Below are 71,425 nucleotides of genomic sequence, written 5' to 3' on the forward strand. Positions count from 1 at the left end.
ACTTTTACACAGAGAATGTTTCCATAAAAATCACAGCTACGCACGTGGCTCATAAAAACCATGCAATATTTAAAAGACATACACCGTCTTAGCCGATTTAGGCTTTACAGACTGAATAAATGACGTGGACAACTTAAGATTAACATTTAACACCCAGTACCGAGATGGGAATCGAACCCATGCCATCAGTGGACCTAGCGATTACCGTCTTACCACGCTAACCACTCGACCACCGAGACGTACAATTAATAAGGGAATATTTTTTTTTTCCTTTGAAACCTAAGGGCACTTGGCACTTTCCACCTTGAATAGCATTTCATTAAAAGCAATCAATGCGCACTCTGGAATCGTCATTGCGTACAATGAAAAATTGAAATGCTAAAAAGTTGAAGCAAATACCAAAGTTATTTGGTGAAATTCGGCCCAGGGAATTGAAAGTTACAGCTGTTTGAGTTTGAACTACCCAGACCCACTGTTTTTCGACCTTGGGCTTTAAAGTGTTGAAGTAAGTTTCTTTATATAGTAAAAATCCGTTTCTCTGAACAAATGTTTAGGTTAAAAATTTATTTTTATAAATAAGTATTTATCTAACCGTCTCAGTTGATCTGTTCCATGGTCTTCGGAATAACAACTTAACAACTGTAAGCATAGGTACAGCATACATTTAAAACTATAACAATATTTATTCACTTTCATCTTCATCATCGTCTTCTTCTTCGCTGGATTGCATCAACCAATCAACCAACTTGGCCAAACTTTTCTTTGACAAATCATCCACCGGTAGCTCTTCGTACCACTTCAAGATCACTCCCTCGGAAACGTAATCTTTCTCATACAGAAGATGCACAACCTGTGCCATTTTAGCCTGGATCAGGTCCTCCTGCTGAGCCGTTTCCTCCAACGCTTTCATGCAGTCCATCATTGAATCGCGGTCGCGGATATAGTTTTTAAACACCGGACCGAAATATCCCAACAGTTGTCCAAAGGTAGACACCAGAGCTGAACCAACATTTTCCTGAATGATCAGTATCTGCAGAATCGCTTTCACTACGAAAAAATTTACCTCAGATAAAGACATATTGTAAGCATATCGAGAAGAGTTAATTTCTAAAATCAAATAGTCTGTGTTTGATTTCTCAGAATAACCACGTTTCAACGATTCTATAACTTCTGAGAGGAAAATGTTGGAATCATCTTGAACCGGAGAAGCTGCTCTGGAATCGTCGTCTTCCGAGGAGCTACTGTAATCCGAGGGGGCATAGCATAGGTCCAATTTCGAAAGTCGCATTGCAAAACCATTGGATGGTTGATTATCTTCATCATCACTGTCCATGGGAACATCTTCATCATTTTGTTCAGAGTCTGGAATGGTGAAGGCCTTTGGTCCAATCTTTTCAGATCCTTCAGTCCATTCATCATCGGGTTGTGTGCACTGCACAGTTGTTTTCATCAGTTTCTTACCTATTGGAATTTCAACTTTTTGCCCCAAAATACATCCGTTATTCAACTGACAACCTTGTCCAATTTTAGCATTTACCCCAATGATGCAATACTCTAATTCACATCCGTCTCCAATTTCTACACCGTCCATCAAGAAACAATTGGATATTTTACAGTTCTTACCAATCCGACAACCACTACCTAAAACAGAACTCTCTACTACTGTTTTCTCGTCAATTTCACTCCGCTCTCCAACAACTACATCGGACCGCAGAATACTTCCTCGAGCCAGCCGAATATTTCTATGCCGATATACATTGTTCCTTCCAAACGAATAACGTTGTGCATGTCCACAAATTCCCATATCCGGGACTAACGGGTACACAAATCGACTAACCACATCCTTGGAAACGATCTGATAACCCTGCCAGTTGTTGACCCGAACGGCGTATTCTTCTCGCGGGAGCAAAGAAACGTAAATTGTACTTGCCAAGATTTCCTCATTGATCAGTAGCCCTCGAACGAAATCGTCTCTATTGGCGAAATCGAAATTATCGGAAAACAGTGGCAACGCCGTGTTGCTGCAGATGGCTAATTGTGGATCACCCAAGCCATGTTTTAGTGTAACATCGCGATTTTCTAGAAGAATTTCGAGTGGAATATTGAAGCTCCGCTCTTTGTTATTTTGAGTTGGCTTAAGTCGCTGATGGTACAACAATCTGCGACTAGTTTTGTCCATAGCGATGAACACTTCGTTACCGGTACGCTGCTGTGGAATGCCTTCTTTAAAGATTACGGTCATTGCAGTTCCCTTATCGGTCTGAAATGTTTTTACCAATTATTTCGAGGTTAAACTATCATTTACAAAAAGTGGAAAATTCTGAGCCTACCTTCATCATCCGTTTATGTTCCTCCAGTAGCGCACCAAGATTGGCATTGGTGATCGTGTCCACCCCCATAAGAATAAAATTACCTCTTATCAGCCCTTTGGCATCCAGATCGCGGAGTGCATCGCCCAAACATCTACAACCTTCGGAGCTGACCACAGTTACGGTCATTCCGACCGTCCAGCTGCATCCGGTTGGGTCCGATTGCCTAACGCGAACCTGTTCCCGAATCTGATCGACATGTTGGCTGCAGAATAGGAACACTTCCTCGACACCGGACCGGTTCAGCGATTCCAGCGAGTAATCAATTAACGGCACATTTACCAAAGGCAGAAGAGCCTGCAGTATGGGAGACAAGTAATGATGCAATATTTCTTCAATGGGCTGCTTTCATCTACTTACCAGCGGCTTATCGTCCGTAAACGGAACAAAACATTCATTGAATCCATCGGCTATCAAAATCGCCTGCACGGGTTCTTTCTTTTCTAGCTGGTTCATCGTTAATGCGCCGAAGGTTTTTCTTTTAAAATTTAAAATAAGTTTTCGTACGCGCAGCTGAAAATATCCACACGTTGCAAGTGTTTATTTATATTTTTTGTTTGATGACGAAACAAACGCTTGATACACGAAAATGTCTTTCTATACAAAAATGTGCAACTGAAATAATAAAATAAAAAATAAATAAGTAATTTATTTATTATTTTGATCGATATAAATTTTTCAGGTTCGCCACCTGCCGTCGGTATTGCGAACCTGCAAAAACTGACAACAAAAAATTAGACAGAAAATGGTTGAATTTCTGTTCTAAGAGTCAAGTCAGTGTGGTCAGTGCCGTTATAAGAGTTGTTTTTGACAGTTCTTACGCACACTTGCTGAGCGTGTACAGATGAGACGGGACAATTAACCTCAAAAACTCTCGGTATAAAAAAACGAACAGCCGGTCGACACACATGGTCGTTTTTGAGGTTAATTGTCCCAAAACTGAAAAGGCTTGGTGAAACAACCAGCATAATATCACAAACACTACCAGCGGCAAATAGGACTATGCATCATCAAAAAAAAAACAATTTTCGCCGTTTGAAAAAATGCTTAAGGTTTTGAAAAACCCATTTTAAAGGTTTCTGTATTAAACGTGTTATTATCGCTTTATTATTGTTTTCGAAACATCCCAATTTTCCGCGTTCCTTTAAACAGCACTTAACAGCAGTCAATTTCGATCAATAAGGTTTAATTCGACTATTACAATGTTACCAGAAACAACCAAAGTGAACAGTACTTTTATTTCGGAAAAGGTTTCCCGTATTCGCTGGGTACCGGAGCAGTACGACGAGTCCAGTAGCTTCATCAGCGCCGGCTGGGACTCGGACGAGAACAGTGTCAAGGTGTGGAAACTGTTCCGGAATGATTACGGAATTGGTAGCGATGGCGAAGACGAGAATGAATTCGTGCCTAAGTGCATGGCAGAGGTATGCTTTGCCGGAGACATTAGTGGACTGGAGTTCGTCGACGAACGGACGATTGTGGCTTCCAACAGCGAGGGCTTCATAAGCGTCCTCGAGTTAAACCGGGATAGGGATGAAGATAATTTACAGGAAGTGCATCGTTTCACGAATCTACACCATTTTGATACATTCAGCGCGTTAAATGCGGCGCCTTGTACCGGACTGTCGGTTCACGAATCGGAAGTGGCTTCCGTCGGAGAAGATGGCCGCCTGAATGTAGCCTCCATCATCGCACAGAAAGTGCTTCGAAATATATCTGGAGCAGATAGTTGCACCATCAATTGTGTGGCGTTTTTAAGTCCACGGGAAATTTTGACAGGAAACCGTCTTGGAATTATAAAATGTTTCGATATTCGAAACGAAAGCCAAAAACCATCCGGTAGCTTCGCTATATCTTGCGAGGATGAGAAAAAGTCCAACTGTGTCACCTGCCTAGCCTATCATCCAACACAGAAACACATCGTAAGTGATTTGAAAACTATTTCAAACGCGATAATTTAATTGATTCTTTTGAACAGATTCTTGCTGGTAGTGAAGAAGGTTCCATTACAGTTTGGGATCTAAGACAACCGCAGTTTCCTTCTTCATACTTGAAGGCACACGAACACGCCATCACGGAGTTGGCTTTTCATCGAACGCAACCATCGCGGCTTTTCAGCGCCTCCGAAGGCGGCGAACTGTGGCAATGGAATCAGAATGCTACCGCAGGGAACTCCTCAACAGGTGGGCTTATCAACAGCACAGCATCCGGTACTCTGTTGATGGACTCGCATCCTGATACCAACAACCCATGGCTCAATGGAGAACGTGCCAAAAGTAAGATCAACGTCACTTCCTTGTTAAGTGGTATCCGTAAAGCTATTAATTCGTTCGATTCCTGTCGCTCCAAGGTCATTTGCGGTGGAGATAACGAAGCGATCTACTTATTGGAAAATGTAATTTAATGCGGCTACTTTTGTTATTACAATAAAAATCAGCTCGATTAAATACTCCGTCGTTCTATGTTAATGGAAAACGAGGACTTCACGTGTTTTTATTTAAGTTTATTTTTTCTATGGGGTTTGATATTTTTATTCCTTTGTTTTGAATTTTGTCGGCTACGAAAAAAAGCCTTAATCGGCGATCCCCGTTGATCGCGAAATTTTACTTTGTCATCTTGACTTTACAGAAGAACAAGTAAAATTTACAGGATTATTAAACATAGGGCCCACTTAAGGAACGAGAGAGCTTATGTAGCAGGTATAACACGATTAAACATAGAACATCCTCTAACAAGAGACGATTTACTGTCAGCAGTTAAGCATAACATTTTTGAACAACTGGCAGGACAACTATGAGGAACTTTTCAAATATTAAGATTTAAGAAAGTGTGGTGTAAGAGAGTTATAGTGAAGAGAAATTTATACAGAGCAGCAATTATTTATTATTCTGGGATTTGTTAAACACGATGGCCCTTATTCTGCGCCTCGAGTGACGTGACGATAGTCGAGTCACCCAAGTCACTCTATTCCCGTAGTCGGTTTAGGTGAGGATTGTCACTTCGGATGAACTTTGTGAGTTCTTACCCTATTCTCGTAGTCACCGTGGGTGAGAATCGTCGCATTCGGGTGACGATTTTAGGTGACAATGGATTAATTTAAGGGCCTTCTGAATTATTCTACCGATAGAGGGAAAAAGCAATGCCACCTGTCGCATTTTCCAAGAAGCTGATTGCTGCTAACAGATGGCGGTACAATAAAAAGTCAGATTTTTGGCTTGGTCGTATTGGAATTATGCATATAGTTAACAAAATATAAGAATCTTGAAATGAAAATTTTAGTCATTATGGTCATAAAGGGCTAGTTAATTAGATTATAAGCACTAAGATTCTTTTATTCCAAATTAATAATTTATAACATAAACACATAAGACGAGTTATCTTTTTTAACCCTACATGACCCCACGGTAAAATGGCATACACGCAAACTGTCACAAACTTACCGAGTAAGTTATTTCTACGCAACCGAGAGATTTTTGGGATTTTCTTTTGTTTGCATAGTTTTCGTTCCTTATTTTGTATGCAACTCAAAAGTTTTTCCCATTAAACTTTCAAGTACGTACTTTTGCAGTTGCCATTTTGTTTGATTCAAGCGCGTTGCTGATTTCGCGATTTTCACCGATGCGAAATAATTACATTCAGAGCGCATTCCGGAAAGTTATATCGACGTTGGAATGTGGATTTCCCTAAGAGCAATATCCAGCAAGTCAGCTCTGGTCGACTTTGGTTATTCCCGGCATTCATCGGCTCCCCGGAAGCGGATTTCCTTTAGCATGCGGATCGATTGTGCAATACTTTTCCACCATATCAAGTAAGTAGAAAGGTGTTTTTATGATTGAGGGGCCTACTTAAGTTAAATCTTGCCCGCAGGATAATTCAGGATGTGCTAAACATTTAGAGGAGAAACCGGAATATGATGTACGTCAGATTCCTCACCGGATAATTGGTTGGTGCCGGGAGAACATGGCTGGAAATAGTTTATCAAAAAAAGACGGATCAGGTAAATAATTAAAGTTTAAATTAATTCGATTGTAATTTCTTGTTGATTTGCCAGGTACTGCTGATTTCCTGAACAAGTTTCGAAGTTATTTGGAAAGAGTAAGAGTGTCCGAATTACAAAACAAGCTGGAGCACCGGCACGATGTAACCAAACATCAAATGCCAACAGATTTCAGCGGAATCTGTGCCAAACAGTCCCCCATGGGCTAGTGCTCTGCGGTGCTTGCAACCTTCGGCTGGAACCAAGTGTACTGAAGCTGTTACCACCGTTGCTTTCAATAAGTTCGAAAGGATAATCTGGTCCGAAAGCAATTAATTATTATAATGAACTGGCAAATTCAATCAGTTGTTTAGGCAACTATGCCCTTTACATTTGGGCAAATTTGGGCCAATTCCAGCGTCCGGGAGCTGTTGAATCAGCAGCTGCGCCAGGATAAACAAATCCCTCAGAACTCAGGCCAGGACTTGACTAAGGCCGGTGAAACGTTCAAAAATTAACCGGAGCGGGTTGTAGTCGTGGCAGATTTGAAACAGCTGTTTTGTGTCAGCGCCAACAGTTGACAGAGATCTGGCGTCTGAGGATTTTCTTCTGAGTGGGCGTTAGCGACCCTACCAAATATAAGAACAAATTTCGTTATATTCGTTATATTGGTAAGTATTTTGCAGATTGGTTGGTTGAAAAGTAATAATTGACACGTTTTCATTATTTTTAAGATTACATCGACGTTTCACAAGATACTTTGTAAAAGTTGGAATCGGAACATAGGAAGAAACACGAGAACTATTCGCTACGATGGATAGGAAAAAATCAAAAAAATAATTAAGGTTCTTGCTTCTTATGACAGTCTTATAACAGCTTTCAAGTTGGTACAAATTCTCAGTTTACAAGACTCGGGCTTAGATTGGCACAGTAAACTGGCCTCGTTGTTAAGGTGGCCAAACGAGAACTTTCTTGGGAAAGTATTTACATCCGAAAAGCGAAGAACCCCGCACGGGAGATGATCGTCCACATGCCCGAGTTCAGAGTTCCGAAAGTCATTAAAAGTTTGACTACAAAGAATTATTACAACATAATTAATGTCAGGAATTCCGGATAAACGCTTCGACTTGAGGTAATAAATCAATTTAGACCTATACTAACTATTATTAATTTATTAACTCATATTTTCAGGCAAGAGCATCGAAATCATATCCTTCAGGCGGTGATGGAGCTGTGGCTTAAAAGCTGTTCACGTTGCGCTGCATGCAAACGGATTTTGGGGCCCCGTGATTTTATTCGAGACCGTTTATGGATGATTATGAGGGTGAGTTAATTTTATTTATCCTGTTCACGTTCATGGGCTCAAGACTCACAAACCACATTCCGACTTAGGTTCATAATAAAAAAAAATCCTTTTAACAAATAAATAATGAAGTTTTTTTTATATCCGTTTTCAGGTAGCCGAAACCGCCACCCGCGACGATCAGCAACAAAATCTTAAGCTATCCCGTAAGATTCCTGATCGGATACAAATTGCCAGTCATAGAGAGTACGACGAAAATAGCAGCCCTCGTTCCGGTCATGATAGTCGAATACTTCCCGCATGTGATAGTACTCTGCGGTGCTCGCAACATCCGAATGAAGCTAAGCCTGCTGGAGCTGCTGCCACCAGGGCCGCCGTTGCCCTCAAAAAAGACGAGTGCATGATCTGGTAGGGAAGCAATACATTTACAATAAACCCATAAATAAAGAAATAAAAGTTAAATTCCTTCTTGTTTCATTTTTGATTCTATTGAGATTGCCAATTTTAACGATTCTATACGATTCGACGCACTGGCGAGAAAACATGGAAAAACTTTCTGTTGAGTAAAATGCACTAAACTTAACGTTGAGTTAAACACGCTAAACTTAAAGTTGAGTTTAATGCATTAAACTTAACATTAAGTCCCTGCACTTTTTGTCCGGGTTGCATACAAAAAAGTTGCGGCCGAGTTTTTTATTTTTACCGTGTATTATTAGTTTTTCGAGTAGGAACAAATGAAGCAAAATCGATAAAAAGCGACTGACGATATGCACGGACAAAACAAAACTACCCACTTCACTACTCAGTACTGGGTTGATGCATATTAAGCCCAAAGTACGTAGTTTTGGGTGGGTAGTTTTGAACTACTTGAGGCTTTTTATCAATTTACCCACTCACTAGGTTAAATTTTTTCCTCTACTGTCCGACATTTTCTTTCATTGAAAGACGCGTGTGTCCAAAGTTAGCAAAAAAAGCAAGTCTGTGGCAAAAGTCTAAATCACAGCTGGTTGGAACTAGATCTGTCGAGTCTGGGAAAAAGATGGAGACAAATTGTCTGGTAAGTTTTTTCGATTATTTCTTTTGAATTTATCTGAAAATAATATGCATTTCCTCATATTTTTTTTCTTGCAGATGCAGCAGCAAATTCAGTGCCGCTCGGAAATCCGACCCACACCTGAAGTGTCCTTGAGTGGTCAACGAACACTTTTACAGCATCCTCTTATACAGAAGATTTCCAGGAAGATACCGGAACTCTTCCGCAAGACTTCCCGGAAACTCCCGGAACTCGTAAGTCAAAAGCAATTATGTGCCAATTAAAATTAATATAAATGTCAAAAAAAAAAATGGTGAAAATACGAAATAAATCATTTATTCTATGAAATTTCACTTGAACTTTCTTTAATTAACGTGAATTCCATATAGCAAAAAATTAAAACATTAACTTTGTAGAATTATTTTCATTTTTCCCATAAAATAACGAAATAGGTCATTTTCATTCACTGCCCGCATAATTAAAAACAGTTGGGGATATAGTACTAACTATTAACTTAATATATTGGTAGCAGTACCAGTATGAAATATCTTCCAAGTATCATTTCATTATACATGTTCAAAATTTTATTACCTCAATAAATTATGACAGGATCGTATCAGTGACAGTGACAATATGATATATGATTTAGTAAGTATAGTATAATAAGAGAATAAAAATTTGCAACCTTTGAATATTGTCTCTGGACCTTATCCAGGACTCTAACAGTGTACGACAAAGTTTCCTTATATTTTCTTAGCATTAGACATTAAATTAAAAAAAAAAACAACATTGACAACATTGTATGAGTTAGACAAGTCGTTATCATTTCACCTCTTGCGGATAATAACTAATATTGTTATTTTAAGATGTAGTTGTGAGCTTATGCATTTTTTCGCTCTTGGGTTCAGCATCTGCTAATTTTCACTTCACTTCGTTAAAATTTGTGTCGGCAACCCCACGCCAGGTTCGGAACTGAAAACTGTGTTCAAAATGGCTCCGAAAAAAAAGAATCACGCTGAGAAAAACACACAGAACGCGAAAAGTAAGTAAAACTATATTATATTATCGATAAAAACTAGTGAGATTAAATAAAACTAATGAAATTACAGAAACAAAGATCTCTGCTGAGCGGAGAGCGGAAAAAAAATCTACTGAAAGGCTGAACAATGCAGATCTGCACAAATAGGTAAGATTGTATAATCCATGTATAATATCAGAAATAAAAAATAAAAATCTCAACATTTAAATTTTTTAATTTTATTTTATTTTTTGTGGGAAAGAATTGGAACTATATTGGTTATGGTACAGGGAAGCTCTTTTTAAAAATATTTTACAATATGCGGAACGTATGATTGAGCGTTATTTTTACTACAAACTACTATAAGCAAACTATATCCATTGAAGTTGATGAAATCTATGATTTTGTATTCCAACGTAGCTAGAACATTCAGGTAGATTGTTTTGCTCGCCAAAAGTGGATGATATTTTAACCGTATCCAATAATGTAGCATGAAATATTTGTTCGAAAAAATCGCTCTTTTTGAATGGTAAACATGCTTAACAGCCCTTTCCCCATATGGTACTTTAACAGATAATCATAATACAGATTGTTAATATGGTCTGTGTTATTGTACATATACTGTTCACTTTACAATAAACGATAACGTTTAGAGACAATATAGAATATTCTCTATATATTGTAATTGATTATGCGGGTGGGACCTTAAAGCTCAACTATCTACTTTTAGGTTGTTGTGTTTCAACCTACTAGTAAGTTCCTGCACTGAAGTGGCGATTTACGTCTAAAGTACCTAGAGTGGGTTGTTTTTTCTGTCCGTGTGAGGAATTCCTCCAGATACAACTGAAAAAAAAAACAAGATATTTAGGGCAAAAATTTAAAATATCAAAAATTAACTGATAAATGCACTATTTTTTATATTCAACGAACAATAATCGAATAATAAGCATAAGTTTTTAAACAAATAGTGCTTGATTTTTTAATGGGTATTTCTAAAATGTTATGAAATCTCAAATACATTTTTCTCGATTAGAGCCAACTGTTGGTTTCGCCCATATGAAATGTTACGCAGGTCGTTTTCTTTGACATGAGGTTTGACAGCTCTACACGCTGGTGGCGACATCTCTCTGTAAAATAGCTTCATCCATCGATCCATTGTCGGTACCTTTTCAGGTGGTGACAAGATAGAAATTCAATGAAAATTTTTCATAAAGCAAACTTAGTTAGGCTCTAAATAGTTCACCACAGACAACAATGGCAATTTTTAGAAAACCCAGATAAACTTATTTACCTTTTTAAAGAAAATCAATTTTTTTCACCCCGTGAAAAAAAAAATTTGTAATGAAAAAGATGATTTGTAAAAAGATGATTGTAATGAATGTCGTATTCTGCCTGATCCATTTCGAAGTATTTCCTTTGATCTTCACTATACTCACTGAAATTCACAAGCCGAGAAAAATCTTATTGCGTCCACTCGTTGCAAATTTAACCAACAGAATGTCATTTTTCAAAACCCGACAAACTCACGTTTCACTCTCTCTCTCTTTCTCTTAATCGTTACACCTGATAGGTCTATCCTTTTCTCGAAAGCTTGCGCTTATAGTCTTTTCCTTAACACGCTTAAATATTTTTTGAGATTTCTTTAAAATTTAACAAGTTTTAAATTAAATGACGTAGGACAAAATTGCTTATTGCTCATGCTTTTACTCTTTATCAAAATAGTGTTAGTATATATATATATTTTTTTAATTTTTTTTTATATTGCTATTTCTATTCACTACATTGCCTTTCGCCTCTACTATCTAAATAAGAATGCAATTCAAGATTTTCATAAAAAGAAGAAAGAAACGTTTTCTATTGATAGAACCTCCCGCATACTAAAAAACTATATCTCAAACAGTCTATACGATACAACTACGTCTCCAGGAAAAGTAATTGTCTCTGTAACCGTAGCTCTTATTTAAAACTTTATTTCGACAACGATTAGAATGAAACATGAACGTTCATGTGAAAAAGTTACGGTATCTGGAACTGTGAATCAATGGTCTGAACGATTTACTTAAATTTTTCGATAACCGTTAAAATGATCTCGAACTGTAACCCATAGCGTCCATGCTTTATGTCACACCTGTCACATTCACATCAAAAATTTTCTTAGACACGGGTCAGCGGTGCCATATGGTTTTTCAAAAATCAGTTCTTAATTATTAAAATATCTTTCAAACATAAAAAAAAAATCTTTTATTAAGAATGTGTAAAATATATTTTGTTTTCACCCCCATTCAAATACATTTTTAACACGCAGAAAAAGAATGGGGGTTAGTTTTAAAAAAACGTTTTGTTGATTTATTTTACCTTTCCAATGCATTTTTCTCAGTGGTTTTCATTAAAAAGTCGAATGAAAATAGCAATAAAATTTTGTTATTTGTACACTCTCATTTTCTATTACTTAAAAATAAAATTCGGTTTTATTATAAACTTAAATAGGTTTATTTCAATGAGAGTGTAACTTCAAAACGATAAGTTACAAAGTGGAAAAAAAGAAAAAAAAGTAAATTTTCCAGCAATAATAGTGAAAAAAATCGTCAGAGGCGGCCTGGCCATGGCCCAGGCGAGGCAATTAATATCCAAAATAAATAAAACTACAATGGATCATAGTGTTTCGCGGCCAGCAGCTATCAAGGTAAGTTTTAAATTTTTTAAATAGCTAGAAAACTGCCCAAACCCGTGCGTCAGAACAAAGGTTTTCTTCAGACAAGTGAAATTAATTATTTAATTTTTTTTTCAGATGCTTCAACCCGAGTCACCGAAAAATTCCGGTAGTACGTTCCGGACCCCCTGGCTGCCCAAGCAACCAAAAGTCGCATACTAACTTAAACACGGGATTCTGAAGTTCACATTTGGTTGCAAAAAGGTTTTATGGGACTTCCAAGGAACTCATATTACTTAAAAGTTACTCAGGTACTTCCATCGCCTTTTAAAGGGCTAAAGGATTAAAAATAGTACTTCAAAGGACCTTTTATGCGACATCTTCTTAAAGGCAATCATAGGGTGTGCTATGCTCTTCCTAACGAACCAATAAGTTAACATCTGGAATCTTTAGGAGAATTCCAAGCGACATGTCAAATATTTCTGACATTTCTGTCATTTTTTTTTTGGATTGTTTACATCTGCAGAACATTCAATGCAATTCGATAATTCAGAGTTTGTGCTAGCCAGGAGAGTGAGTTCCACCACCAGGAGGGAAAATTACTTAAGAGCCCTTGGCGAGCATTAACTGGACCTGGATCAACCGGAGATCAACTGTACCTATTTAGGAAATTTTTGAATCGTCATGGATATTATAAAAACCAGGCAGTTCCGCCTGGGCGAGGCTAAATTGTTACTCGTCATCAACCAGTTTCCCGTCTGCGAAATCGGAAATCCTTATGGTCAAGACCGGTGGCCTTAAGACTCCCAGCCAGCTCTTATTCGGATCATCATCGCAAAAATTGTCCACCGAAATTCCAAGAGAACCTTTAATCCAATCAAAGTCAACATCATAGACCGGGGAAAATCCTACGGCAAGTGTTTTATTCCGTGTTAGTAAATATCCGTTCAATTAACCATGCCGGCGATTTGTACACATCCACATCGTTTTGGAAGCCCGAGCCGCTGGACAAATCAATGGTTTGCGATTTTTTTTAAATTTCAAATGTGTAAATTGTATTGGTGTTAAAAATCGTGCGATTGAAAAAACCAAATGAATAAAAATTACGATGAGAAAGTGTGTTTCTTTTTTTAACCAATGCAAGTCCATTGTTAGTATAGATATTTTAAACTTTGACTACCTTGACTACCTTACACTTTATTTTATCATATAGAATTTATTTTCTAGCTAGAGAGCTCAAAAAACTCTTTAGTTTAAATACAGCTTTGAACAGTAGATGGGACATGAGTGGATGTGGTCGAGCGGCTAGAGGTTTTTACTTCTAACCTAGAGAGCAGTGGATCAAATCTCGAGGCGGTGAGCAGCTGTTTTTGGTTTCGAAAGTAAGTAAACAACGAAAACATACCTATAATTATGTAAACATTGAAGTCAATGAGAAAATTCTAGATAGACCGGCAATCCAGCAGGTTGTCAGAGCGATCTGTCAACCGATTTTTTTTTCGGCGCGTGGAGAGTTTTTTATATTCCCTTAAGGGCTGTATAGCGTTCTCTTCAGCCAATGAAACGAACTTGAAAGTAGCTTTAATGACTTAAAATTTGGGCTGATTAGCATTCTCTTCAGACAGAAACGAGAGCTGATTAAGCTTCTATGAACCCGTTTAAAGGGAATTCTGGTTGCTTGGGTGTAGTCCCTCTGAATGAAGTTTGCATGGGTTAATTGAAACCATCGTACCAGCTAGTTTTTTTCCTTGCCAGCGTTTTGATTCCGAAAATAAATAATTTTATATTTTATTATGGGTTCCATTTATTTAAATTCCGATGATACCATTAAAAACAAATTTAAAAGCATTTTAATTTTAATTGGAAAAACTAAATTTCTTCAAACCTAAACCTTGTTGTTAAGGTGATGCACATTTTGTTCATACTTTCGAATCAATGCATTTTTATGTGTTTTACCCAAAATTATTATTATTTTGATAAGAATCATGGATTATCTTCAAAAGGGTGTATTTTATTTTGAATCAAACGATATGTTTAAATTAAATCGATATTTTTAGTCAGTGTGACCAGAAATATATTTGTGCTTTTTCCCAACCAAAAATTTTATTATTTTCGGTCCAAATCTTATTGTTTCTAAAATATTTTTTTCTGCGTGAAGTAAAGGAATAAAGCTTCTTTTGATTTATAAAATATTTCGAAGAGTATGCAAAGTTCATGCTTGCTTGGTTTTTTTTTTCTATTTCACATAGGGTCCTATTACATAAAACGAGTCGAATAACTCGATTCGATTCCAGTCACTTTCGAGTCGAGCGAAATGTCGTATTGTGGTAGTCGAGTGAAACTGATCGAATTAAAAAACCGGATCAAAGCAAACTTGGCTCGGTAAATCGTGACAGCTGAGTCACTAACTTTCAAGCAGTAGACTCGACTCGACTTCTGTAATACCAAAACGGCTCACTCGAGTAAAATGACTCGTGACTGACTCGTAATAGGGCCCATAAAGCCTACAATTATCTTGCAATCATGCATTTGACAACATAAAATACAAGGTTGAAAAAGGTGTAAATTTGAGAATAATTTCGTGAATAAATTTCTTTGTTCAAGAGATATAAAGCTTATTTGTATGAAAAAAACATAAATCCCATGACTTCAATATCAGGATATTACATTACTGTCAGAGAATCAACAGAACACTTAATTTTTTTTTTTTTAAATATTTTATGAATTGCTATGCAAAGGAAAATCGATGTGGTTGGCACCACTGTCCACAGCCGCAAAATTCTGCTTCGCAATTGCTTCCCGGCAGTCCGGTCTAGCGCGTTTTTATAAACTAACTTCAATTTTAAAAGTATATTTCACATTTATGAACCGCGAAACATAAAGAAAAACGCATCACGTAAGTTTTTGATAAGTTTTATTTACTTTTATGTTTTAAAATACGGTGGAATATTTAATTTTCAGATCATAACTACCCACAGGAGAAATGGCGCCTGAAAACTTTTGCCCTTCTGGGGGAAAAATTTTTTCCAGCAGCGAAAATCATCACTTATCAGATGTACCAGCCCCGTTAGCGGTTTTAAGAACTCCTGCGACCGCGACACACCTCGTTGGCGTTCCAGAACTCCTGCAAAATATTCATCTTCGGGCAGGACGATTGGAGCCACTCGATGCTCCAACATTTCATTCCTCTTATCGGAAACTTATTAAATGGCCCCATTCCCATTCCAGGAGGAGGATAGTGTTATCAGTGTAAAATTATAAATTGTGAATCACGAAGAGATCAATTAAAATCATTGATTTATAAATCTTAAATTCTGTGTTTTTATTCAGTAAACAAAAAAACTATGAATGTGTGCGTGCTAGACGGCTATGATAAAAGTACGAATAACGTTGAAAGAACGATATGACAGATCGTAAAAAAAACCATACCTGTAAATGTTTCGTTAAAAGAGAACTTAAAGAAAAACTGAAACCGTTATAGTTTGATGAACAAAATACGTTTTCCATAAGCAGATTTTTTATCTTAACCTAACTGTTTTTAGAATAGTTTCTCCATACAATCGTTTTAACAGTTCTAAACAGTAACATAACTTAACGCCATATTCAACAGACCGTCGTTTTGGAATTCAAGATAAGTGCAATGTTTTTTATGGTTTCAGATATCATTTTCTAAACGTTTTTTTACACTGTTTGTAATCGTTTATAACTACTACAGGAACTGTTATGTTACAATATTTTCGTATTCGGGCTGTTGTTAGTTTTTGCGAGCTTTTAAATAATCGTTTTAAACTCAAAAGATTTTCAATTCCTGATTATCCTTTCAGACATTTTAAATCTTCATTTATTGTGAGTTGAAAACCTTAATAAAACTGTTTATCTAAAAAAAATATCTTAAGTTTAAATGGTGTAGTTTTATATAAATCGTGTTAACACCTCCAAATCAGAATAATGGTTCTTTTTTTTTTTAAGAACAAATAACATGACATGAACACTCCTACTATTTAAAAAAAATTATGGATAAGAATTTTTTTAGTGTATGCGGTGGTACTGTTCAGTGATTCTGTTTCCATTGACAACACCCGTCAAATCAAATCAAAACAAAGTGTTGGAAAACTTCGCCTGGATAGAGCTGCAAAAGAAAAGACAGTCAATAAATCAACTATATAAATCTATTCCGTTTAAGTTGGGAAGTTCCCCTACCGGTTATCCATCTTTAGCAGAACACGCGATAAATAAAGCTATCGTCGTAGCGAAGAGGTTTTTTAATACTCGACCTGGCTCGTAGTCCCATTCTATCAGGAGTTTTGCTAATGTGTACATCCGTAACAGCATCAGTCGTTTGATTTGGTTCACCACCATCTGTATCGAAGTGTTGTTCGTCGTCGGTATCATTTTCCCATGAAATCTTTTTAACATCTCTTATGTTTCTAGTGTACTGAACGCCGGATCTACTTCCTATGACGACCTTAGCCCCTTCTCTTGCCAATACATCGAAGCATTCGTCGGAAAATACGGGGTCTGTTTTACTTCTTCTCAATTGAGCTAATCGCACTTTGTCCCCAACGGCAATATTGGAAGGCTTGGCTCCTCTAGATGAATTTGCATAACGTTCGCTGGTAAGTTTTGATTCTAAATCTATTTCACGGACACTTGTTCTATCCAAATGTTTCTCGTTCAATCCAGACCAAAGTGCGGGAAAAGTACCACGATACTTCCATCCCACTAGCAATTCGAACGGAGTAACGTTTAGTCTAGAGTGAGGCACTAATGTGTTATGGTTGTGGACGTATTTTTGCAGTTCTGTGCGCCAATTTGTGCCATCGATTTTACTTGCTGCTACTGCTTTAGTAATACCTTGGTTCTGACGCTCTACGCCTCCGTTCGATTGCGGGCTCAAGGGTATTGACTTCCTCACTTTAACACCTTTAGATTCCCAGAAATGGCAAAATAATGTACCTTGGAAGGGGGGGCCGTTATCACTTTGTATGATTCGTGGCCAACCCCAAGGTTTAAATATCTCACAGAGTGCTGCATTTGTCGAGTCTGAATCGGTATGGGACATTTCGGCTACTGATAAATACCTTGAGTAAATATCCACCACAACGAGGAATTCACCGGAACCGAAGCCTGGTAGCGACAAAAAATCTATCTGTACAACCTCCCATGGACCTTCAGGCAAAATTCTACTGCACAGGGGAACCGGTGGATTTCTTCTAGTCAACATTGCGCACGTACTACAGTTTTTGACAAATTGTTCCGTCGTCTTTGCCATCCCTGGCCACCAAAAATGCTCGCGCATTATTCTTTTCATGGCTACTTCACCAATGTGACCCGCATGAGCGGAGTCCATAGCCTTAGAGCGCAAAGATGTAGGAAGAACAATTTTGTTATTCTTGAAGAGGAGGTGGCCTAGGTAATGGAAGTCTGTTTTATGGCATTCATATTTCTTTATTTCTGTGGGCCAAGAATTGGTTTTCAACGCCTTAAGAACCAATTGGAGTGTTACATCGGATTCAGATTCTTTGTCAATTTGCTCAAGAGTTATGTCCATACCGCAACCATCCACAGCAAATAGAAAATGGTGTTCGTTATTGTCATCAAACGGTTCTGCATGTTGTGACTGATGGATTAGTCTCGAAAGAATGTCAGCCACATTCTGATCACCGGGTACTCTTTCCACAGAAAAATCGTACTGTTGTAAGCGTAAAGCCCATGACTCTGCACGTGTTGTTGCACGCTTTCCTATTCGGTGATAGCCATCAAATATATATTGATTGGCTTCTGCATCGGTTTTGATTGTGAATGATCGACTCATCAGATAGAACGAGAAACGTTCCACCCCCCAGACAATCGCCAGAGCTTCCTTTTGTGTCTGGGGGTATCGCTGCTCTGTAGGCGTAAGTGCTTTAGAAGCGCATGCTATTATCCTAGGCGTGTTTTCTTTGTTGAACTGCACTAATACAGCACCTAAACCAATAGGAGATGCATCAACGAATAGTTCTACTCTATCGGTAGGACTATAATATCCCAACTTTTTAATCGAGTTCAACGCTTCTTTTTTGAGATAATCGAATTCTTTTTGTTCTTCATCAGTCCAAATAAATTGCTCAGCGTTCGAGAGCCTACGAAGCCGTTCTGTCATTGTTGCTCTATGGATTATAAATCGGTCCATGAAGGTTATCAACCCTAGGAAGCTTTTTACCTCAGCACAACTAGCCGGAGTTCTGAAGTCTTTAATAGCACTCATTTTACTTTCCTCAATTTCCCACCCAGTCGGTGTTAATTGGAAACCCAAAAACTTGACATGTTTGCTCGAGAACACACATTTGCTGATATTAATCCTGACATTATGCTCGGCTAATTTTCGGCGTACTACTTCTAATCTTTGGTCGTGTTCCTCCTTTGATTTACCGAAAACCAGAATATCGTCGAGGTAGTTGCGTACTCCTTCACACCCTTCAAGAATTTTCCTCTGCATGACTTCTTGAAAAATATCGGGGGCATTGCACAGCCCGAAGGGAAGCCTTACACATCTGTACATCCCGAACTCGGTGCAGAAATTTGTAAGATGGCGACAACTTTCATCCAGTTCGATATGGAAAAACGCGTTTTCCAAATCGATTGTTGAGAACCATTGGGCCTCATGTAAATCTGTCAAAATGCGCTCCAGTGTTGGCATTGCAAAAGGGGTTCTATTTATGTATTTGTTCGGCCCGCGCAAATCTATTACCAATCGAATATCCGTCTTTCCTTTTGGTACTATAATCATAGATGAGCAAAATGACGTATTCATGTTGTCTGTCACCTGCTCAATTATGTTAGCCGATAATAATTGATTGAGTCGTTCCTGTACTAGCGGTTTAACTGCCATTGGTACGTTAAAAAACACATTTCTGCATGGAGCCCTTGATTTGTCATAATCAATCTTTATTGGTGGAACGTTGAATTTCGGGAAAACATCTCCGCTAATCATTGCGATCTCATCACGATTGTTGGAAGTACTAGGATTCCAGGAAATAGGTACTCTCAACCCGAGTAAAAGAATACTATAACGGAGAGCCGTCGATCTGCTTAAGAGAGATTGCCCTGCGTTTACTACATAAAATCTTTCAATGTATGTTGGCCGATCTTCCGACACAAATAACGGGGCATCAAACATCCAAGGAACAGTCAGTTCGCCTGCCGACGCATAAGCTTTAAGAGGTCGATCGGGCTGGTTACTCAAATTGAAAATATTTTCTTTACTCTCTTCGTTTAGTTGCAAATCCTTAAAAACTTCTGATGAAATAGTATTGACCTCTGCTCCCGAATCAATTAAAAAACGACAGGATATTCCTGCCACCTTCGCTATTATTATTGCATCTGAAGCTACTGACGCCATTAGAATCCAAGCTGAGGGCTTGTGCACTTGAGAAATCTGAAGTAAAGAAACATTGAAATAACAAATATCGTCTTTATTTATAACAGAACCATTTCTCTGTACACCACTTCATCTTTGAAATTAATTGGGCAAGACTCCATATTAAACAGAAATAGAAACGATCAATTTAAGAACCTTTGAAAGAACGGGTTGCGCACCCGAAAATATTAAAAAAGCATAAAAATCTTAAACATATGAAATGAATGGTGTAATAACAGAAAATAAAATTTAATCAACACCTACATTTCGCTCAAAGCTAATAATTTCCTCTGGTGCTTCTATTGCAGCAATTTTCTTGGGAGCCGTGTGTTGTACCGCCTGATCTGCGTGCCGTTTAGAAGCTTTCCTAGCTAGTTCGGAAACCACTTCTGGAGAACCACACGCTCGTTCAAAATGACCGATTTCTGAACATTTCCTGCATTGCAAATGCTCGGCCTCGCATTCATCAGGTTGGTGAAAAATACTGAGGCATCGGAAACATCGCCTCTTAACCGGTTTTGTTGCTTGATTCCAGGGTGAACCGCTAGTCGACGAAGACTGTTTCCATGATTTTCCGTAGTTTGCAGTTTGCTGTTTCCAAGAAGGAATTCCTGAAGAGCCGTTGGAATTGAACGACTGTCTCCAAGGAACATTTCTCTGGTGTTGATATGGTCTATTCCAAGATCCCCCTTTGTTCGGAAAGCGCTGATCTCGAGACCGCAAATATGTTTGGCTACCATAGGAACTCTGTGAAGAAGGGCCTGGCTTCTGATCGTAAAAATTTACTGGGGCAACGACCGCTGGTTGATGCTGACCATTACCGTGTTTCGTTACGAAATATTGTTCATTGATGCGGAACATTTCAATCTCTCGAACTTTATCAATGAGATCAGTAAATGATCCCCCACGGGAGAGCATTTTTAATGCCATCTTTCGAACCTCGAGATTACGTGCTTGCCCTGCCAGTGCACTAGCTATTTCGGAAAATTCCTTAGCTTCCTCGAAATCGCACAAACGTGCTATAGCACCGACCCTTTCAACAAACTGCAAATCAGACTCGCCATTATTTTGGGAAACCAGCGTCAACTTTCTACGTTGAAGCATAGACTCCGAACTTGTCGCAAAATATGATTTCAATCGGTGCAATGCATTTGAAAATGGTTTAGCTTGTTCGTCAGGAGAATCAGAGGATGATTTAGTGCTTTTAAGTACTTCGAGCAAACGTCCGCCCGCTTTAATCTTCAAGAACGTGTATTGTGTAGCTTCATCGTTTACTCCAGCAAGTTTGAAATTATCCATCAACAACTCAATCCAGTTTTCAAAAGTACTGCGGCCAATACCACCACCTTCGTTTGCCTTACATTCGGGAATATTGATACCAGAAAGTGAAAACTGATTGGTCGTCGAAGGAATTTGAGATCGACCACTACCAACTGCAGTCGTTACGCGTTGAGCACTCAAAGAAGAATTATTGACGATGGAATCAACGTTGTTCGAATCTTGTTTTGCCACTCTGATAGAATTCTGCAAAGAGGCAATTGTATCCCGAGCTTTATTCAATTCGCTTTTAAGTTCTTCACATCTGGCTCTTTCTTCTGATAGCTCTTTCAACGCTGATTGAAGACTCTTATTGGATTTTCTGAAATGGATATAAAACAAAGTATATATCGAGACTTGCACTCGAAACAAATGTTGCAACATTGATACTAATTAAACTGTATGTTGTGCTTTCGATTATTAAAATTACATATTTCAATGTGGCAGAAGCAATCAATCTGTATTTCTTAAAAATCTAATGTACCAGTTTAAATAAGCATTGACAGTCTATCTATTTATATTTTTTAAGATTAAGCAGTATCATGATAATCATAATGATAGAGACTAGCACTCTATTCAAAAGTTGAGATCTCTTTTTTTCGTAGAGATTCTATTTAACGTTTCAGCTCTTTTCCGTTTTTAATTCAAGATCAATCAATATCATTTAATGATATTGGTAGAGTATTGGTAGAGACTATCACTCTTACCATAGTTTAAGCTTTCCTTGTTTTTTTTTTTCAAAGATGGTAGAGACTACACCCAAAATAATTTTCACTTAAAAAATAAGTGACATCTGTAGTAAATTCTCGCCATACGTAATTTCATTTGAATTTTAAGTGATGGGTCAAGTGAATTCACTTAAGTGACCAGTCAAGTGAATTACACTATGACGTTCGAGTGAAATTTATCTGAATTTCTAAGTAAGTTTCTAGTTAATTATCTCTCGCGTTTATAAATAAAAGAACATTTATAGAACAGCACTTCGATTTCAAATACTTACATTACGCTTTCGCCATAAATTTATTGATTGGAAAATTCCATCGTAATCCCAAGGCATATCGGTTACTGCGGATAGTGCGACTTCTAAATCTTCCCTGCTGCAAACCAGAAAATCTGTCCAGTCCAATCCACAAGCTGAAACATGATAACACCTTTAAATAACTTTTTCTTACATCACGTTTAACATAAACTACCGCCAAAATCCCCTAGTAAAGAATTGGGAAAATCCAAATCCAGCATAAGCTTTAAACGCTGCTCTTTAGAATTTACCATTTTGAACTCTGAAAATAAACACAATTACAACCTGACATTCACTTGAAATTCAAGTGATGGGGAAGTGAATATTTTTTCTCACTTCAAATTCAAGTGACGACTGAAGTGAATGTGGATGAATTCACTTGAAATTTAAGTGACTGCCAAGTGAAATGTATATGTCGCACTTGAATGGAAGAAAATCACTGGATCCTTGTTTTTAAGTGAAAAATCATGTGTATTTTAAGAGTGAATTTGGGTTCAGTGTAGCACTCTGTCCACAGTTTAAGATCTTCGTTTTTTTTTTTGCAACGATTTTCATGATATACTAGATTATTCAATATTACTAAATGATCATAATGGTAGACACTCTTATATTGTTTAATCTATTCTTGTTTTTTTTTTTTTTTTTTTTTTTTTTTTTTAATGTCAATAATTGTAGAGACTAGCACTCTATTAAACGTTTAAGCTCTTTTTCACTTTTTTGCAAGATCTCATTTAACGATCGTATGGGTAGAGACTAGCACTCTTTCCATAGTTTAAGCTTTTCTTATTTTTTTTTTGCAATGATCACAATGGTAGAGACTAGCACTCTGTCCACAGTTTAAGATCTTCTCTTTTTGCAATGATTTTTACGATATACTAGATCATTCAACATTATTAAATGATCATAACGGTAGAGACTAGCACTCTTCCATAGTTTCATCTTTTCTTTGTTTTTGTCCAATGTCAATGATGGTAGAGACTAGCACTCTATTCAACGTTTTAGCTGTTTTTCGTTTTTTTGCAGTGATTTCTAAGATGTACAAGATCAACCAATATAATTACATGATAATATTGGTAGAGACTACCACTCCATCCACAGTTCGTGTTTTGCAATGTTTTTAGGATATACAAGATTAGTAAACATATTTTCGAAGTGAAATGCTTCTAAGGGTAGAGAATAACATCTTGTTCGCCTTTTTTCAATGGTTTAAGAAAATGAGAACGATTTTTCTCAGTAACTGTTCAATCACCTTTGGTCGCGATCAATCATGTTCTATTCTATCGATCTGGTTGTTCAAACCTTGATCAATTTTAATTCGTTTCCGCACTGGTGAAGACAATCACTTTAACTTGTAGAAATATTCATAGGTCGACGCCATTTCAATATTTCTTTTCATTGGTTAGTTCCAACCGATTTAAAAAATTAAAAATGGCGGAGAAGTCGTCCTCAAATTTACTTTTCCGACAACTAGTCGGACGCCATCTTGTCACTTGTGGTTTTCTTATTTTCCATCATAAATCGAAGTTTTTTTTAAAAATTAATAATCATGACTTACCGCACAGGAGCAGATACTGCGCCATTGTCGTATTCTGTCTGATCCATTTCGAAGTATTTCCTTTGATCTTCACTATACTCACTGAAATTCACAAGCCGAGAAAAATCTTATTGCGTCCACTCGTTGCAAATTTAACCAACAGAATGTCATTTTTCAAAACCCGACAAACTCACGTTTCACTCTCTCTCTCTTTCTCTTAATCGTTACACCTGATAGGTCTATCCTTTTCTCGAAAGCTTGCGCTTATAGTCTTTTCCTTAACACGCTTAAATATTTTTTGAGATTTCTTTAAAATTTAACAAGTTTTAAATTAAATGACGTAGGACAAAATTGCTTATTGCTCATGCTTTTACTCTTTATCAAAATAGTGTTAGTATATATATATATTTTTTTAATTTTTTTTTATATTGCTATTTCTATTCACTACAATGAAGATGATTTAAAGAGCTGATTTTCAAATCCAAATCTAAAGTTTGTTTCTGCATGTATAAAGTTATTTATTTTAGAAATCAAAATCCAAATTTAAATTTTACAATAATAGCACAATATTGGTATGAAGGTGTTGATGATAATATTATAATCCTTTCAACGAGTGATCATCTCCAGTTTTGCCCATCTCCAGTTGGATCCATAGAAGCCTGGAACTGAGGCTTTCTGACGAACATGTTTCCTGGATCGCATCCGCATCTGATAGCCGATAGGTTGTCCGGTTGCTTCCAATTTTCGGCGGCATTCCATTATGCTAACAAAACCTGCCACCTTCAATTCACCCCTACGAAAAGTGCAAAAAAATATATCCGGATTAGCTCGGATCATTCCTGTTTTTTTTTAAACTTACTTGTTGTTAAATCCTTTCTTATCCAGGGACAATACAATACCGGTTTGTCGGGACAGCAGCCGACGACTCCTGCATTCGTTTTGCATATTTTCCTCTGGGTATCATCGTATCAGCCAACTACATGGTTATGTTTTCACACCATCCGCTGCACTTATGAACTTCTTATCTAGCTTGAATGCCTTGCTTAGATCGTGCAATTCGACGGTAGCCTTTTCCGAACCGAAAATCTTACTAGTTGAATTAAAAACTAATTTAAAAGTTTGAAAGCGCTTACAAAACAAAACAAACCAAGCCGGTTAGACACATAAGTTCATTTGGTCACTCACCCACAAATGAGCACCTGTCACTTCACCCACACAGACTCCGGGAATAAGGTGACAAATCTCACGGTGACTCGAGGTGAGGTGACAATCGTCACCTCATGCGCGGCGCAGAATAAGGGCCGATATTATTGAATGTCATTCAGCGTGCACGATACAATTATCGATAATTTTTGTGACAGCCCTGCGTAATTTCGTGCGAGTGAAAAAGACATCTTTCTCTCCCGCTTTCTCTTGTTTGCATTGGGTTAGTCCGTTAGTCCATAAACACAGATCAGTTTATTGGAGAATGTTGCTGAAGACAGTTGCACTTCAGGTTGGTGTTGATCGTGCTGATTGGAGTTCGGCGGAATCAGCCATGAGGACGCCGGATAAAAACAGCCGGTTACGACATGGCGCAAATGGTAGGATTTACGATACTCCAAGTAGGAAGTATGAGAAAAGGTGCCTGCAGAAAAGAATTGGAAAAAGGTGGTGTAAATATACAGGTGCAACCGTGAAAATGGTAAGCTTACAAGAATCAAGATGGCGAACAAAAGAGAAGAATTAAAAGTGTTGTGAAAAGGTCGAGAAAACAAAAAAATAAAATAAAGACAGATTGCACGGAGAAAAAGAGTTTTTGACGATAACGAGAAAAAAAATATATGAAGAAAGATGATTTATGGAAATGAAGAAAGATGATAGAGAGCAAAAAAATATATGAAGAGAAAAAAAATAAATGAAGAAGGATTTTGTAATCGAAAAAAATATATGTCCCTACAGAAGGATTTTGTAATCAAAAAAAATATATGTATAAAAATGAAGATGATGAAGAAAAAAAATATATGAAAAACGATGACGTAGAGAAAAAAAAATATTTAGATATGAGAAAAAAGATGGTGGAAAGAGAAAAAAATAGTAAGATAAAAATAAAAAGAAAAATGAGTAATAAGAGAATGAAAGAAATAAAGATATGAGGAATAATAGAAAAAAAGTAAGAATAAATTACACATATGAAGAAAGATGATGCAAACAGAAATATTTTTATACGAGTTAGGTGATAGAGAAAAAGAAAGATGGAGAGATAAAACAAAGAAAAGAAGATGATAGATAGAAAAAAAAAGAAAGATGAAGAGGAATGAGAAAATTATACATGAAATGAAAAAAAGTAAGAGTAAATTATACACATATGAAGAAAGATGACGTAAACAGCAAAATTTTTATATGAGGGAGGTGATTGAAAAGAAGAAATATGGAGACATAAAACAAAGAAAAGAAGATGATAGAAAGGAAAAAAAAAGATGATGAAGGATGAGAAAATTATACATGAAAAAAAGTAAGAGTAAATGATACATATGAAGAAAGATGACGTTAACAGAAATATGTTTATAAGAGGGAGGTGATTGAAAAGAAGAAAGATGAAGAGATGAAACTGTTGGAGATAACGGTGGAAAACTGAGCAATCGGGAAAATAATAAACAACTGAAATTACCATAGTTACCTGTAAATTTAGCTATTTAAGAAACGATCAGTTCAAGTAAAAGTTAGTCTTAATAAACCTGTTAAATATACCAGTAGTCTTCTCTTGGTAGTCCGATCTATGGCCATAAACCTCCAATAGGTTATGGGCCCAGGTGTGAAGAAAGTACAAAGAACCGTTTCTGAAGTGTTGGTGAAAAACTCGTCGCAATTGGATTTGCCAGAAATGGACGGAAGCAAGTACGGAATCGAGAAACTCAACAGTACCAACTATGAAAGCTGGAGTTTCAACGTGGAGATGCTCCTTGTGCGAGAAGACCTGTGGAAGTTTGTTAGGAGTCGAGCCCCGGATCCGGTTACCGAAGCGTGGAATCAAGGCGACCAAAAAGCACGTGCAACAATTGCTTTGTTGGTAGGGCCGAGCCAGCGAAGGATTATTCAGAGGTGCAACACGTCGAGCGAAACCTGGGACGCCCTGGAGAGACAGTTCCGAACCTGGAGTGTTACGTCGGTTCTGGCCATGTTGCGGAAGGTTATCAACATGCAGTACCAGGAAGGTGAAGATCTGGAAGCCCATCTCAACCAAATGGAAGATTTGTTCGAGAGAATCGCCAAGGCCGGGTATGAAATCCCTGCCAAAATTTCGATGCTGATGGTCCTGCGGAGTATGCCGGAGTCATACGACAATCTGGGCCTGGCTTTGGAAAACAAGCCGGAAAACGAATTGACAATCGAAATGGTCAAAATTCGATTGTTGGACGAAGCAATCAAACGGAGTGAAGGAAACCATGGCAACCGAAGTGAGTCCTTGTTACGTGTCCAAACATCGAAGCCGTTGCTATGCTACCAGTGTCGCCAACCAGGGCATAGGAGGCGTGATTGTCCAGCAGTGAAAAAGGAAGAAGAAGCGAAAAAGTTGCCAAGGAAACCGTTCAAACGTGAATTCAAACCACGTGCACGTGTCGCAACTGAAGAAAATTTTGCGCGTGAGAAAGAGTTTGCGTTTGTGACTTATTCAACGAAATGTGCTGCCAAATCCTGGATCGTTGATTCGGGTGCAACAAGTCACATGTGCGGCAATTTGGATTTTTTCGACGAATTGGTTCCGGAATCTGGCATGAGTGTGAGAGTAGCTGATGGAAACATGTCCGAAGTGAAGGCCAAGGGAACCGGTAAATTGGTGATGTGCGATGCTGAGGGAGGCAAGAACATTATCACCCTATCCGGTGTCCTGTACGTACCGGGTCTAGAATCGAATCTGGTGTCCGTAAGCAAGCTGACTGAAAAAGGTGCCGAAGTGGAGTTTTCCGGAAGTGAGTGTTTGATTTGGCGTAACAATGAACTTGTGGCAACTGCGTTCAAGTCGAAAGGGTTATATTACTTCGAAGAAACCCGAGTGGAAGTAGCAGCCAATGCACATACTGAAGGGTGCATGTTCGAGTGGCACAGAAAACTTGGCCATCGTGATCCGGAAGCAATTCGACGATTGGTCAGGGAATGTCTGGCGGATGGTATCGAAATTACTGACTGTCCCTGTGCAACCAATCAACCCTGTGAATGCTGTTTGGAGGGGAAAATGGCACGGCTCCCTTTCCCCAAGGAATCTGGAACATCATCAAATCGTGTACTGGATCTGGTCCATTCTGACATCTGTGGTCCCATGAACACGGTTTCTTCTGGTGGTTCGAGATACTTCATGACCATGATTGACGACTTCTCAAGATATAGTGCAGTGTATTTCCTACAAAGAAAATCTGAAGCAATAAATGTTATTAAGCACTACGTTCGTTCTGTTGAAAATCGTTTTGGGAGAAAACCGGTGGTGATCCGATCTGACCAGGGAGGTGAATACAAGTCATCAGAACTTCAACGATTCTACAAAGAAGAAGGCATTACCCCGCAGTACACCACATCCTACACGCCGCAACAGAATGGGACAGCCGAGAGAAAAAATCGGAGCCTAGTGGAAATGGCTCGTTGTTTGCTGCTGGATTCGAAGCTGGGATATCGCTACTGGGCGGAGGCGGTAAATACAGCGAATTATTTACAAAACCGTCTGCCGACAAGGTCCATTTCGAAAACGCCGTACGAAGTCTGGTTTGGGAAGGTTCCCAGGCTGGAACACTTGCAGTTGTTTGGAAGTCCTGCGTTCGTCCATGTTCCAGATCAAACCAGAAGCAAACTGGAACCGAAAGCAACGAAAATGATATTGGTAGGCTACTCCGATCAACACAAAGCCTATCGGTTCATCGATCCTGTGACTGATAAATTCGTTGTCAGTCGTGATGCTCGTTTCCTGAGCAGTGGTTCCGGAATAAAGTTGGCTCAACCGTCGCAGATAGTGGAATATTTCTCTCCACTGGCACCGAATCAAGAAAAAGAAACCGAAAATCCAGAATCTTTGCAGACCGAAACTGAGCTGGATCCAGAGTCTACATTGATTGAGGAGGAGCCTTTGGATAGCAGCCTCGATTATATCAGCAGTGAGGAGCTGCAATCCCCAATCCAAATCCGGAGGTCCGAACGATCCACGAAAGGAGTAAGGCCAGTGAGGTACAGCGAATATACGAATTTGGTTTCCAAGCAAATCCCGGAACCAAGAACGTACAACGAAGCAGTATGTGGTCCAGAAAAGGAGTTGTGGTTGGCAGCAATCAACGACGAGCTACAGTCATTGCAGCAGCATCAAACTTGGGATATAGTCGATCAGCCAGCTGGTGTCAACGTTATCGGCTCGAAGTGGATTTTCAAGCGGAAAGAAGACGAGGCCGGAAATGTGGTACGATATAAAGCCCGACTCGTTGCCCAAGGCTTTACACAGAAATTTGGCACGGATTACGACGAAGTTTTCGCTCCGGTGGTAAAACAGGTAACATTACGTATCCTTCTTACCATTGCCTTTCAGCGAAAAATGATCCTCAAGCATGCCGATGTGAAGACGGCATATTTGAATGGCGAATTGAACGAAACTATCTACATGAGAATCCCTGCTGGTCTGCCAAATAATCGAGATGGAACGGTTTGCCGCTTACGACGAAGTCTGTATGGTTTAAAACAATCGGCCAGAGTGTGGAACCAAACCTTCGATGCAGCCTTGAAGAAGATGCATTTTCAACAATCAACCAACGACAGCTGCCTCTATTTCCGTGGTGGCACGTATCTGGCGATTTATGTGGATGACATCGTTGTGGCCTGTCCGTCCGAGGAGGAGTATGCTGAAATTTTGTGTGAATTAAATAAATCGTTTGTTGTCACGTCACTAGGAGATCTACGACATTTCTTGGGCATTGAAATTTGTAGACACGAGGATGGTATTGCGCTGAAGCAGAGTCGATACATTTCCAAGTTGCTGAAGAGGTTCAATTTGGACAACGCCAAGCAGTCGAAGATACCGTTGGATCCCGGCCATCTGCAAACCAAGGAGGAGAGTAGTAAACTGCCGAACAACCGTGACTACGCCAGTCTGATTGGTGGTTTACTCTACGTGGCCGTCAACACCCGTCCAGACATAGCTGTTTGTGTATCCATTCTTGGGCGGAAAGTGAGCTGTCCAACACAAGCCGATTGGGTTGAAGCGAAACGGATCCTGCGATATTTGCACTTCACCATCGATCACGAGTTGTTATTGGGAACAACAACTCAACCGCTGATTGTGTACGTCGACGCTGATTGGGCAGGTGATTCCAAGGATCGAAAATCAACATCTGGATTCCTGGTCCAATTGGGTGGCGGAACAATTTTTTGGTGCTCGAAGAAACAATCTTGTGTGACTTTGAGCAGTACGGAAGCAGAATACATCGCTTTGGCTGAATGTTGCCAAGAAATTGCCTGGCTATTGCGCTTGCTGGGTGATTTTGCTGTCAAGGTGGACTTACCGCTGAACGTGAAGGAGGACAATCAATCCTGCATCAAACAACTGATAGCCCCTGGTATTGGTCGTCGCTCCAAGCATATCGAAACCAAACATCATTTCGTCCGGGAAATGCAGCAAAATGGAACCATCAACACAACCTACTGCCCGACTGGAGAGATGATCGCAGATATGTTAACGAAGCCCCTACAAGCAACAAAACTGAAGCAATTCCGAGAAGCAGCCTCAGTACTTCCATCGAGGAGGAGTGTTGGAGATAACGGTGGAAAACTGAGCAATCGGGAAAATAATAAACAACTGAAATTACCATAGTTACCTGTAAATTTAGCTATTTAAGAAACGATCAGTTCAAGTAAAAGTTAGTCTTAATAAACCTGTTAAATATACCAGTAGTCTTCTCTTGGTAGTCCGATCTATGGCCATAAACCTCCAATAGAAACAAAGAACAGAAGATGATAGAAAAAACAAGATGATGAAGAATAAGAAAATTATACATGAAACAAGATGATCGAAATAGAAAAATATATATGGAGAAAGATTACGGAAAAGGCAGATGATCAAAAAAAATTATGTTGAAAAGTAAAGGTAAAAAAAAAAAAGATAAAAGATGAACTATAAGCATGAACTCGGTTGTTAAAAAAAAAAAAAAAAAGTTCAGCAAGATTTCACCAACAAAATTTCAAAGGGAATTTTCAAGAAACATGAATGCTAATTTAGACAAAAATCGACAGACGCGCAAAAGCTAAAAATAAAAAGTTTTTAGTTTATTTAACATAAAATGGTTAAGCATGTTGTATCAATGAAAGATTTTTTTATTCAAAGGTTACAACAAATTGAGGAGAAAGCGGTATAAAAAGAAGACAAACGAGCTCTATAAGATAACATAAAATGTTTATATGGACAAAGATTATGAAGGATGAGAAAAACGATTATGAAGATAATAATAAAAAAAAAACAAAGATAAAAATGATGAAGATGAAGTAAAACGGTGGAAATAGAAAATCTGAAAGAAGAAGTTAATGGAATAAAGGAAATTTGGTAAATAAATAATTGAAGATAATATTCTTTAAAATTATATGGTCTGAAAAAAATCAATCAAAAGATGGAATAAAACTAGTAAAGAAATATATTTAAAAAAAATTAAGCAAGTATTCAAAAACAAAAAAAATAGTTTGACAAAATAAAACGGAAATTTGAAATATATGACTAAGCTTGGTGCAATTTGGGTTTGAAAATATCTAAAGACACTGAAAAAAGCAGTAAATCATAAACTAAAAGAGCTGAGAAACAAACTGCAAAAAAAAAGTAATTGAAAAAAAAAAGAATCTATATTTATGGAACAAAGGCTTCTGAAGATAATAACGAATTAAGAAGAAGCGATAAAAACATGACGATAAAATGTCAAAGAGTTATATTAAAATACGAATGGTACGTATAGGAAAATTTTAATTTGATATAATTTCATGATTCATAATAAATGAATGGTTTATTGATTTAAAAAAAAAAAAATTAAACAAATGAATACAAAAAAAAATTAAGTACGTAAATTGGAATGCTTATCCAAAAATGAATATAATTGAATAAATGAATGGGAAAACATGGTTTTCCGTTCGAAATTCATAAGATTAATGACAATCAAGAAAAAAGGAATAATAAAAAAAAACGTGGTATAGAAGGTTGACAATAAAAGCTTGAATTAAAAAAAACGAACTATGATAGTTAAAACATAAATTATGGAAAAATATATTTCTTAAATTTTGTGGTTTACTAGAGTGAAATTGTTACAGGGGGAATAGAGAAAAGACATACGAAATTCAAAAATATATGCAGATGTCATAATCATATAATGACCTAGAATATGTTTCCAGTATGTAGGCTTGTTTATTAGAATTTCAAAAGAAAATATATAGTTTGACTGAAAAAAAAGGATTAAGAATTAATGATAATTAAAAAACGAATTCGACAAGTCAATGGTAAATAATAATTATATTTACAGCTATGAAAAGACGAATAAAACAGAAGCAGTTGAAACATATACACGCTTTGTGGATAAATGTGAAAAGGAATAGCAAGATTTGAAATGAGTATTAGGAGCTGTCAAAAATAGAGATTCTAAATGAAAAATAAGAGTAAATGTTTATTTACCTACATTGAAGAAACTTGACCAACAACAGATCTTCACAAAGAAGGAAAGAATTACAAAAAGAAGCAAAGACAAAATGTATAACAAATTGAAGTAGAGGGGTCATAAAAGAAAGTGTAGAGTATGGTGATAGAAGAGTTGGTGAAAAACCAAGCAGGACGGTATTTGAATGGATTTTCGTAAATGCAATGAAGCTTCGAATCAATATTATTGAATAGAGCCTACAATTACTTGTAGTGGATTAGAAAAAAAGGATATGGCTCGAAATTTTATTCAATCGAAAAAAGATAGGATCTAACTTCAAGTTATGATTCGAGCTTGAGGATGTTATTCTAAGAGTAATTTTATAACTCAAGATTTATAACAGTATTGGTTGAGAGTTGATGGAGACCTTTGGAATGTTGACTACTTTAAATTCAAAATTCAGTTTTTAAGAAAAAAAACTAAGATGTAAAATCCAAACTTTGCAAAAAAATCGTACAAAACAAAAGGAACATCAATACAGTTTTTGTATAATAAATTAAAAATTGAAAAAAAGAGAATTTATAATGTAAAAAAAAAATAATAATCAGAAAACCGCAAAATGGTCTAAGCTAAAATCAACAAGAAAATAATAAAATGAGAAATCGATTCATGGAGGTTTTAAAAGTAAAGCAACAAAAAGAATGAAGAGGTTGACTAAAAAAAAAAAAAATTCAGATTTTGAATTCGGATTCGGATTTAAATTTAAAACACAAAAAAACCTTCCATTCATAACCGATCAATTTGTTTTGAGATCCGAATTGTTGACACTGGTTGAGATGTACAGAAGTATGGATATTCTATAGAGAAACCCAGTTTCACAGATTTGAGTTTTCAAATTCCTTATTAAAACTTATGACATTTGTCAAACACTTATTTAAACCTTAGGTCCACAGTGAAGGCACTAGACTAAGTATCGAGAAATAAGATTATAAATTCGATTTATCAACTAATTTATAAATAACATGGTGTTTTTTTGAGAAGAAAGTAGTATAAAAACAATTGAGTCTGGGATATACTTATGTTAGGATTCAGTTTCGTTAGAGGATCGATTTGAGTTTTATGTAAAGATGTCAGATTTGATAGATTCTTTATCTGAATGAGTTCATTTTTTCACCCGGAATTTGATTGATATTTTTAGAAGCACAAGACAGATATCACTGCCAGATTCTGAAATTCTATATTAAGTTTGAGATAGAGTTGCATATTGGATCCAAATCCAACATGTAGATTTAAGATTAAAATTTCTAATTATCAGTTGATGTTGAACGTAAAAAAAAAATCTTAAGATTTGAATAATTATATGTAGTCAGAATTAAGCTGAGATACACGAGTGGTATTCTTGTTTGATAATGGATTTTCAATATTAAAATTTTTTGATACAATTAAATTTTGACAAATGAATCAGTATCTAAGTTGAAATTTAAAATTGAAAAAAAAAATATTTCATTCTGTTTATTCAAAGTTCATGATTAGGATTTAATATTATGAAACAGTTTCAATGTTCAAGTTCAAAATGTGGATCCGCAACTTAGATTCAAATAACAGGTACGGATTTAGGAGTAAAGATTCAACATTAAAAAATAAAATTTTTTAATTAAGTTTCAAAATAGAGATTCTCAAATTATAGTAGAAGAAAAATAATAGACATTCTTTGACTTAATTTGATGAATAAATTAACAATACAAAGATGTTGATTGATATAAATTGTTTAAATCCAAAGTTATGAGATATGGTTTGAATATGAGTTCACTTTCATGATAAGAGTTCAAAATAACTTATTTAAATCCAGATTTAGATAAGAAAATTGAGATGAAATGAAAAAGTTAGATACAGATTCGATGTGCAAAAATATTCCAATACTGAGACACAATTTTTAATTGAAGATGAATGATTTGGAAGTTTTTAAACATTTAGTTTATTTGTTATTTATTTCTGATCAACAGATCAGTTTATTAATAAATATCATGATTCAAGCTTTAAAATTCTTTTAAGTTGTCAATTGATTTGCGTATCTTTAGAAGCAAGAAGCAATATTTAGATTAGGTAACTAATTCAATTTTTTTGTCTTGAAGACGATTTTTTGTCAATTTCAGATCCTAGATGCATAAAAAAGAAGTAAAGATCGAAGAATATATATTCAAAAAAAAAATGCAGATTCAGGTCGCAGAAAAATGCAGAAATTCAGCAAAATATTCTTTTCAAATTTCTGACCCAAATGTTGAACAAAGAGTGAGAATCAGCATGTTTTTATTTTAACAGAAATTATGGAAAAAAACGAAAATGATACATAATGATACATCATAAGATGAAAACTTATACTAACTGTTTTGTACTTTTTAAGATTAGAGAAGGGGGGTAATGTGGTGTAAGAGAGTTATAGTGAAGAGAAATTTATACAGAGCAGCAATTATTTATTATTCTGGGATTTGTTAAACACGATATTATTGAATGTCATTCAGCGTGCACGATACAATTATCGATAATTTTTGTGACAGCCCTGCGTAATTTCGTGCGAGTGAAAAAGACATCTTTCTCTCCCGCTTTCTCTTGTTTGCATTGGGTTAGTCCGTTAGTCCATAAACACAGATCAGTTTATTGGAGAATGTTGCTGAAGACAGTTGCACTTCAGGTTGGTGTTGATCGTGCTGATTGGAGTTCGGCGGAATCAGCCATGAGGACGCCGGATAAAAACAGCCGGTTACGACAGAAAGTACACAGAAAAGTTGTGAATTCGAAACCATCGTTTCATAATGTAGAAATAACTACACTAGACACAATTAAATATAATAAACATCCAGACTTGAAATCTGGACAGCCCCACTCTATGGAAATGAACGGTCGATTTGAAATTAAACGATGATAAGTTCAGATGAGCTCTGAAATTCAACCCCAAATCTTAAGTAACTTTTTTTGGGACTTGAAACCGATTGGTTTATTCATTCCCAACTAACATTAAATTTTGTTCCATTCGACGCAATAAAAGCACAAGGATAACAAAATTACTATAGAGTCAAGTCACGTGACTGCCGACGAAACAGTGCACTGTTTTATTTTAGCAAATGGATGTATAGCTTTGGATTCCAGAAAAATACACATAATTTTTCTCGGTGTTGATGTGGCGAGCTTTTGCGGACAATTTTGAGATGTGAGCCGTTCTATTTTGCGGAAGCGATGTCAAATGGTGAAAAAAATCAAACCTTTGTTTACAATCAAATATTGTGGTGGATCCCAAAAAATCTGCGACGAAATTTTCTTACCTTAAAAAAATGTGAATGAATCCCCCTTTTGCCATGTCGCTTCCGATCAAGTACAGTGCCATCAAGCAAGTGATTGCTCCGAAAAATGAGCTAAATCGATGGCTGTGCGGATTCGTGGCCGCACTTGTGCTGCTTGTATTATGGTTCGGTGGGGGCTCTGTCAGCGAATCCGGAACGGAACGATTCTCGCTGGACCTGGTGGACATTCCGCAAGTGGTGATTGACAAAGATGCCGAACTGGCCAGGGCCCGCAATAGGAACTGTTCCTACTGGGATTGTTTCAACGTGTATCGATGTGGACAGAGGGCTTCCTTCGGGCACCATGGGGCAGGATCCGGGCTTTGGATGGAAGAACAGCAGGAACGTATGTCGGTGTACGTGTACCCGCTGAAGGAGTTCGTTGACGGGGACAACGGAAAGCAAGCCTTCCAGCTTACTAAGGAATTTTACGTTATTCTCAAGACGATCGTCAATAGTCCATATTATACGGCTAACCCGAATGAGGCCTGCCTTTTCGTTCCCACTTTGGACACACTCAATCAAAACAGGATCGATGTAAATTTAGTTGGGAAAGCTTTGGCTTCATTGCCTTAGTGAGTATATTTTCATTATAATAGAACCGAATAATTTTTTTTTTAATTCATTTCAGTTGGGAGAACGGGGAGAACCATTTACTGTTTAATTTCATTGCCGGAGTCAACCCGGATTACAACACTGTCATAGATGTCAACACTGATCGGGCCATGATTCTGGGATCTGGATTCGACAGTTGGACTTATCGCCCTGGATTCGATCTGGTTCTACCAATGTACAGTGCCATTTTGGAATATTACGAACCGCAGAAACGCGAGCGGAATTTTTTGTTGGTTTCATCGCAACTGAATATCTTTCAACGTCAATATCGAATTCTGCAGGAGTTGACCTATGATCATCCTAATGATATTCTTCTGCTTCAACGATGTCCAACCTCGACCGTCAAACCGGAAGAAAGCTCGGAATCTGTTCGAGTAGTAGAGGATGTGGACAATGTTGGAGAAATGTTGAAGATCTATAAAGACATAAGATGTAATTTCCCCCAAGGCAACGAGTACGAATACCCGAGTGTTTTGGAAAGTAGCCAATTCTGCTTGATTGCTCGAGGCGTTCGGTTATCTCAGCCAACTTTGCTTGAGGCTTTGGCAGCTGGATGTATTCCCGTTATCATGGCTGACAATTTGGTAATGCCTTTTAATGAAATACTTGACTGGGATCTGGCCTCCATAAGGATTTACGAAAATAATTTGCACTCAGTGATGGCAGCTTTAAAATCTGTTTCGCCTCAACGTATTCAAGAACTACGTGCCCATGGGGCTTACTTCTATGACCGTTACTTTTCTAGTTTGGAAAAAATCGTCCTAACAGCATTGGATGAGTTGAATGATCGAATTTTCCCTCATTTGAGTAAAACATATCAACACTGGAACGTTCGTAAAACGAAGCATTCTACACAAAGTCCACTATTTCTACCACTTTTAGCTCCCAAGGCGCAAGGATTCACTGCCGTTATTCTCACTTATGATCGAATAGAAAGCCTCTTCATTCTGATTCAGAAACTGGCGACAGTTCCTTCGCTACAGAAAATACTAGTCATCTGGAATAACCAGAAAAAATCACCTCCACATCCGTCCTTGTTCCCTAAGATCGGAAAACCGTTGAAAGTGATTCAAACTTCGGCCAACAAGCTATCTAATCGATTCTATCCCTACGAAGAAATTGAAACAGAAGCCATCTTGACCATTGACGACGACATTGTAATGCTAACGTCCGATGAGTTGGACTTTGGCTACGAAGTGTGGCGTGAGTTCCCGGACCGAATTGTGGGATTCCCGTCGCGAACGCACGTTTGGGATAACGCTACCAATCGTTGGCGGTACGAATCCGAATGGACCAACCACATTTCGATGGTTCTGACCGGCGCCGCCTTTCATCACAAGTATTTTAGCTATATGTACACGAACGCCATGCCCGGTAAAATAAAGGAGTGGGTCGATGAGCACATGAACTGCGAAGACATTGCCATGAACTTCCTGGTGGCAAATGTCACTAATAAACCACCGATCAAGGTGACTCCGCGTAAGAAGTTCAAGTGTCCCGAGTGTACCAACAACGAAATGCTGTCGGCTGATTTGAACCACATGATGGAACGATCGGCTTGCATCAATCGGTTTGCGGAGATTTACGGGACGATGCCGCTGAAATCTGTTGAATTCCGTGCTGATCCGGTGCTATTCAAGGACAATTTCCCAGAAAAGTTGAAGCGATTCAACGATATCGGCAGCTTGTAAATGCGGAGTGCAATTTACCTATTTATAAAAATAGAAGATATCGCAATATTTTCTCAACTGATATAAATCATCTATTAATCAAGGGGCATTTAGGATGCTAGGTAGAATGTTATGAATTTGCATGATTTTAATGAGGCAACTACTCGAACACACAAACAGTAACCGTTTTATTAGGAATGATGTCAGTCATTGCATTTATTGTAGTTTTTATGATGGATAAGATAACTAAGCTTTAAGATTTGTGCATCTAGTTCAATCGTAATTAGTTTTACTTACTAAGATCCGTAGAATCCAGTCATACGATATGATATAAAATAAACATAACGGCTATCGTCTTTGATTTTGTATTGATTTCCACCCTAGTCTGGTGTACACTACCATCACAAGTCCTTCTCTACTTCGAAAGGGATCTTCAGCTTTTATTGTCGGTTCACGCAATAAAAAGGCTTAATTTTATTGAATTTCTGTGATCGTTTACACGATCGGACAAGGCTTATGAACCAACTTCTTAAATCAGTTGTAGGCAAAAATATAAATAAAAACAAAACACAATATATCTTACGGCGCGTTCATAAATTGATTTTTTTGGGTGATGCATCAGTCGATCGATTTGTTTGGTAGATGTCAAATCACTTCCCAATGCTTTCGCATACGTTTGTTTGTAATTTACGAACGCCAGCATCGATAAAAAAATCACTAGAAAAAAATCAATTTACGAACACGCCGTTATTTGAAATGAGAGCGAGAAATAACAAACACTATTCTTTGTACGATAGATACTCTTCTGGATAGCTTCTTTATTACATAATATAGTCTAGGGCGATTAGGAATTATGATAAATGTCGGAAAAGGAAATAATAATACAAAAAGGTCATCGATTTTTAAACCATAAAAGGTGAAGAAGAAAAAAATAACTGCACACTTCCCTCGGGCTACAAAGTTCAGACCGACACCATTCCTTGGCTCGAAACGGATGCCTCTGCACCACTTTGTGGCTGCTGCTGTTGTTGTTTCTGTTTGCTCGCAGCGGCAAACCCATCCTGAATGTGCCGCATCTGTTGCATCACAACACGCTGGAAGTGGAACACGTTTTCAAAGTCCAGCCTTCCCTTGGTCTCCTCCATACAGCCCTTGAGCACCTCGAGGGAATGTTCCGTCTGATGATCGGATGTGCCCAAACTGGAAGCCACGTACATGATGGTGGTGAGATCCTTGATAAGTTTGATCATGGCATCATTGGTCAGTTGGCCGTTATTGTTCTTTTCGAACGTTTCCTCGGCCTGTTCGCGACACTGTTCCCGCAGATGACTAGGTGCGATCATGGCAATAACTCCTGGGTCCTGAGTTAGATTCTTGCAACTGACTTGGAGCTGATTGAGCTGTTCATGTATGTCCCTATTAAGTTTCTCCATTGCCACTACCAGCGAAGCGTAGCGTTTTTGAAATTCTTCGGGAAACGGATCACCATAAGATTTGTAAATTTCCGCCTCTGAGTTCATATTTTGCAATCGTAGCAGTTTCATCTGCTTGGCTGAAAGAGTTTTCTTGGTTCGCACAATCAATTCCAACAATTTCACGGGAAATCCACCAATGTTGTCCTTGGGGAAAAGCATTTTGTTTTCAGGCATGCCCGGAATTTTAGGATAACTATCACCACCAAGAAGCGGATCCCCTTTTATTCCGGTTATCGGATTTTTAATGGCAGGTGACGCTACATAGAAGGATGCGTTTTGATACTTCGGTCGAAAATCCTTGGTAATGCTGTTCAATGCGATTTTGTCCGGTGTATCATTGGAAACAACTTCAAAATCTGGAATTGTATGCGAACCAAGACCTGGCCTATCGAATGTAATGCGATACGAGCTTGTCATCACGTCTATGGCATCCACGACTCCAGTGAACAGGCCATCTTGTGGGGCACGTAGACGTGCAGTTACTTTGGTGCCAACTGAAAGCGATTGGGGAATTTCTTTTGGCAAATCTCGCACAAACGAAACATCACCGGAACGTTTAGTTTGTAACAGCCGAATCTTTTGCCGCTTACGTTCTAACTCACGCCGTTCCTCTAAAAAGAATGCTGCCGAACAGCGACGTGGTTTACCCATCGATCGGCGGATCTTGTTCCACTCAGCTCTGAAAGCAGAAAAAAAACAATTAATTTATGAAATTCCGTTCAATATTTTTATTTAGCATACCTTGTTAAATGACGCGTCTTCAAATCCGGATACATATCACGCAAATATATCTGGAAATCGTTCTCCCCCTCAAACAAAGCCCGGTCTATATTGCTGTAGAACCACTCGTAACTGACAAATTTGTGTGCTTTTGGTAGCTTCAACAGGTTTCTCAAACGCAACCCGATACGTTGGCTTGCTTTTTTGTCTACCAGAGCAACAGGATTAATAACCTTGCTAACGCTGCTGGTACTAGCTGCACCCATCTCGTCCGGATCCTCTTTGCGCTTCTTCAGGCTGTCCTTCATCTTGACGAGGCGCGAGAGCATTTTCTTCTTCTGTGCCGATTTGGTTAAATTTTTCCCCGGAGTTACCAAGCCTTTCAGTGGCGATGATGGTGCAGAGTTTCCACCTTTCCGGGGACTTCCCTTTGGCGGGATCTTATCGTTGATCAATACGTCCTCATCGAAGAACAGTTTATTCTTTTTTCTTATCCTGGCCGGCATGCCGCGGGCATTCAACTGCACCGGAGCCATACGTGTAGGAGTAGTTTTCACGGGAAATTTCGTTCCTACCGGATGTAGGCCCAGCGCAGCAGGACCAAACGCCGGAGGAGGTGATCCGTCCAAATCCATTAGCTGCGAATCGACGTCCACCGGCTCCTCCTTTATTTCTGCAAGAAGATCTTCTCCATGCAACTCTGGTGCCTTATCTCGAGCTCCACCATCATCCAGTTCATCCGACGAGGACATTTTCGAATCAAACTGTATGCACCAGAAAGACAACAAAAAAAAACGGAAAATAAAACTCAATAGTTTTACGCAAACTGGACACTATTCACCCAATTTTTCCGTTCGAAACGTTAGAAGCCTGGTTCATAGAAGTTTTCCGCTACAAGTTATCGTAAACTATCGTGATATTTTCTTTTAAACTGCTTTATTTTAAGAAAACTAGCCTGAAAACTGAAAAAGATACTTGCGTATTTTCCATAATACGAGAAAGATTTTGACAGTTTGTGTTTAAAGGGACGCTTGGTGGAGTGCGTTCTGAAATGATTAGCATTATAAGAGCATCTGCACCCAATGTTTTAAAAATCCAAATAAATTCACCATGCACAACAGACTAACGGCGCGTTCGTAAATTGATTTTTTTGGGTGATGCGTCGATTGATTTGTTTGGTAGATGTCAAATCACTTTCCATATGCTTTTGCATACGTTTGTTTGGAATTTACGAACGCCAGCATCGATAAAAAAAATCACTTCGATAGAAAAAATCAATTTACGAACACGCCGTAAAGACCACATCGAACCATTTCCAAAAAAGAAACAAACAGTTTTCACAATGTAATTCAGGTAGTTTCAGGTATGAAATCGATTTCTGTACCAACACATAAAAAAGGTTGATCTCCATTATGGCGAATCGAGAAAAACGCGTTTGAAAAAAATACAACCTATTTTTAATCGCTAATTAAAAATCACTACACATTCGTTTAGCATCACTCGCAGCAGACAGTCGAGTTTGTTCTATCGCTAGTGTTTTGAAGCAAAAGTGGTGTGTGAAAAACAAAAGTTCGTTTTGTTGCTCTTGTTATTCGGGTTGGTATACCGTAAAGGGCTTTCTCCGATGTGCTATTATCGGGTAGCGAACTATACGGGAGTGAAATATCCATCACCGTGCGCTGCTGAATCGTTTTTTTCATCACCGATATCATCACTCTGGCTTAAGACAATAGGCCCTGGTGCCGTGCGGCTGTGCCGTATCCCAGCCAGCAAACAAAGAACCACGTTGTTGGTTCAGCAGGAGGTTTGATTAGAGTGGTTCACAAATAACTACTCGTTTTTTTTTTCCAAAAATATATTTTGGTTTTTTTCCTTTTGTTTTTTTTTTCTTCTTCTTCACTTTATTGCCTTATTGTTATTCTTTTGGTTATTATTATAATTTTTATTATTATTATTTTTTTTCAATTAACTTATTGTTTATTATTATTATTATTTTTTTTTATAATTTTTTTTCTGGTTTTGCTCTCCGCTTACACCCATTACATCGGAAAGTTACCGACTAATGGATGACGACGGCGAGGCAGGTAAAGATCCTCCCTTTCGGGAGGATATCGGTTCTGAGGAAATACTTTCCGAAGAAATTGTCCCTGAAAATGAGGGCTTGGCTATGAGCATGTCGGACACGGAAAATACCGACCCCCCTCCTGCTCAAACATATACCCTATCAATTTCCCCTGTCCCATTCATGTTTGGCAGCCCCCATCCCCACTCAACGAATGTAATACCCGCATCATCAATTTCACCTCTAGTTAACAGTCCCCCTGTAGATCATGAAAGTGAGCCAAAAGCTACCCCTCGCCGTCGGGTTTACCAACCTGAATCGACGGGGCCCTGGGTAGTTTATATCCGGTCCAAAATGAACGGGAAATCACCTAATGTGATTTCCATCGCTCGAGACCTCGACAGATCTTATCCTTCCGTAATCAGCTACCAGCCGATGAGACCGCACAAGATGCGCATTGTTGTTGGTAGCCTGAAGGAAGCAAATGCCATTGCTTGTGACCCGAAGTTTACGATCGAGTATCGCGTTTACGTTCCCGCTCGTGACGTGGAAATCGACGGAGTGGTAACGGAAGAGGGTTTGACCGTCGATGATCTGGTGAAGTCCGGAGTTGGCCGATTCAAAGACCCTGGCCTTCCCACGGTCAAGGTGCTGGACGCGCGTCAGCTAAAATCGGCACAAGGCGAGGGGGAAGAGAGAACTTTTTCCCTGTCAAACTCTTTTCGAGTTACCTTTTCCGGCACTGCACTTCCTGATTACGTTGCGATCGGGAAGGTTCGTCTACCTGTGAGACTTTATGTGCCTTCGGTCATGTACTGCCAGAATTGCAAGCAGTTGGATCATACGGCCGCCTACTGTTGCAATCAGGCACGCTGCTCTAAGTGCGGGGAGAAGCATGCGGAAGCTTCGTGTGAAATACAAGCAGTAAGCAAGTGTTTGTATTGCACAGGCGAGGAATCTCATGCTCTCTCGGCGTGCCCAAAGTACATATCGCGCCGGGAAAAAATCAAGACTTCTTTGAAAACTCGCTCTAAAAAATCATATAGAGACATGCTGATGAAGTCTTTGCCAATCGTCTCAGAGAACCAGTTTGGCCTTCTAAGTGAGTATGAATCCGAAGGGGAGGATCCATGTGAAGGAACATCAGCTGGGCCATTTGTTAAAAAAAATGTTTCACAGGCTCCAAAAAGGAAACGCACAACTAACACACAACCCCGATCAGCTGCCAGCAAAGTTAATAAAACAAAAAATCCTCAAAGTGGAAATAGTTATTCTACCCCTCCTATTCAGAGACCTCCGGGTTTTAATCCGTCCCCGAAGGACTTCCCTCCACTTTCTGGTAAGTCAAAACCCCAGACTTCCCTTCAGAATCCAGGACCATCAGTAGCAAACAGGAATGCAACAATACCCGAAGAAACTGCATCTGATCCATCGTCGAACAGTTTGCCCAGCTTTTCGGCTGATGGTAAGATGAAATTTTCGGAAATTGTTGCCTTCATCCTAGACTTTTTCAGCGTACCAGCAGGATGGAGGACTATGATCAATATGTTTGTCCCACTTTTGAGAGAAGTCTTGAAAAAGAAAGCTCTCTCTATGACCCTCATCGCAGAAGCAATTTCTTTTGATGAATAACTCGTCCACTGAGGTAAGAGAAATTGTTTCTGTATTGCAATGGAACTGCAGAAGTATTTTACCAAAATTAGACTCCTTTAAAGTATTGGTACACAATTTGAATTGTGATGCGTTCGCTTTATGCGAAACTTGGCTCTCTCCAAACATTGATTTCAACTTCCATAGCCACAATATTATTCGCCTGGATCGCGATGGTCAAAGAGGGGGTGGCGTTCTTTTGGGGATCAAGAAATGCCATTCTTTCTATCGTATTTCACTACAACCATCTCCAGGTATTGAAGTCGTCAGTTGCCAAGCTAGAATTAAAGGCCAAGATCTTTGCCTAGCCTCGGTATATATTCCGCCAAATTCAAGCGTGAGCGGGAACCAATTGGCGAATATTATTTCACTTCTTCCAGAACCCCGACTAGTTCTGGGAGACTTCAACTCCCATGGCGTGGGCTGGGGTAGCTCACGTGATGATGATCGTGCTAACATGATATATGAGCTGTGCGATGACTTCAACATGACTGTCTTAAACAATGGGGAAGTGACTCGAATTAATGGATCCCAATCACAGCATAGTATTTTAGACCTTTCATTAGCTTCTTCCTCTCTGAGTTTGGATTGTACGTGGAAGGTAATCCAAGACCCTCAGGGAAGCGATCATCTGCCTATCAATATTTCTATCACCAGTGGTCGTAGTCCACCCGAAGAGATCAATATTCCTTATGACCTCACAAAGAATATAGATTGGAAAAAGTATGCATCGGGTGTCATTGAAGCCATCGACTCAACAGACGAACTGCCTCCGGAGGCAGAGTACAGTTTTATTTCCGGGACAATTGTGGACTGTGCAATCGGGGCACAGGTCAGACGGAATGAAAACTCGACGATACAGAAACGGCCTCCCACTCCGTGGTGGGATGGAGATTGCACGCGCGCGCGAGCTGAAAAGTGCAAGGCGTTTATTGAGTTTCGCAGAACCGGATTGCCAGAGAAGTTCCAACGTTACTTGTCCTTGGAACGCAAGTTCAAGAACTTGATCAGGGGCAAGAAACGTGGGTACTGGCGGCGATTCGTGGATGGGTTATCTCGAGAAACGTCTCTGCACACGCTTTGGAAAACAGCACGAAACATGCGAAATCACACACCTTCGAACGAAAGTGAGGAAAGCTCGAGTCGATGGCTGACACAGTTCGCGAAAAAGGTCTGTCCGGACGCAGTACCAGTTCAGAAAATCTATCGGGACACAGAGAATAGTTCCGAAACGGAGGTTCAATTCTCGATGGTCGAACTTTCACTTGCGCTCTGGTCTTGTAACAATTCTGCTCCCGGCCTGGACAGAATCAAATTCAACTTGTTGAAGAATCTGCCAGATACCGCTAAGAAACGCTTGTTGAATTTATTCAATAAATGTTTAGAGATGAACATTGTTCCGCATGACTGGAGACAAGTGAAAGTCATCGCCATCCAAAAACCGGGAAAACCAGTTTCTGATTACAATTCGTATAGGCCGATTGCAATGCTCTCGTGTCTCCGGAAATTGCTCGAAAAAATGATTCTCTTTCGGCTGGATAAATGGGTTGAATCAAACAATCTGTTATCAAGTACACAATTTGGATTCCGTAGAGGCAAGGGTACGAACGACTGTCTAGCATTACTTTCATCAGACATTCAATTGGCGTTTGCCCAAAAAGAGCAGATGGGGGCAGTATTTCTGGACATCAAAGGGGCATTCGATTCGGTGTCCATAGAAGTGCTATCTAGTAATCTTAACTCTTGCGGACTTCCACCAATATTGAACAATTTTCTATATAACCTGTTGTCTGAAAAAATCATGCATTTTAGTCATGGAGAAACCAAAGTTGAACGAATTAGTTACATGGGTCTACCCCAAGGCTCATGTTTAAGCCCCCTGCTATACAACTTTTATGTCCGAGAGATCGATGCTTGTATGGCACAAAATTGCACGCTAAGACAGCTTGCGGATGACTGTGTTGTTCATATCACAGGTAAAAAAGGCACTCAAATTAAACCTCCGTTACAAGAAACTCTAAATAATTTATCACATTGGGCCAGGAATCTAGGCATCGAGTTTTCGCCTAGTAAAACCGAGTTAGTAGTTTTTTCAAGGAAGCATTCCCCACCTCAAATAGAGCTCCTTATGATGGGTAGAACTCTAACTCAATCTCTTAGTTTTAAATATTTGGGTGTCTGGTTCGACTCCAAATGCCTCTGGGGAAAACATATTAGGTACTTGACACAAAAATGCCAAAAGAGAATCAATTTTCTTCGAACGATTACTGGAACCTGGTGGGGTGCTCATCCACAGGACCTCATCAGGTTATACCAAACAACGATACTGTCGGTCATAGAATACGGAAGCTTTTGCTTTGGGTCAGCCGCGGATACCCACTTGATTAAACTAGAACGAATACAGTATCGTTGTTTGCGTATTGCCATGGGTTGTATGCAGTCGACACATACGATGTGTCTCGAAGTACTGGCGGGAATAATGCCGTTGAAAAATCGGTTCTTCGATCTATCGCTACGTTTCCTAATTCGAAGTGTAACTATGAATCCTTTGGTGATAGAAAATTTGGAAAGGCTTATGAATATTAATTCGCAAGCAAAATATGTAAACAATTATCATACTTTTAGTCAGTTAGAAATAAACCCTTCTTTGTTAAATTCGGACACGAGTCACTTTTACCCGATCAGTAGTTCCTTAATAAAATTCGATCTGTCCATGACCGCTGACATCCGTGGAATTCCAGATCACGTCCGACCCAACGTCATTCCTTCAATCTTTGCATCAAAAGTACGTGAAATTGATCCTACAAAAATGTTCTTTACTGATGGTTCTAGAATCGACGGCGCGACTGGTTTCGCAGTGTACAATGAGCGCTTTGAAGCTTCGTTCAAGCTTCGAGAGCCATGCTCCGTTTACGTTGCCGAACTAGCCGCAATTTATTGTACGTTGGAACACATTCGCACACTGCCCGTAGACCACTATTTCATCTATTCGGATAGTCTCAGCTCCGTTGAGGCGATTCGATCGATGAAACTGATGAAGCGCTCTTCCCATTTTTTGCTGGAAATTTCAGGGATATTGGGCGCTTTGATCGAAAATTCGTACAGGATTACCTTAGCTTGGATCCCGTCTCATTGTCTTATTCAAGGCAATGAGAATGCGGACTCATTGGCTAAGGTGGGCGCGTTACAAGGTGAAATCTTTGAGAGGATAATAACTTACAATGAATATTTTTCAATACCTCGCACTTTAGCGATTAACGCTTGGCAGTCTAGCTGGGAGAATGGCACAAAGGGACGTTGGCTCCATACGATTATCCCTAAGGTTCCGACGAAGGCATGGTTTAAGCATTTTAACATGAGTCGCGATTTCATTCGCGTGGTTTCTCGGCTCATGTCAAATCACTGCCGGCTTGACGCGCATTTGTTTCGTATACAACTAGTTACAAGCAATGTTTGTGTTTGTAGGGATGGCTACCACGACATTGATCATGTTGTGTGGACGTGTGAACGGTTTGATCGATCGAGGGCTTGGCTACTGGATACCCTTAGGGCCCGATGTAAACTACCTGGTGTTCCAATTCGAGACATCTTGGCAAACTTAGATTTAGAATATTTGTATCCCATCTACAAATATCTCAAACTGTCTGACTTGGTCGTTTAGTCCTCTTCCCCTCTGTCTGTACTCTATCTAATGCTCGTTTCGTCTATTTATCAGAACAAACTTTCATCCGACGGGTCCTACAACACCACATAGAAGGCTGGCCAGGAAGTCGAAAACCCTGAGGTAGCTATCGAAACCACAGCTACAGGAAGCCACCACCGGACCCTAACGGAAACTGTTCTTGGAAGTGACCCCAGTTAATCCCCTTTCCTTTCCTATAATAAGTTGAATTAACAGTTGAGTAGCCGCGACGATTACGGCCCCCCTCTTACTAACCCAAAGTTAGGAAAAATACTCCCGGCACATAAAAACTTTATAAGTAAAATGCCTTAATAAAACCTTTGTAAATTAAAAAAAAAAAAATTAAAAATCACTAGAAATTTTTGCTTTTTATGAAACACTAACGATTTTGGAAACATTTCCTACACGCAGAAAAAGAATGGGGGATGGTTTCAACAAAACGTTTTGTTATTTAATTTTACCTTTTCAATGCAGATTTTTTGATAACTTTCACAGAAAAATCGATTGAAATTTATAACAAAATTTTATTATTTGTACACGCACATTTTTTGTTAGTTAAAAATAAAATTTGATTTAATTTACATTCAAAACTCAGTTTTATTCATTATATGTGTAAACGATAAGTCGAAAAATGCAAAAAGAAAAAAATATCAAAAAATTTGAGCACCCGATTGTTCGTTATCATCAGTTCAACGTTATTTGGATATGTTCCCCGAGTAAGAAGCTTTCGAAACGGGATTAAACTTCGCAAAAATGTGTTGCGTGTGTGATAAAACATCACCGAAAAAAGACCTTAACAATGGATTGTGGAAACGGAATCGAACCGAAGTTTCGGAAAACGGCACAGCTCAACAGCAGCAGGAGAGATCCAATCGCAGATGTCAATGTTTTGGTAGTTTTCCTGAGCGGATCATTGCTGTCCGGGTTGATGTTTGCGCTGCTGATCGAATAATATTCCCAACTATCGGTCCCTCCCTGTGGCTGGAAGTGGAGCACGGGTGGCGCCTCATCATTTACCGGATTCTGGGTTCCTGCAAATTGCCGACGAAGCCAGGGTCATGGAACGTTTTACCCGTATGTTTGTTGCATGAAAGGATTAAAGGTTACTCATATTTTTGAATAAAAATCGAAAGCAAGTTTTGTAAAATGTCCATGAATAACATTAATTTTCCAGATAGACCTCGACTTCCAACTCCATAGAACTTATTCCGTCGATCCGATATGCATGGCACGGTATTTCCAAATAGCTGATTCTAGAAGCGAATAGCACAGAACGAAAAGATCCTTTCAAAGTTGGCATCTCCGGTTTTCGATTGTGTTGCTCCTAATCCAGCCGGAGGAGTTAATGACGAAGTGAAACCCCGTTTTAAATAGTATTATGTGTATAACACCAAACCGATTATTAGCGCTCATATTGTCGATTTGTTCTGCATGCATAATAATAAAGAAATATTCGAAAAAATCATTTGTACATCCATCTGAATCTGAAAATATCATCAACTAATATTTTCTATTGAATTCATATGAATTACATTGAATCATTACAAATCAATCTTTCATTTTCAAAACCACGAAAAAAATTGTAGTTTTGATCCACGAAAACTATTTTTTTTCGAAGCTTATTTTTTTTTCTATTTTACCCAAAATTTTATTATTTTCATGGCAAAACTATGGTTCATTTTCAAAAAGGGCCTATATTACTCTGAAACAAACGATAAGTTCAATTCCAAGTAGTCTTTTTTATCGTTATAAACAAAAATATATTTCTGCTTTTTCCCAACCAAAATTTTTATTATTTTAATTCCAAATAGGGCTAATACAACCCCCTGGCAACTTGACGTTTCCCATACTAATCGCGTGTGCCAGTTTTTCTGGTTCTCTGGTTCTGTCAAAATCTCATTTTCACTCAACAAACATATCGAAAGGGTGGATAATGAAATGTTCGACAAATTAAGGTTTCAAACATATTTTTTATTGAAAAAAAAAGTTTTTAAAAACAATGATTAAGAATCACCTATTAAGCGGAAAATGAGTTGATATTTAAAGAAAAACACGATAATATGGTCAAAAAAGTCAGCGTGGTAAATGGCTTTTATTTATGAAATACACAAACAAATTTTAATTCAAAAATCTTGTAAATGTTTTCCCGCATAGAACAGTATTATACAATAACGATTTCCATTATCTTCCTCCTAAGACACACGAAAGATTAGCTTTATAGTTTTGGATTATTGATGTACGATTAAGGTAGTCTTTTTTCCATGGAATGGAATCGTTTGGACGCACTTTACGATACAGCGAACGGGTCGTTAAGTAGAGTAACCATTCATTTTTTTTGCTTTTTTCTACTCGTTCTAAAACGGTTTGATCATTCGTGTTATCTTTATCTAATGATCCTCTCATAAAAAGGTAACGATAGAGCATATCGTCACCCAATAATGAAAAGATTCAAACCCAATTTGGGGATTTGTTAATTTTATAAATTGCAATTGGATTTCCGCAAAAAATAAAAAAAAAAAGTTTAATGTACTCTTATTCATTTTATTTCACATACCTATACACTCAGAAAAATCCTATTATGTAGACCATAAGATTCTCTTATGAAGTGGCGCCATAAGAAAAAATAATGAAATTCATAAGATTGTCTTATGATGGAATGAACTCAAAGGATGAACACCGGTTTCAATGAGGGGGTTATTGCTTTTCATAAGATATTCTTATGGGAAAAGAAATGTCGCATAAAATTAAAATAATTCAAGATAATTTTTTCATTTTATTTTATTCCCTGCTTAATTCGTATGAAAAAACATCATGGTGACAATCACCTGCCTTTCAACACCCGATTCCATAAAAAAGTGTTATTGCACCTCGGACCTTTGACTTCGCGCTTTTTTGCCGGTAACCAAGCTGAAAAGTAAATAAAACACAAAATGTTCTTATTGAGTTTTCAAATATTTTCAACTAGATATAAATTTCAACTCAAACTTACCATTTAGAAGAGTAAAATCATGCACATGCACATCAGTAAAAGTAGTAACTTTACAATTAGTGAATGCTTCCGAAGAAGCTGAAATACATGAATAATTGAATGAATGTGTTCATTATTTTTTCACAATGCCAATTCTTCTATTTTTCATAAGAACTTCGTATGAGAATAAGAAGAATTTCATAAGACTCTTATGAAAAACAATTTTACACTCTAAATAGCAGTTCATAAGAAGCATCTTATGAAAATTGTAATAAGAATTTGCCTGAGTGTAGTTTATTATTCCTCTAAAATGATTAATTAAAAAAAACAAACCTTCCGCGGATGTTTGCAGGAACAGCTTCCGGATGTTCCATCGCTGCAGCACTTACGAACTGCAGCCTGCTGCTGCATCACTGCCAAACCGGTCGGCGGGTAGTGATGCTTTTCCTTGCATTGGTTCTGCCTCCGGAAGAAAAAGTTTCTTCGGATTTTTCCTCCAGCTTGTGCCTGAGAATAAAAAAACAATTTCAGTTTTCCACAATGAATACAAAAACGTATTTTACTTACCCTCATATATCCTTCTTCGAAGCCTTCGTCTTCCGGTTCCAGTTTCGTAACTGGACGAGTCATAATAAAATTTGCCCGACCTGATCCGGGAGAAACTTTTTTTTACACAGTTTGACAACGCGTGTTGATGTGACAGCGAAGAAGTATGTGCGTGTTGCTAAAATACTCAATTAATTCTGAAGACCATTAATTGTATCTTTCTTAAATAATTCTCTATCATTTGATTGCGTTGCAAAATTAATCATTTTGTTCCTAAGAATATTCATCGTATCTTTCGGGAATAATATTTTATCCGTTCAAGCAAAGGCACATTTAGCCAAGATGCAATATCGAACGTTACTATTAATGTTATCAGAATAGAATGATACGGAAGATTCAGCGTACAGTATTGGCTCATGCGGGTTATTGCATGGTAAATTTTAAAAACAACATTTTATTCATTTCTAAACAATATTACCTTTGTTAGTTTTTTTCGAAGAGATTCTTTAGAATCATTAAGTTGCTTAGCGAAGGACTCCATCCGAAACACAATCAACACATAATTTCAACAACAAGTTTCGATGGTTAACTAAAGCATCTTGATCCAAAATGTTTTCGGCTAATCCTCTAAAAACATTCCGTGCATCATTTGAAACCTGTGTCAGAGTTCGATTCATTATGATATCATAATATAGTATACTAAGTTTATACTTTGATGATTTTGTTCTACAATTTTTACCTCCAACTCGGTTATTCTGCAGACCTTTAACACATCGGCATTAACTTCTAATCTGCCAATAAAACTATTGAAAAGTTCATTTCTGCAATCTTCACATTTGATGCTACTTACTATTTTTTTTTTTTGAATTAAACTTTCCGAAATTTTATCTGTACGTCACTTGTGCAAATGCAAAGCCATCACCTCAACTCGTTTCCGCTTTCATTCTCAGTGTTTACTATCTCAACATATTTGTTAAACTAATATTTCATAACATTCAGCTGGATAAAATTTTACCGTAATAAACTTAAGGAAATAGCGGAACTATTTCAAACCACGTTATGTTTAACGAAATAAACTCATAACTCTATCTGGTGACGCCTTGTAACAAAAACACAACGGATTCGCAAGGAATATTGAAAGATATTCCTTAAAATATTCCTTGACGGATTCGGATGAAAGATGGCCATTTTGTAATCTTTGCTATAAACAGAAATGTTATTAAGTTGGAACCGAGAATGGAACACAAATAGATTGAAATAAAATTACTTATTTCATTGACAACTATTATAAAATTTAATTATAAAGTTATTTATTTTTCTTTTTTGCATCACTTTTGATTATGTGCCCTTTTAAAATGGTATTTCGTCAGTTGAATTGCATCCACGGATGCCGAAACAAAATCAAGTGGTTTCAATGGAAAATGAACGTTGCCGCTGCTAGGGACGACCCAGGATGCATGTAAACAAACGCGACTAGTGCGACATCTACCATTTTGAAGACGGCACAGCAAACTCGACTAAACTGTCAAGTTGCCAGGGGGTTGGTTACTTGGTTTTAACGACCTTTTGCGTTGCCCTGCATTGCCGTGCATGCAAAAGGACGCAAAATAAACAGTTCGCCAAGGTGGTTTATCGGTCGTTTTGCATTTTTGCAGAAAGTGCGGGAGCAAAGAGCTTAAAACATCAAAATAACTTACGAAAACCATTTGAAAGAGTGATTTTAGCTATCTCAGTGCACTGAATATTTCCAATTTGTTGCTGGTAAGTTAAATAAACATTACTTTTAGACTGAGCGAATTTTAACTTCATATTTTCAACTACAGCTTTTGGCCACTTTCCTCTCTCCTCGAACGGTTATCGAAGTCATCAGAAAGTAACCAGCAATGTACAATCAATGCTCAGGATTGTTTCCTAGAGGACTTCTCGTAGCTCTGATTTCGCAAGCATCTCTGAGCGGGCACTTGAAGTATCGCTGCAGATGCTTTCTTCTTCCGCTAGTGTTAAATTTAGTTCTGAAGAAGAAATAACGGAGTGGATAACAAATGGAATCAAGTTAAGGTATAAAATTAACAAAGATGCAAAACGTCGTTAGTGCCAAACATGTAATGCAAAATGTCGTATCTGCATGTTTTCTCGAACAACTAAACTAATGCTTGTTTCGAATACATTAACATATTTCTCACATGTTTTTGTATCGCATATTCAATTTCCAGATAATTCTTAGCGATTATTAAAATACTAGAATTGAAAGCGTTATGCAAAACTTCAACCTCGATTTTCTGGAAACATGTCAGGTGGCTCATACGACCTAATCAAAACAAACTCTAGAAATGTTGACCTTGTTTTTGTTTATTTTTGAAGATAGATCCTTTTCACGTGTTGGTATACACACGCTAACTTTTGGCTACCCCTTAACGAATACTTTTGACCCGTTATTCAATAAGACTGGGAGAACTCCTTTTTCCGGATACAGCCCCTTTACCCTTTAAGGGGTACTTAGCTTGATAACGCTTCAGCGGATGAAATTTACCCCTTATTCCAAATGCCTGCAGATGATAATTACCCCTTATTTGAAAGGCTTTCGTATGGTGGAAATTTCAGGAGCTGCTTATGGGAAATATGATTGCTGGGAAATTAATCACAACAAGATATTAAAGCATGATGTGTTTATTTATTTAAATGACAATAATATTTTAAAAACTTCAATTTTTTTTTAAATTTAAATTTAACCTGAATATGTTAGTCCGCCACGAATCGAGTTTCAAATATCGGCTTACTTTAGTCGCGCTCATTCTGAACTGTGCAGCTCTGAAATAACAAGAAGAAATAATTCAGAAAGGAATCAATATAAATATTCAATGAAATTCTTACAATCTTTCTCATGGCTGGCAATTTGCCGGACGAATAGCAACGTTATGCATGTAACAACATCTAAACCTACCCCTTTGAAGCGGACTTACACGCTAACTTTTGGCTACCCCTTAACGAATACTTTTGACCCGTTATTCAATAAGACTGGGAGAACTCCTTTTTCCGGATACAGCCCCTTTACCCTTTAAGGGGTACTTAGCTTGATAACGCTTCAGCGGATGAAATTTACCCCTTATTCCAAATGCCTGCAGATGATAATTACCCCTTATTTGAAAGGCTTTCGTATGGTGGAAATTTCAGGAGCTGCTTATGGGAAATATGATTGCTGGGAAATTAATCACAACAAGATATTAAAGCATGATGTGTTTATTTATTTAAATGACAATAATATTTTAAAAACTTCAATTTTTTTTTAAATTTAAATTTAACCTGAATATGTTAGTCCGCCACGAATCGAGTTTCAAATATCGGCTTACTTTAGTCGCGCTCATTCTGAACTGTGCAGCTCTGAAATAACAAGAAGAAATAATTCAGAAAGGAATCAATATAAATATTCAATGAAATTCTTACAATCTTTCTCATGGCTGGCAATTTGCCGGACGAATAGCAACGTTATGCATGTAACAACATCTAAACCTACCCCTTTGAAGCGGACTTAAGCTTTTCGAAATAAGGGGTAATATTGACCCGACAAAATGACCCGTTATTTGACAGATCGTGGAGGTTCTCAATAACGGGTCAATTTTACGCCTTTAAGGGGTAGCCAAAAGTTAGCGTGTAAGCTTTTCGAAATAAGGGGTAATATTGACCCGACAAAATGACCCGTTATTTGACAGATCGTGGAGGTTCTCAATAACGGGTCAATTTTACGCCTTTAAGGGGTAGCCAAAAGTTAGCGTGCACGCTAACTTTTGGCTACCCCTTAAAGGCGTAAAATTGACCCGTTATTGAGAACCTCCACGATCTGTCAAATAACGGGTCATTTTGTCGGGTCAATATTACCCCTTATTTCGAAAAGCTTAAGTCCGCTTCAAAGGGGTAGGTTTAGATGTTGTTACATGCATAACGTTGCTATTCGTCCGGCAAATTGCCAGCCATGAGAAAGATTGTAAGAATTTCATTGAATATTTATATTGATTCCTTTCTGAATTATTTCTTCTTGTTATTTCAGAGCTGCACAGTTCAGAATGAGCGCGACTAAAGTAAGCCGATATTTGAAACTCGATTCGTGGCGGACTAACATATTCAGGTTAAATTTAAATTTAAAAAAAAATTGAAGTTTTTAAAATATTATTGTCATTTAAATAAATAAACACATCATGCTTTAATATCTTGTTGTGATTAATTTCCCAGCAATCATATTTCCCATAAGCAGCTCCTGAAATTTCCACCATACGAAAGCCTTTCAAATAAGGGGTAATTATCATCTGCAGGCATTTGGAATAAGGGGTAAATTTCATCCGCTGAAGCGTTATCAAGCTAAGTACCCCTTAAAGGGTAAAGGGGCTGTATCCGGAAAAAGGAGTTCTCCCAGTCTTATTGAATAACGGGTCAAAAGTATTCGTTAAGGGGTAGCCAAAAGTTAGCGTGTAGAATCGCCATCTACACGCCTCACATCTCTATCGCGAATTCACCTCAAAACGTTTGACATTCGCTTTGACGTTTGTCTTTGACAGTCAACCGGGGGCCGCGATCTTTCAGTTCGGTTTGTTTATATGTGACGGTGAGCGTTCTGCGATTTTTTCGGTCTCTCTCGAAGTGCAATTTTCTGCATACGGTCCAATTTTGCTGCTCCCTTGTGTCGGAAGTCGATTGTTTGAAGAAGAAAGGAAAAAAAATCGAACTTATAGTTTCGGAACGTGTTCGTTCGGTTTGAAAGGGTTGTGTAGGCGGTTTCCGTGCTTTTATTGGGTGCCAAGTTTACACGAGATAGGCAGACCATGTTCGAGTTGTTTTCGTCGGTCCCTCGGTGGGTTCGCGTGTCCGCCTTGATGCTCGGAATCGGTTTGGGGTCGGAAGTGATGTACGAGGGTTACCTAAGCTGGCGATCCTGGTGCGCTGGGCGCCGTGCTCGGCAACGGGCTTCGCAGCAAATGATCGAGGTGTATTTCGCGAACGAGCGATCGAGCCAACCGGATACGCCCGGAACGACGATGGCCAGCTTCACGACGGAACACATCCGCCGGATCGTTTCGCTGCTCGATAGAGCCCGGGTTTCGGTCAATCTTTGTATGTACATCTGTACGGTCGAAAGTATCGGCGACGCGTTGCTCCGGGCCACCAAACGTGGTGTCCAAGTGCGGATCGTCGGATGTTCCTCGATGGCGTACAGTTCCGGTTCCCAGATGATGAGGCTGGTGCAGGGGGGTGAGTATTGATGTAGTTAAATGATATGAAATAAGTTCTTTCAATGGGAAGCATGTAATAAATTTCCAACTATTTGTTAGAAGATAATAATTATTGTTTCACTGAGTGCTAATAAGATACAATCATTGTTGGTCCATTGAAGGTCAAAAATTATGTTAAGAAAACGTGAAATGAGTCATTCAAAGAATCGGGATTCGATGGGATCAAACTGGACGCCATAATACAGTGAGCGAAATAAGAATAGCACCACTATGTGTTTTGCTTGTTAAAATATGAATGATTGAAAAAAACGAAAATTTTCTTCCACAGTTTGTTCTGAATTGCTTAACGGATAAATCAAGCATAAGTTTAATTTTTTTGGACGTAGCAATTGGCGTTGAGGACCAAAAATGTGAAAAAAGGGTGCGAAATAAGAATAGCACCACCTGAGTTTTTCAACAAAAACAAGATTATTTTTCAAAATTTACTGTGTAAAAGTGAATAATAATGCTTCTACGCATTATTTGAATAGATAACTGCATTTTAAGTATTTTTCCAGAATTCCGAAGGTTTTCAAAGGTATTAAAAGGGGGTTTTAAGAGATGCTCCTCTAGCGTTTAGGAATTTGATACTAGAGCTATAATACTGTATCAAACTGCTTTATTTCTTCATTATCATTCATGAGCATGATGCAAATTGACGAAACATAAATTTTATGCTGAATTTGAATAAAAAAACAGGCTTCAAATTCAAAAATACTAATGTTTTTAAATAGTCAAACGCTATTTCTCTAGTTTCAAGTCATAGATGGCAGCACTATCTTGCAATTAAACCGAATTGATGCCCATTTTCGAATATCTGGGATTAATTTAGGTGTGCTGGATGATTTTGGTCAAGAAATAAGTACTTGGTACCATGTGACCGTCTTGGAAATTCTAAGATCACAATATCAAAAAATAAGAATTTCATCAAAGACCCATAGAAGTGAATTTCTTGGACCGATAATCAGAACAATTTTGTACTTTCCGATGGAGCTTGGTGAACCAGATAACTAACAGTATTATTGGTATGATTTGAATTTGAATCGGAAGTTGAGATGAGCAGGAATTTGGGCGGTGTTATATTCTTGTGTTGGTGTTTTTTTTACAAATCCGGAAAAGATTTCTGCAGCGTGAACTCCAACAAAACTGTGTTGGAAAACTACCTCGAAATGATGAATATGGGCCTAAATAAACCTGAAAAATCAATATTAAGACTTAATTTTGTTTTAACGGCAAGATAGTGCTGCCATCTATGACTTAAAACTGGAAAAAGTGATGTTTATTAAAAAAAAATCCAAGTTTATGAATTCCAACCTGTTTTTTTTGTGATTTAAAATAAACCGAAAATGTTTGATTCATCATTTCACGTCATTTTAATGAAGAAAGTAAGTAGTTTGGTAAAGAATTACAGTTCAAATATCAAATTCCTTAGTTCTAGAAAAGCATCTCTTAAAACACCATTTTAAAACCTATGAAAATCGTTGGAATTCTAGAAAACTCCTTAAAATGCAGTAAACTACTCAAATAATACGTAGAAGCATTATTATTCACTTTTACACAGTCAATTTTTAGAAATAATCTTGTTTTTGTTGAAAAAACACAAGTGGTTCTATTCTTATTTCGCACCCTTTTTCCATAGTTTTGGTCTTCAACGCCAATTGCAACGTCCAAAAAAAGAAAACGTATACTTGATTTATCCGTTATACAATTCAAAACAATATAGAAGAAAATTTTGGTGATTTTCAAACATTCATATTTTAACAAGCAAAACACATAGTGGTGCTATTCTTATTTCGCTCACTGTATTTTTTGTTACGCTTGTTCTATGGCAATTATTAAGCAAAACTGCTATGATTATTAGCGCTCATATTTCGGTTTATATCTGCATGTATAATATTAACATCAATCTTTAAGGAGAAAATTATTTTAAAAAACCGTCAAATTATGTTTCTCCTAGAATAAGAATAAAAGTTTCTTAATGTGCTATGTCTTAATCCACAAACCGAGATTAAATATTAACCCATAGCAATCAAATTATGCACTCAATCATTTAATCGAGGTATGTAATATCTATTTGGTTACAGATGTACTTTTTAAAACTTTAGGGGAGAATGGGGATACTTGATCCCCTTATCTTATTTTCATTATATCTTTTTTGGAAAATTTAGCAACACATCGTCTTTGGCATTTCCTGACAGCATGTAATTTCAAGTTTTGTTCCAAAAGTTTGAACGATACATGAACCCGTTGATGAACTAGAAGCATTTTCGTGGAAGTAAAAAAAAATGTGATTTTTAAGTTATGGGAGTTTTGATCCTTTATTGAAGGAGACTTGATCCTTCAATCCGTGGGGCCCTAGTCCTTTGAAAAAATCAAACAAAGTTTCAAACAAGAATGTCAATTGACTATTTTGTCATGTATTTTCTCATTTCAAAATTTATGAATGTCAGAAGAATAAAGTTCCAAAACTTAGTATCAACCCTAGTGTCATTGCATACTTTAAGGCACTATTTTTCTGAATTTAAAAGTAAATGAACTCTCTTAGCCCTTTTTCCAGAAAATTATTGTATGAATATCAGTTATTGGATAAAAAGTAACGCTGATGTGGTCTAGTGGATAGGCTGGCGCGAGTCTGGTAACCCAGGCGTAGTGGGTTCGATTCCCGGTATCGGCAAGAAAAACTTTTGGGTTCGAATCCCATAAGTTGCCGACGAGATGCTTGGGGAATAAGTAGAGGCCAGCCCCAGTCTCGAACCCACCTTTGTCCTTCCTCCAACTGGTATCAGGAGGGGTTGGTTTGTTATCTTGAACTGCATTCTGTCCATATCCAGCCGGAATGGATAATATAATGAAGTGCACGATGGTCTAACCAACGTCTCATGATCGCTTAATATTCTACGCTGCCTACTCTAAACTTTAAAGTTTTCTTCTAACTTCATTTCCAGCGTCAGCTCCCCGAGCTATTTTAACGCAACAAAAAAAATAATATCAGTTATTGGATAAATAATCGTAATCTGATTAGCAATGATCACGATCTATTTAAAAGACAAAAAATACCTTTTTAAACTCTACACCGAAAAAAAAATCATGGTAACCGTTACCAAATCCGAGGGTAAATTTAAAAATAAAAACAGATGGTTTTTTTTCGAGTACGTTTTTGTTTATCTTGAACAACAGATTGGTTAAAATTACCATGTGAACGTGTTATGGTGCGTTATGGCAGAATGACGGTCGATTTTACTATGCCATGGTATTTAAGACAAAATTATGGTAATTTATCCATGCATTCAATGAAATCATTTAAATTTTTAAAATGTTGGTTTATTTATTCATCACTGTTACTATCCCCGTAATTTTTTTTCACATATAATATTGTTGTCATTAACACTGGATCAGGAACTATATGCCAAAACCTAACTTGATGAAGGTTTCTTCGGCATTTTGTTTCCGGTGTTCCGCGGTTGTCCCGAGATTTTATTTTGGTCTTCTCGAATCGTTCCGTGCCCTAAAAATATAAAAAAAAGTTAAATATTGTGCAGAAATACTAATAAAATTTACTTACTCTTGAACATTTTATAAACTGTTGAAATTAGCGGCCGTTGATGACTTGCACTCCAGATTGTAATGGCCTTCTGCGGATAAATAAAACATAATATCTTTTGTGACATATCCCACACCAAAACACTTAACCTTAAAGATCGCGGCACATAGCACAAAATCAATATTGTTTCCAATGTTTCAACAATAAATTAAAATTCGAAGCCATTTCAATGGCAAGGAGGCAACAAAGTGCAAGATGACACAACTAATTGAAAGTATTTTGGCTATTGACAACCATGGTAAAATGTACCACAGTATTGTCACGATAACCAAAATTTTATATTCGAATGCACAAAACGTTCCGCATGGTAAAATTAAACCGCTTTTTATGTAGGTTTACCACATTTTCTTTTGACCCGCGTGGTAGCATTAACCAAAAGATCGTCAGAATAACCAAAACTTCATATTTATCAACAAATTTTGCGCATGGTAAAATTAAACCTCGTTTTTCATTAAGGTTTACCATATTTTTTCTGCCCCGCATGGTAAAATTAACCAAAAAGTCGTCAAAATAACTAAAACTTTATTTATATCGACTATATTAACGTATGGTAAAATTAAACATTTTTATTCATTTTGGAATACCATGATTTTTCTTTCAGTGTAGGGATCGATTGAGCCCATAATGAACATTTTAGAAAACTTTATCAGAAAAATGTTTACCATTGTTTTGAAAATATGGTATTATGAAGTTCATTTTACACTCTAACGATTTATGTATTGGAATATATATTTTTGTATTAATTTGTTGTTTTAACATTTTAAAGTGATAAAAAAGATCTTCAAGTCGCATTTTGTGAAATTTTTCAAACAAAGGTCAATAACCCAAAAAAATATTTTGTTAAATTTTTTTGAGCGTATAGCATAGTTGTTTTGCTCTATTAAGCACATTTTTCTAGAACATTTGATCCTTGTAATTCATTCCAGTTTCGAGATATAGCTAAGTATTCAAGTATCCCCAGAGATCAAGTATCCTCATTCTCCCCTAACCTTCCTTTGCGGTTAGGGACCCGAATTGTACCTACTTGATGCGATATCGCAGGACCGGTTGAAGCTAGGTACATGAAATTTTCTGACTTTGCCTAAATTAATTAGCTCTACTATTTCTCATTTTTAGATTTTTAACCAGAGTCACTCAGAAAAAAGGACATTAGGCCGGTTAGGGTCATAAAGATTCGGGTTACTGTTTTGGATATAAAATCGTAAATACTGAACCGTTTTTATAAACCATCATTTTGAAATTGTTCGAATGTCTGCTGACAGATGTTTTTAAAAAAAATCGGTTTTGTTATTGTGGTCTTCAGAAACCGACCTTAAAAAAGTAAAAAAAGTCCTTCAAAAATGCGTGCTTTGCAACGAACATAAATTGTTCTGCTGAAGACGTATTGAAAAATGTTTTATGGATATGAATTCAGATAGATTGAGAGTTCATATTTAAACAATAAAAGTGTTTGGTTTTACAGACTACTGCTGGTTATTTGAAAAGTTCTTGGAAAGTTTTTAAACTATGATTTTCTAACTTTTTTTCCATGGGAATCATAGACTTTTGAATGAAAAAGTTGCTTCATTTGTAACGAAAGTATAAATTTATTTTGAAGAAATTGATAGAATGACCAATGTTAGTATTATATTGAATTAATTTGAATGGTTTATTTATTTATAAGTGTACTATTTACATGATTGGTCAAACCGCTTGAGGAGTGCCTAAATCCTATACTTCTATACCTAAACTAATTTCAATGTATTCTAACAAAATTTCAATAACAAAACCAACTTTCTATATCACATTTGGCTTTTCTCTCATTTATAATCTTGAACAATATGGAAATTACAAGGAAAAGATAATATAAGATTTCAGAAGTGTTGACAAATTGCTAGTACTAAATCATAGAATTTCAACAAATTTATGACCAAATTCGAGGTACATATCGATTTTTGTTTTACGCTTTTTGTTACACCCCGCACAACTATTCTAAAACTTTAAATTTATTTATCAAATAATATTCTTCTTCTTGGTCTTTTTCTTCTTCTAACACCAACATGGATAAAACTTTTATGCATTTAGAAAATGAAAAAAAAATCGTGCTTCATTTTTCTTTACAACATAGTATCGGGTACATATCAAGAACATGCAATGCAGAAACTACTACGGCCAGGCCAACCAAGTGATCATAAAAAGAACAAAAAATGGTTTGAGAAGAAATTTTGCACACAGAGTTTTTACAGAATAGAATTGTTAGCATTTATTGTCGAAGGTCAAAATAAAGTAGTCGTTCATAGAAACTAAAAAAGGAAGGTTTCAGTTAATTATTTTGAAATTATTAGTTTTTTGAACAACAGCAAACAAAAAGCAGTTCGCACGGGACCATCTTATAATGAAACAATATATGTAGCTGATTGGTTATAGAAATAACTCTAAAACTATACCTATACAAAGGAAAAAAGTTAAATGTGCATATAAAACAACCCATTTGCTTTTAAATGCTATCATTTTATCAGAAGAGGTGTTTGTTTGTGACTCACACACACAAACTGTGAGTCTTCGAATAAACAGATATTTTGAAACTTTAAAACTACATTTTAAGTAATATAAAAAAAATCTCCAACTACAAACCAAATTTAACCTATTGAAACTTAATTTATAGGCTTTCCAACGTAGAAAACAATTTTCATATATTTTAATTTCAGACTTAATTAATGATGATTATCTGCAAAAATTTCATGTTGATAAAAGTTACTTCGGTGATCAAAGTTCCCCCAGTTTACGGTACGTGAAAATCCAGGGGAATTTAATTTAACTTTTTCGGCTGACTTTATATCTAAACTGCGTAAGTAATCGTTGTTATTTTTAACGAGAATTATTAATGTAATGCGAATTCGTCCAGATATTGCATAGACACAGATTTTGCCCTGATTACCCAGAATACCGAGATTTCACAGACTTTCAAAATCGAATGTAGAAATCAATATGAATGTATCGAATATAATTCAATAGTACCAGATTATACTGGAAATCTTGCCTGCATGCATGATTATTTCGCTAATCATTTATTAAAAATTAATATTGTAGTTAGATCGGCGATTACGTGGTAGAAAAATGTGGATGCTGTTTTCTTTACTTGAAAATAAGCAAATACGAAACCAACAGCGTTCAGTAATTTTATTTGAAATAGACATTCTTCTTTTACATCAGTGTGATTTTTATTATTTTACTCATATTTTCTTCAAAGATTCATAATTTAAATTTAAAATAAGGATTCAGACCACAAATTTAAAAAAAAAAACTTCAAATACATTGTTAAAAATTTATGATTCAAACTTCAGAAATTATTTTAGGGATTCATAACACTGTGTTTCCAATTGTGAGTTCTTAACTTGTTTTTCAGCTTTATTATTTTCATTTCTGAATTCGCAAATACAAATGTTGCAATTCAAACAAACATTTTCTTGAGAGTTGAGGATTGGAGTATAAAATAATTTAATAACTGAAAACTCAGACTAAAGAGTTGTTTATCCCAAATTCTAAATCCACAACTCAACACATCAGAATTCGAATTCAATTTTTACAGTATTCAATTAAGTTTCATGAGTATGAAATTATGAATTTTTGAGCACGAACTTTTTGTGAAATTGTGGACTTTTAATTCAAAATTCATAATTGCGAGTTCAGTATTGTTTACAATAATTTTTTTTAAAGTGAATTAGAAGCTCACAATTTTGATTTAAGAATTTTTAATCCCAATGAAATATTTCAAAAATCAACTTCAAAAACATTCACACTTCTATAAAAGTAGTATCTATGTATGTCAAATTTATGTTATAGTAAAAATCAAAGAAGATGCCACCGAAATTATTTTACAAAACGAGGATTCTTAAAAATATTTGAAATTATTTCTGATCTAGGGCTCTGTTTGTAACTTTGAAAAGTTAAAAAACAATCAAAATGTTAAAGACAATGACTTAGCTATGAATTATGTAAAAATATTTTTACGTATCAGTACAAACGACCAGGAGAGCCATGGATTTTGTTCGATTTAGGGTCAGGTGCGTGAAGCTAGCAAGTCAGCTACAAAACGTTTGAAAATTTGGTCAAATTCCGACAGCTTTTAGTAAATTCGGAAAATGTTGCTACAAATTTTTGAAAAACCTCATAAAAAGCATATTAATTGATTGAAGAGATTTTAATTTATGATTGGGTATATAAAAAGTGGGAAGGTTTGATTAAAAAAATTAAAGAAATCACTATATCAATATTTGATAAAACTTAAATTTAAATTTTTAAAATCGGTTCAATCAAGAATGTGAGTACAGCGCTGCTGAGAATAAATGTAACCTCTTTTAAAAAGTGAGATTTTTTTTCCGGTAAATTCAGGATATTGGCAAAAACTTCCATGTGACCCTAAAATTTTTATATATGATTTAGAAGATTTATTTTTCAAAATTTCAAAATTTCAAAACTTGTATAATATTTTCTCAATGCCAAAGTATTCTGCAGATATGGGAATTTTAAAATGATGTCTTTTTCGGAGGATTTCTGTTCAAAGCTTTCTAAGAGATCATCTACTATAGCTCTAGCCATTCCTAAAATATCGCGTCGGGTCATATATAGACCCTAAATAACCCAGAAGAAAGGTTCAACTGTAGAATGACAAACTCAAATACTATTGAACAAATCTTATTGTTTGTTCGGTCCATATTTCGGATAAAGCTGAGTTTAGATTCAAAACTTTAGTTCTTTAATGTTTTCCAAATTCCTACTGTTTTCAGAAATATTAAGATAATTAGACACAGCAAAAGATTTGTTTTAGCTTTGAGGCGTTATATTAGACTGAATTATCAAGAATGGACGTTCAGCATCAAAAAGACGTACATTGTCTTTAAAATCTAAAAGTTACGCTTTAATTTTCTTAGCGGCCCACCACACTCCCCCAGCCCCATACCAAAAAGCTCATTTGAGCCCCCTGGTAATGGACGCTTACTGTTCTCAGCATGTCTGGCAGCAAACAAGAAAATAACGTTAAAAACTCAAACGCGGACAAACTTTAATCATGCTGAGAACGTAAAAAATATTATTTACTACGAGGTAGTATGAAAAAATAAAAGAGAATTTTACTCAATGGATCTCAGTGGAAGAATATTCCTTTGAAGAGATCCATTTTAATGATTAACAAATTAATTATTTATTTATAAGAATTGATAATAAAAAACTAAAACTAAATAATTAGAACTAAATTTACTGCTAAGAAAATTATCAAAAAAATAAAAAATTGCTAAATTAGTGGTTGGTTATTGATTTAGATTTACTTTGAAGAATTGTATTAGTTTGATCTTAAAAATGTTTCTACTAGAGCTGTTTTTTATATCTTCTGGAAGGCTGTTGAACTTCGTAGGACCAATGAAAGAAATTCGACGTTTACTAAGACAGGTAGAGGCTGTGCTGCGCATAAGATGGTGAGATTGACGGGTATTATGAACTCTCCGGCCCGCATTAAATATCAAGTTTTGGTTATGGTTAGACGAGTGCAGATTATCGAATACGTAAACTACGGTTTGCAAATCGCACAGTTTAGAGAGAGGTAATATGTTATGAGATCTATCGGAATAAAGTAAATTGGTTGGGTAAAGACGGGGAAGATTATAGATTGTTTTAATGCATCGATTCTGGAGGGTTTGTAAACGGGAGAGGAGAGACAATGGTGCTCTACCCCAAACCGCTATCAAATGATATAGACGGGAGTGTATGAAGGCAAAATAGAATTTCAGTAAAACATTTTTTTTTTCTTTTTTGATAGGAGTTTAACCCGTTAAGGTCATTCTTCCTCGGTTCAGTAAAACATGACGTGGAACAAATGCTTTTACTCTCCATAAAATACCGCTAAAAGATTATATTTGTTTTTGCAATTGATCAATGTGGAAGCGCCGCGAAAAAGTTTCGTCTAGAGCTATTCCCAAGTACTTGAAGTTTGTTACCTTTTCAATTATTGTAGTAGATAGTTTAGGATCGTTGTGTGGTTCGATTTTTTTTCCGAGGAGAGTGAAAAATCATGTACTTTGTTTTAGCAAGATTTAAGATCAAGAGGTTGGCGGATAAATAACTATTAAGAACTCTTAAATCTTCTTCCATATGGCTGATGATTATATTGGAACAGTTTGTGGGATAAAAGAGAGCTGTGTCATCTGCAAACAGGCGGGTTGTACCGTGTAACGGCAACTTACTGAGATCGTTTATGTAAAGTAGAAAGAGTAAGGGTCCGATATTGCTGCCTTGCGGAACACCAACCTCCAGCTTTTCTAGGGAGCTCTCCCTTACATTCAACCAGTTTCTTCGAGTTTTCTCAACAATTGTCTAATAAATTCACGGTGCACTACACATCCACTTTCATTCAATTTACGAGATACAGTTTCCTACATTCCTGTTTTTTGTTCTATGTCTATCCAACAACTAAATTTTGACAAACTTAGGGTGAATCATTTTCTTCAAAGCTTTCTGTTGTTCCCGTGTGAGCGAGGAAATCATTGCATCATGAATTAACTTCGACTCCGTTTAGGAACGGCAGTAAATATCTACTAGCAGGGTAGCTCGATATTGGGGGATGTAATACAAAACTTCAAACAAGATGAAGAAGCCCATCATCACCCGACACGAACCATTCCATCTTCAAATACCTATGCAGGTATATTCAAATCTCGTAACGGCTAACACACAAGGTGTGGCGACTTTATTTTGTAATGTTTTTGCAAATAGATAGGCAAAATCACTGCTGCAACTTGGATCGTGTGAGGTGCATCACTATAATACTAAATATGAACCGACAGAGCATCGAAGTTGCATTCTGTTTGACCAGCTGATAGGGGGAAAAAATAGCAGCAACGACAGTGCCTCGACCGTTATCAATCGATTGCATTTGGGCCCGCCGCCGTGCAGTTATTATCAGGCAAATGACCTGGCTAGCGAAAAAGGTATAGAAAAAACTCAACCATCACAGAAAAAAAAATGGCTCAATGGAGACTGTTATTACAATTGCAGCACGTTTCGGTTAGTGGTATTTCTGTTGTTTTTATATGGAAATGTAAAATAACTGAAATTTTCTACTTCGTGATACTTTTTAGGAATTGAAATGATTTTAACAAATTTAAAACCAAAAGTTGTTAAGTCAAACAGTTAGTAAAAATAGTCATCACACATAGTTTAAACTCAAAGTACCTAACGAAGTTCGATGTACATACTATCGACTTTGTAGAGTTATTTAGGAGCAACCATATCAATTATCTACCTATACTTAGAAATCAAAATGCAAAATTGCATATCTTTTTCCACTCCCAAAAATTTGCGAAAAGAAATCCTTATCTTAACCTTTCAAACATGTGACACTCCACTGAGAGGTGCAGCAAAGCTCACAGTCGGTCGTCGTTGCACTTTATCGTCAGCCAGGTTTCGTTCCCGTTTTGGGATTGTTGTTTTTCCTTCATCCATTCTCTTCATGAGTACGTACAATAACGACTACTAGTAGGAGAACGTTGCTTTCTGTGATGCACGTCTGTTCGATTCCATGTCCATGAGGAGTTGATGCATCGCATATACAGACTGCGCTGCGCTAATGAATGCTGCTAATAAAATGTGACGGTCATTGTCGCGATAAAAGTAGTATAATGGCACCAACAGCAACCAAAAAAAAAAAAAGAATTATAAAAAACGCTGCAATTTGTTCCGACTCAACAGACGAAATAATTATCGTTGGCTGGCTGGAAACGGTCCGACGACGAGCAATCGATTTCATTACCTTTCTGATGGTTGCAGTTTTTATTGATCGACGAGATTGTGGTGCAGTTTGGGATTTCGGATGAAATTTAGCAAATATCAGATTGAAGAAGAGTATTTTAAACTTTAATCGAGGTTTTCTTTTAGCATTTTAAAGTTCCTGATTGTTTTTCAATTTCAAAATGTACAAATTTCATTTTTATCATATACATGAGATTGAACAGATAGGGTAAATGTACCCAATCTTGGCCCCTAAGGCATGGTTAACTAGATTTCCCATGGTTGTAGTCTTCTTGTAATGTGTACCTTCGAAAGTCTTCGACAAATATGGCTTACTAGCCTGAAAGGCAGTAAAAATATGTCCTTGCTTGAAAGCGGTTGATAATTTGAGATAAACTTGATCAAACTATTGATTGAAATGCTCCTTATTTTAGCCCCCGCGCCGAATGTTGGCCCTTCATGTGTTCCTTAAATTGGCCGTCTCTAGAAGAAACTGCCTCACTAATACAACAACAGCCCCCACGAATTCATCGAATATATCCCGGAAGGAAACACAACAATGTTCTGTATTGTTTTCAAAAAGTCGGAAGTACGAAATGTCAATCAACTTTTAGAATTGATATTGCATGTAGGATGATAATCTTACGTAAAAAAGTTTGACTTGTTTATTTCAGTTTTTGTGTGTTTAAAATATCTATTATAGGAATGATAATTTAAAACAAATAGATTCCAAATTATTGCACTGGTTAACATATATATGTTTATTAATGAAGCAGACAAATCGTTCGCTCAATTCTCAATATGCAATCACGATAGATCTATTGAAGCTAACAGGTTAACATAAGATAGTAAAAGTTCATATTTCTTTTTCATTCCACTCCCTTAAAAGGAGGACCGACATTTTAGAAACCATTTAGTGGTGTTATAGAGTACCATTCTCTGGCCATATCGTCAAAACGAAGAAGAAGAAGAAGAAGAAGAAGAAGATCGCCGGCTGCCGACTGCCTCTTGATGCCGTTTTCACGCATACATGCATACTTCTATTTGTGGAATTGCATGCCAAGATAAGACGAAAAAAATGTTTATATTTTCTTCAATTCTAGATAGAAAATGTACGTTGTTTGAAGTAAGTTATAATTTTATATTTTTTGCCATGTTTTGCTGTTACCAACGGTAATTTTTAGTGATTTTTCCATAATGAACTGTGTTTTGAAAATCAATCCGAAGATGGCAATTTTGATTTTTTCCGAAGATCATAATTTTATTGGCAGTTTGTCATGCGAAAAAAAAATATTACGTAGTCATTTGGATTTAATTGTGGACAAATGCTATGCAGAATGTTGCCATATGCGATTTTCTTTTATGTTTGATTTTTATTCATTTTTAGTCGTATGTTTGACATGAAAATCACCTAAATGCATTTTGGCATGCCAAGATAAGGAGCATGCCAAGTTAAGGCTCACTTACCCTACCTCTCTTCTACCATTATTAAATTTTTTTCGTATCATCTGACGGTCTTTAAAGAAAATGTGTGAAGTTACAACAAGATTTATAAAACCAAACTTTTGTGGCAACAACAACATGGTGATCGGTGGATCGCTCTTCCCCCATCGACCAGCACATAAGGTCACTTGGGTATCCCGAGATGGCCGAACAGAAAATCAAATTGACCACATCTGCATCAGCCGAAAATGGAGAAGGAGCCTTCTTGATGTCCGCAACAAACGAAGCGCAGACATTGCATCTGACCATCACCTCGTCCTTGGCGAGATACGACTGAGAGTTGCACGTGTCCAACGGCGCGAGGAGAAAGTCGGGTGTCGATACGACGTCCGCCGGTTGGAGAATCCAGAGGTGAAAAGGGCATACGTTGAACAGCTAGAATCCCGAGCCTCGGAGCTGCCGACAGACGGAACAGTCGAAGAACAGTGGTGCGGAATCAAGAATGCCTTTATCACGACGAGCCATGCTACTCTCGGTAAAGTTTGTGGAAGACGAAGTGAATGGATGTCGGATGAAACCTGGAGGATGATCGATGATCGGAGAAAGGCGGAAGTCGGAATTGAGCAGGCATGTACCGGGTCAGCCAAAGCAGCCGCCCGCTTACGATATGCGGAGCTGGAAAAGGCAGTTAAACGAGCTTGTAGACGAGACAAGAGAGCCTGGACAAACTCCCTAGCCGAAGAGGGAGAAAGAGCCGCCGCCATTGGAGATATCCGATTATTATATGATATTTCTCGCCGCCTTAGTGGTGCAAGGACTAATGCAAGAATGCCGCTGAAAAACCGAGCAGGTCAGCTGCTGACAGATCGAACAGATCAGCTCAAGCGTTGGACTGAGCATTTTGATCAACTTTTTCGAGTTACAAATAGCAATGGCCAACAGAACCCGCAGCTCGAGGCGCCCACAGTAAGTCGCATTAATGGCGTCAACTCGGAAGCGCCCTCGCTGGCTGAAATAGAAGCGGCAATCAAGGACATGAAATCCAACAAAGCGCCTGGAATCGATTGCATTCCTGCTGAAATGCTCAAAGCCGACCCTGCCTTGTCAGCACAAATGTTGCACCGTCTATTCGCTGACATTTGGGATACTGCAACATTCCCGGCCGACTGGATGCAGGGTATCCTCGTAAAGGTCCCAAAGAAAGGAGACCTAACAGAGTGCGGTAACTGGCGTGGCATAACTTTGATCTGTACAACCCTCAAAGTACTCTGCAAAGTGATCCTGAACAGGATCCAGGAGAAAATCGACGCTACACTCCGACGGCAACAAGCTGGATTCCGATCCGGACGATCATGTGTGGACCACATCACAACGCTACGAATAATACTGGAACAAATCAACGAATTCCAGGACTCTCTTCTGCTGGTGTTCGTTGATTTCGAAAAAGCATTTGACCGACTGAACCACGAAAACATCTGGGCTGCTCTTAGACGACGAGGGGTCCCAGAGAAACTAGTCCATCTCATCGAAGCACAGTACGAGACATTTTCGTGCAAGGTCTTGCACGACGGTGTCTTGTCCGAACCAATCCCGGTAACTGCTGGAGTGAGACAAGGATGTATTTTGTCACCGCTGCTTTTTCTCATCGTAATGGATGAGATCTTGACTGGATCGATTGACTGTAGACCAAACCGAGGATTGCCGTGGAATCCTTCAACCATGGAGCAACTGAACGACCTTGACCTGGCAGACGATATTGTTTTGCTCGCCCAAACACAACAAGACATGCAGAGCAAACTCGACGACCTCACCGAAAGCTCCAAGGCAGCAGGTCTCAAAATCAATGTCGGAAAGACCAAGTCGATGGAAGTCAATACAGAAAATCGTTCCAATTTCGTGGTAGCTGGACAACAGGTTGAGACAGTGGAGTGCTTCCAGTATCTTGGTAGCCAGATTACGCCTGATGGTGGGACCAAGAAGGACATCGAGACCCGGATTAGAAAAGCTCGATTTGCGTTTGCGAGTCTCCGAAACATCTGGCGGTCACGCCAGATCTCTCTACGAACTAAGATCCGAATCTTCAACTCAAACGTCAAATCCGTATTGCTGTACGGGTGTGAAACTTGGTGCACATATGCGGTGACGACGCGAAAACTGCAAGTTTTTGTGAATCGCTGCCTGCGGAACATCATCCGCGCTTGGTGGCCTGGCAACTGGATCTCAAACGTTGGACTTCATCGCCGGTGTCATCAAAAGGCGCTAAAAATCGAGATTCGGGAACGTAAGTGGAGATGGATTGGGCACACGCTGCGAAGAGATGAAAACGAGATTTGCAGAGGCGCTTGACTGGAATCCAGATGGGCATCGAAGAAGAGGCAGGCCCAAAAGCTCGTGGCGGCGAAGTCTAGCC

At 37.6% G+C, this 71,425-nt stretch overlaps 6 protein-coding genes and 2 long non-coding RNA genes across 10 annotated transcripts; 5 read left to right on the plus strand and 3 right to left on the minus strand.

The window, feature by feature from the left end:
* Positions 1-659: 659 nt before the first annotated feature.
* Positions 660-2,968, minus strand: LOC129738756 (translation initiation factor eIF-2B subunit epsilon). The gene is made up of 3 exons (XM_055730019.1): positions 2,730-2,968; positions 2,331-2,666; positions 660-2,260 (listed from the first exon to the last, which is right to left on the minus strand). Exons 1-3 carry the CDS (start codon positions 2,823-2,825, stop codon positions 683-685), a joined length of 2,010 nt encoding a protein of 669 aa, XP_055585994.1. The 5' UTR covers positions 2,826-2,968; the 3' UTR covers positions 660-682.
* A 501-nt stretch (positions 2,969-3,469) lies between these two features.
* On the plus strand, positions 3,470-4,816 carry LOC129738434 (nucleoporin Nup43). The gene is made up of 2 exons (XM_055729644.1): positions 3,470-4,291; positions 4,348-4,816. The coding sequence occupies exons 1-2, from the start codon at positions 3,572-3,574 to the stop codon at positions 4,771-4,773; spliced, it is 1,146 nt and encodes a 381-aa protein (XP_055585619.1). The 5' UTR covers positions 3,470-3,571; the 3' UTR covers positions 4,774-4,816.
* Positions 4,817-5,822: 1,006 nt separating this feature from the next.
* Positions 5,823-8,304, plus strand: LOC129739420 (uncharacterized). Of its 3 annotated transcripts, none has more exons than XM_055730870.1 (4): positions 5,823-7,016; positions 7,080-7,477; positions 7,537-7,669; positions 7,803-8,304. In XM_055730870.1, the coding sequence occupies exons 2-4, from the start codon at positions 7,443-7,445 to the stop codon at positions 8,058-8,060; spliced, it is 426 nt and encodes a 141-aa protein (XP_055586845.1). In that variant the 5' UTR covers positions 5,823-7,016; positions 7,080-7,442; the 3' UTR covers positions 8,061-8,304. The 3 variants fall into 3 exon arrangements, with proteins under 3 accessions (XP_055586845.1, XP_055586846.1, XP_055586847.1); XM_055730871.1 differs by having other exon boundaries at positions 5,823-6,366; positions 6,421-7,477; XM_055730872.1 differs by having other exon boundaries at positions 5,823-6,177; positions 6,237-7,477.
* A 3,957-nt stretch (positions 8,305-12,261) lies between these two features.
* On the plus strand, positions 12,262-13,465 carry LOC129737795 (uncharacterized). Its single transcript, XR_008735480.1, has 2 exons — positions 12,262-12,382; positions 12,488-13,465. It is a non-coding gene; the product is annotated as an uncharacterized LOC129737795 (long non-coding RNA).
* A 1,640-nt stretch (positions 13,466-15,105) lies between these two features.
* On the plus strand, positions 15,106-15,661 carry LOC129737793 (uncharacterized). The gene is made up of 2 exons (XR_008735479.1): positions 15,106-15,245; positions 15,311-15,661. It is a non-coding gene; the product is annotated as an uncharacterized LOC129737793 (long non-coding RNA).
* Positions 15,662-16,562: 901 nt separating this feature from the next.
* On the minus strand, positions 16,563-17,411 carry LOC129744047 (uncharacterized). Its single transcript, XM_055736379.1, has one exon. It carries the CDS (start codon positions 17,409-17,411, stop codon positions 16,563-16,565), a length of 849 nt encoding a protein of 282 aa, XP_055592354.1.
* Positions 17,412-35,486: 18,075 nt separating this feature from the next.
* Positions 35,487-38,208, plus strand: LOC129751425 (exostosin-2). Its single transcript, XM_055746920.1, has 2 exons — positions 35,487-36,142; positions 36,199-38,208. Exons 1-2 carry the CDS (start codon positions 35,565-35,567, stop codon positions 37,871-37,873), a joined length of 2,253 nt encoding a protein of 750 aa, XP_055602895.1. The 5' UTR covers positions 35,487-35,564; the 3' UTR covers positions 37,874-38,208.
* Positions 38,209-38,634: 426 nt separating this feature from the next.
* LOC129753554 (protein lin-9 homolog) lies at positions 38,635-41,059 on the minus strand. The gene is made up of 3 exons (XM_055749391.1): positions 40,889-41,059; positions 40,069-40,811; positions 38,635-40,006 (listed from the first exon to the last, which is right to left on the minus strand). Exons 2-3 carry the CDS (start codon positions 40,797-40,799, stop codon positions 38,815-38,817), a joined length of 1,923 nt encoding a protein of 640 aa, XP_055605366.1. The 5' UTR covers positions 40,800-40,811; positions 40,889-41,059; the 3' UTR covers positions 38,635-38,814.
* Positions 41,060-71,425: the final 30,366 nt, after the last annotated feature.

This window comes from Uranotaenia lowii, chromosome 1 (genome assembly GCF_029784155.1).
Source record: "Uranotaenia lowii strain MFRU-FL chromosome 1, ASM2978415v1, whole genome shotgun sequence".
Classification (NCBI taxonomy): domain Eukaryota; kingdom Metazoa; phylum Arthropoda; class Insecta; order Diptera; family Culicidae; genus Uranotaenia; species Uranotaenia lowii.

Coding starts and splice junctions, on each gene's coding strand:
- LOC129738756 (XM_055730019.1), bottom strand. CDS start 2,825: ATGAACCAGCTAGAAAAGAAAGAACCCGTGCAGGCGATTTTGATAGCC. Junction 2,667..2,729: donor TTACGGACGATAAGCCGCTG/GTAAGTAGATGA, acceptor CCCATACTGCAG/GCTCTTCTGCCTTTGGTAAA. Junction 2,261..2,330: donor AACATAAACGGATGATGAAG/GTAGGCTCAGAA, acceptor AAAACATTTCAG/ACCGATAAGGGAACTGCAAT.
- LOC129738434 (XM_055729644.1), top strand. CDS start 3,572: ATGTTACCAGAAACAACCAAAGTGAACAGTACTTTTATTTCGGAAAAG. Junction 4,292..4,347: donor ATCCAACACAGAAACACATC/GTAAGTGATTTG, acceptor TCTTTTGAACAG/ATTCTTGCTGGTAGTGAAGA.
- LOC129739420 (XM_055730870.1), top strand. CDS start 7,443: ATGTCAGGAATTCCGGATAAACGCTTCGACTTGAG. Junction 7,478..7,536: donor GATAAACGCTTCGACTTGAG/GTAATAAATCAA, acceptor TCATATTTTCAG/GCAAGAGCATCGAAATCATA. Junction 7,670..7,802: donor GTTTATGGATGATTATGAGG/GTGAGTTAATTT, acceptor ATCCGTTTTCAG/GTAGCCGAAACCGCCACCCG.
- LOC129744047 (XM_055736379.1), bottom strand. CDS start 17,411: ATGTCCCATACCGATTCAGACTCGACAAATGCAGCACTCTGTGAGATA.
- LOC129751425 (XM_055746920.1), top strand. CDS start 35,565: ATGAATCCCCCTTTTGCCATGTCGCTTCCGATCAAGTACAGTGCCATC. Junction 36,143..36,198: donor GCTTTGGCTTCATTGCCTTA/GTGAGTATATTT, acceptor AATTCATTTCAG/TTGGGAGAACGGGGAGAACC.
- LOC129753554 (XM_055749391.1), bottom strand. CDS start 40,799: ATGTCCTCGTCGGATGAACTGGATGATGGTGGAGCTCGAGATAAGGCA. Junction 40,007..40,068: donor AAGACGCGTCATTTAACAAG/GTATGCTAAATA, acceptor TTCTGCTTTCAG/AGCTGAGTGGAACAAGATCC.